The sequence below is a fragment of the Carassius auratus genome, unplaced genomic scaffold (genome assembly GCF_003368295.1).
Source record: "Carassius auratus strain Wakin unplaced genomic scaffold, ASM336829v1 scaf_tig00217103, whole genome shotgun sequence".
Taxonomy (NCBI): domain Eukaryota; kingdom Metazoa; phylum Chordata; class Actinopteri; order Cypriniformes; family Cyprinidae; genus Carassius; species Carassius auratus.
This window is the reverse complement of record NW_020528895.1, coordinates 353612-425700: the sequence shown is the minus strand read 5'-3', so window position 1 is coordinate 425700 and position 72089 is coordinate 353612. Positions and strand designations below refer to the sequence as shown.

Genomic DNA, 72089 nt, shown 5'->3' with positions numbered 1-72089 from the left:
GTAGTTAGTATGATACATTCTTACCTGACAAATAAAACATTAGATTTAATTTATTCTGATCTCTTCTGAACTCATCGTGACTAGTAGATCATGTGGAGGCTGATGTTTCCTCAAATCTGTGTCCAGGACAGAACAGACTAAAGGCTCATGGATGAATGGAGCAGCAGGAACATCATCAGAGACCTTTTGATTTCTGTCTAGCACTAACTTAGCAAGTTGTGCTGAAGTGACTAACAAACTACATTTTTGTTCTGAGCAAGCAGTAGATGAGTGATTTAAAGATATAAGTTAACCTTCTTATGAAGGTATAAGTTAACCTTGTAGTGAATCTGTTCAGTTCAGACCGGAGAGTTTGTAAAAGTGAGATCCATGACTTCCGGTCGGTGTGAGACTCAAATGTGACAACGGGTCTCTGATGAATCAATAACTGAAAGTATCCACCTTGCACAACAAACCAGTGTGTTCATAATTAAGATAATACATTAAAATAATATGGTAAGACACACCAATTTGTAATATCAAGCAGCAGAACAAGCTGTTTTGTACAGTTAAAAATAGCTGGAAGGAACTGAGACCAGAAGTAAGAGCCATAAGACTTACAAATGAAAAGGATGTCCAGAATAATAAAATACCTAAATTAATTGTATCCAATATTTGCGATTAGTTACTAATTAGAAACACATTCTGAATTTAATAATAATCACTTGAAAATTTGAGTCAGATTAAACATAGAGCTACAATAATATTTAAACTCAATCCAAATTAAGTGAACTGAACCGCAAGTAAAATATATGTCATAGTTATACTAAAAAGTTACTCTTATTTTAACATTATCACCTATATGATATTACAAACTAGTTCAGCATCACAATCATGAATCATGTGGGTAGAGTGCATTTAAATTAATGTTTTAGCTGCTGGCAAGTTAAAATCTCTATCGCGCTGATCCTGGTGTGTAGAAAAAGTAGAGCTCATACAAACACACACAAACACACTCTTACTCTAAATCTTAAACACAGTCTCAGAGATCATTCATGTTCTTCACTCTCTGCAGGCTGAGGGGCTGCAGTATTGGAGAGAAAGGCTGTGCTGCTCTGATTTCAGCTCTGAGATCAAACTCCTCACACCTGACAGAACTGGATCTGAGAGGTAATACACCAGGAGACTCAGGAGTGAAGCTGCTCTCTGCTCTACTGGAGGATCCACACTGTAAACTGAAGAAACTACTGTAAGTTATTGAGTCAATGCTTTCATTTATCATCTTGTATTAAAGCAGATCTTAGTGTATTTTATCTTTCTCTTTATTGTACAGTATTTGACAGTAGAAACTCCACAAGCTCCAAACAACTGAATCAAAACAACACGTCTTGAACAAGACTGTCACCTGGACATTAACCCCCTGGGGTCGAAGCATCAGTGCGGTCTGTGTAATATTTTCTTGATGACCGCGAACAGAACTAAAAATACTTTGATCATTTTTGATCGTACAGATAAGAATAAGGTATTGTTTTAAACTGCACAGGGTTTACTTTTTTTGTTTATTCACAATAATAATAATAAAAATTATAATAATCAAATAAAAAGACATGCTGGCTATTAACAATCAAATGAAATCACTATCAACTAAATTCATAGATGGATTGTGAATAAATGTTATGTTTAAATATAACATTGTAATATAGAAATATTTAATGATTGCAAAAATGAAATAAGATACTTTTTGTAATGTGGTGTTTGGGTTTTGTTTCATGTTCTTGTTTTCATGTCTCTTATTTTGTAGTTTGTTTCTTGCTGTGTGTCATACTTCCCTTGCCCTCATGTATCTCTCCCTTGTGGATGTGTCGTGTTCTGATTGGTTTATTGTCTTGTCATGTGATTATCAGTTCTGTTTGCTCATTGGTTTGTTCATTGTCTGCTATAAGTACTCATGTTTTGGCCACTGTCCCTTGTCATGTATTAATGTTGTATCCTGCTGTTGGTGAGTCTAGTCTGTTCATGTCTAGTCTAGTCAAGTCTGTTCAAGTCAAGTCTTTGTTTATTGTTTGTTTATTGTTTGGATTTTGGATCACTCTGTAAATAAACTGCACTTGGGTTCTCACAACGCTTGCCTTCATTGGACTCGTTACACTTTTTTAAATATGAAACTACACCTGCCAGTAGGTGGCAGCAAGTGACTGTTTAATGAGTGAGTTGAATCAACTGAGTCGTTTAAAAATCTGATTCAACTAACTTTGCAAACGATTCAGCGGTTTTGCTGTTTGTTCTCATTTCTTTCTGATGGAGCAAAAACTGACTTTTGTGTCTGAAAATCAGGGTATCTTCCAATAATTAGTATTTTTTTTTAATACTGAAATCTGAAAAATGGCACATATTTCATAATAATTGTCCTCCGCTTCTATTGATTCTTAACATGTTTATTTCTACTACATTTGATCTCTTTCTCTTCATTAAACAGCCAGATTATGAATGGCTTAACTGTACTGAGGCAGAGCCTTTGTTGCTTTGGCACACCGTCTGATCAATAGCTAACTATCAAAATCTGTGTAGCAAAGCTGTGCAACACTGCAGAGCGGGGAGAATGTAACGGCTGTCTATAATAATTGGTAAATGCATTGTTGTCTTTAATAATGTTTTTTTTTTTTAAAGACAGGAACGATGAATGTGTGTTGTGCACAGACCAACGGCCAAGGCAAGGACTTTCCTTAAATATATTAAATCTCAGTTTGTTTTTCCACCAAACCCTAACAGATCTGATTGTGAGAGTGTAATGTTTGTATTTGAACACTGCGTGTGACAGCATGAGCATGCTGATCATGATTTTGATTGTAAAATGACTGTAATACTGTGTCCAAAGTGAAAGAGCTCTGTCTGGAGGTCTGGGGTTTCATGAGACAGCAGCTACCAATCTCTACTCATCACCTTTCACTCCCTCTCAAGGATTTGACAGAGTTAGAGAAATGGTGATGGTCATTTTAGAGTTATTTATATTTATTTTACTTGATTTTTATTTGTTTATTTTGAGAAAAGAACGTTTTTCATTCAACACACATCTACCAGGTGAACGCTGTTTTTAATGTTTTCTAGCAGGAAAACTACATCACCATGACATTTATTTGTAACCTATCCATGTTTTGTGTGAATATGTCCCTGACACTCTTTTCTCTTTCTGAATGAGTTTCTCTCTTTTGTTGAACACAAAAGAAAATGTGTTAAAGAATGTTAGTAACCCACACTGTATAAACTCCAATAAACAAAATATTGCAAGGGCAAAAATATTTAAGTTGAGCCAATTTTATAACTTGGATTTAGTGGAGAGGACATATTATATTACACAAATAGATTTAAAAAACGTTGAATGAACTGTTATTTTCAAATCCAGTCAACAGTGAGTTATGCTAATGTTGACTAAATTAATAAAAACTAATCCAACCAACACTGAGATCATTCTGCACTTGCACGAGCCTGAGTGACTTCACGGGAGAAACATCATATCAAGTTCATGAGTCAGGTAAGAGACACTAAATAAATGTTAGACTCATTTTATCGATAAAAACATACAGCATATACGATGTTTTGAGTGGATATATAGAAGTGTTTTATAGTCGTGTGTCAGAAGAAAAATAAAAATTAAGGCTTTGTTATGTCAAGTTCACGCGTCAACTGAATTTGTACCCACATGGAAAGAACCTATATGTGGATATATGCGCATATATGAAACCTATATGCAGTGTATATGCACATATATGCTGCATATATGCACATATATGATAATATATGTGCTGCATATATGCGTATATATGCCACATATAGGCAAAATTGAGGTGCATATATTTGCATATACAGGATATAAGCCCTATACATACAAGATATGTCTTCTATAAAGCTAATGGCAGGATCTGGTCATTTTGTAGCTCATATCCACTGATCTATAATATAGATCATTATAGATATTTATATCATTATATCAAATATTGTCTATAATATAGATCAGTGCTCAGATCTCATTTTTGAGATAACTCATATTTTCTATTATCAAGGCAAAAAGAATTAACGAAAAAAATTATGCAAGAACTTATGTATGTGCGAACACGTGAAATTGGTATCACATGTAATTGGCATGTTATGGAATTTAACTATGGCAATATATTAACATGATATACAGAGCCGGACAGTAACGGAGTACATTTACTTGAGTACAGTACTGAAGTACAATTTTGAGGGATCTGTACTTTACTCGAGTATCATTTTTGGGGAGTAATCATGACTTTACTCAACTACATTTGAGAGGCAAATATTGTACTCTTTACTCCGCTACATTTCTATCCATGACCGTAAGTATCCGTTACTTCTTCGGCCCCGTCCACACGGAGACGGACCCCCGATCTTTTTTTCCCTCGTCTCAAGAAATATCCCCAATAGTATGTTCCTGCACAACTGGAGGCTGCAGATTCAGGACCACAGATCTAGGACCGCAGTTCTAGGACCCGTTTTTCGTGACAGCGCCACCTACCGTACTGGACAATATAGCGATGGCTGCAGTTTCAGGACCACAGTTCTAGTACACCGTTGGTTTAGTTTGTAGTCACGTTACATGGGATATAGCATCAATATATTAATCTCAGTAGTATTTGTTTTTAAATGTTATTTTTTATTCAAAATGCAGCAGAGGTTAATTACGAAGTGTGCTTTGAGTCACAATTTTACATTTAAACATGAATTTATGTAGTACCCTAACCGCCTGGTTAGGGGAGATATACAGTCAATAAAAGACACAGGACACGGAGCTGCTGCAATATCTTCTGAGTCTCTGTATTGTCTCACATTAATGCAAATAATTCTGCATTCTCATGTCATATAAAACGTATAACAACATATCTCTTTTAGAGAAAAACACAATATATGGAAAAAATATATAGAATTACTCACAGCTTCTCAACAGGTACGGTTTCCATCAATTAAACAAATAATTTCAATAGAAACTTGAATTACACATTAATACTACTATGTACTGTATATTGCATACAATATTCACATGTGACACTCTACATTTTAAACGTGTCGTTTACCATGTCTTCAACTCTTTTAAACTTCTTAAATTAGCTCAAGAAAGCATGTCAGCAAAACTAATTAACGTTATCTCTTTACACACCATTAGTATGAATAATAATAATAATAATAATAATAAGTTTTATTTATATAGCGCCTTTCCAGAGCTCAAGGACACGTTACAATAAACAAACAACAATAAAGGCAATTGACAAAGAGAGCAGACAGAACAACAATAGGCAAATGAGAGTGCAAGTACAGTAAGTGAGAATTGGGTAGATGGGGCAGCAACCAGCAGAGAGAGAGGAAGGAAAAGCAAAAAAAAAAAAAAAACTAAGAACTATAGCATTCAGAAAATAGGTGTGTTTTGAGCATGGATTTGAATTCTGAGATAGTGTTAACAAAACGGAGTGATGGGGGGAGAGAGTTCCACATTTTGGGCGCAACAACACTGAATGATCTGCCCCCCATTGAAGCAAGGCGATGCCGAGGGACAACGAGAAGGCTGGAATCAGCGGATCGTAAAGAGCGAGTAGGGGTGTAGGGGAGAAGCAGGTTACAGAGGTAGGGGGGAGCAAGGCCATGCAGAGACTTAAAAGCGAGAAGGAGAATTTTGAATTGAATACGGTAAGCCACAGGAAGCCAGTGAAGATCATGCAGAATTGGGGAAATATGTGCAGAACGCTTGGTGTGGGTGAGTAGTCTAGCAGCAGAGTTTTGAATGTATTGTAATTTGGAAATGGAGCTAGCTGGTAGGCCAATGAAAAGTGCATTGCAGTAATCAAGACGTGAGGTGACAAATGCATGGATGACAGTTTCAGCATCTGAGATACTGATAAAGGGACAGAGCTGAGCGATACGACGTAGATGAAAGAATGCCAATTTAGTGATGGAATTAATGTGAGAGTGGAAAGATAGAGAGGAATCAAAAATTACACCAAGATTTTTAACAGTACTAGATGGTTTGATAAGAGAGCCGGCGATCTCACAGGTGAAGTTAGTAGGAATTTTATTAGTGAGTGATGAAGGTCCAGTGAAGATAATCTCAGTTTTGTCCATGTTAAGTTTTAGAAAATTTGAATGAAGCCAATCTTTTATTTCATGCACACAAGCAGAGATTTTGTCAGTTGTGAAAGATAAAGTTGATGAACAGGTAGTATATAATTGAATGTCGTCAGCGTAAAAATGATAATTAAAACCATGACGGCGGAGGATCTGACCAAGAGGTATTATATAAATTATAAATAATAATGGCCCAAGAACGGATCCCTGAGGGACACCTTGCTTCAGGGGGACAGTGGGTGAGCGAAAATTCTGAAGTGAAATGTAAAACAGTCTGTCAGAGAGATAAGAGGAGAACCAGGAAAGAGCAGCACCAGAAATACCCACATCCGAAAGGCGCGAAATGAGTAGTTGATGGGAGACGGTATCGAAGGCAGAGCTGAGGTCGAGCAGCAAAAGCATAGACAGAGAACCAGAATCACCAGAGAGAAGCAGATCATTCAGTACCTTAACTAGAGCAGTTTCAGTACTATGCAAAGGGCGAAAACCAGATTGAAAAGGATCAAAAAGATTATTTTCAACTAGAAAAGACTGAAGCTGGGAGGCAACAGTACTTTCCAGTAATTTAGCTATGAAGGGGAGATTTGAAATGGGACGATAATTAGATAAAACTGAGGGATCAAGGTTGGGTTTCTTGAGAACAGGGGTAACAGCTGCAGTTTTGAGTGACAGAGGAAATGAAGCAGAGGTAAGAGAAGCATTGATGAAGTGAGAGATAGGTGCAGAAATAACTGAATGGCAAAGTTTCAGTAGAGTAGTAGGAGCAGGGTCAAGATGACAAGATGAAGGGTTGGATTTCAAGATTAACTCAGAGACAGAAGAAGGAGTAGACAGAGAGAAAAAAGGCAGGGATTGACCAGGTTGATTCGGCAGATAACTAATGTTAGTGGCATCATTAAAGAGGCATTGGTTTACGGCATCAGTCTTTTCTAGCATGTGAGCCAAGAATGAAGTGCAAAGTTCATCAGAAGCTAGAGCAACATGAGATGGAGGTTTGGTAAGTTTATTTATTGTGTTGAATAATGCTTTTGGCCTGTTGCTTGATTTATTGATTATAGCAGATACAAAACTGGAACGAGCCAAACTCAGGGCCGATTTATAAATCTTGATATGTTCGATGAATGCCAAATGGTGAACAGTCAGGCCAGTTTTCCTATAGTAACGCTCAAGCCGTCTACCAGTGGCCTTTAAGATACGGAGCTCAGGAGTGTACCAAGGAGACGAATGTGTGGAAGGGACACTTCTGGTCTTGACAGGAGCATGCTTATCTAAAATATCCGAGATTATGGAGTTATAGTTGGATAGTATCAGTGAAGGTGAGGAGATATCAAAGACATCAGAGAGATTAGAAGAGGAAACGGAGGTACAAAATAATGCAGTATCAACAGCTTTGAGATTGCGGTAAGATATGACAGTTGTAGAACAATTCTTATGCATAGGCAGGCTGAAGCTAAAATCAAGAAATTTGTGATCAGAAATACCAGTGTCAGTAGAAGTGATGGAAGAGATATTGGCCATTGATGTACAAATCAAATCAAGGGTATGACCACGGGTATGAGTAGGAAAATTAACATGCTGAATTAGATTAAAACATTCAAAAATAGAAAGTAACTGGTTGGAGTTAGAGCAAACAGCATCAACATGAATATTAAAATCACCAAGCAGTAGAATGGGAAATGACAATGAGCAGACAAGGGTCAACAGTTCACTGAGTTCAGAAAAGAAGTTAGACAGGACCTTAGGAGGTCGATAGAGCAAAATAATTATGAGAGAGTCAGCCTTCAAAACCATGTACTCAAATGTATTGGTGTCGTGAAAGTCAAGTTGCTTGATACGGAGGTTATCACGATGGATGATAGCGAGACCACCCCCTTTACCATGGGGTCGCGGTCTGGACAGATAATTATATCCATCTGGCGTAAGTAGATTTAACTGTAAAAAATCTTCAGGAACTTGCCAAGTTTCAGTGAGAAGAAAAATGTCAAGGTTATTGTCAGTGATCATTTCATTGAGATAAGGGGCTTTGTCCGAAATTGATCGACAGTTCAAAAGGGCAAAGTGATGATGCGAAGGATTCAAATTAGGTGTATGTTGCTGATCGCTATTAGTGAGATAGATCAGAGAACGCTGGGTAGACAGTTGTTTTGTCATGGAAGATAGTCTATTGTTGGTCCAGATGCAAGGAGGGGAGTCAGGCTTAGAACAATAGGAACTCAAGAGTGTGCGCCGCGAACGATGTGTGTATCTTGGGCGACGGAGAATCCCTAGTCTCCGACAGTATTCATACGTCACCGAATCAAGACGCGGGCGGCAGTTAAAGGCCCTCAGTTGTGATGTAGAATATTCAATATCCATCGCAGATGTAAGACAAAAAAATAATAAGGCAGAGGAAAAAAGAAAAAATGTTTTTGCACAAGGCATGTTGATACTGAGAAAGTGAAAGCCCAACCACAAGCAAAACCACGTTAGCCAAACCTGAACGTCACTTCACCGAAACAGCTAACTAAATAGGAGGCGACGCACCCAGATAGTAAGCAGTAAACAAACGGCGCAACCGATAGAGAGAGCGGTAACTCACCCATCTGAGGAGCCGAGTGTGGTAGAGATGTAACAGGGAAGAAAGCTCGCAGCAGCCCGGCGGCAGACTTATCAACAGTTCAGTTCAGAGTTTAAACAGTGGAAAAAGGATTAATCCAACCAGGGGTGAAACAGCTGCACAGACGCGCACAGTGTTCGCAACGCCTTGCAGACAGCAGAGGTGGTCAGTGCAGTGACAACAGTCCAGGTCAGGGAAACGGAGTAAACAACACAGAGTTCCGATGAAAAGAGAAAAAGGAAAAAATATCCGAACCAGACAAACAGTACAAACAATCCAGGATACGAAGCGGCAGCACAAACGCGCACAGCGTACTCGACCCGGAACCGGAAATTCTGAAATTCTGAACACATATTACAGTTTCTCTTATGAATCAACAGATTACTTTTCTTTAAGCACTGTCACCTGTAACTTAATTGTTAAATTAGTTCTCAAAAACACCAGTTTGGTATTCATTCACTCCGTTTTCACATTTCTATGACCGCATGGTCTCTGCCATCAGTTTAGCATTCACCAGTTGTACACGTGATAACTTAGACACGCGGTAAACTTGAACCGAACTTTTAAACATAAATACACAATGCATACACTTCAAACAATGACACTTGCCATTTTTTACATCCTTGACTTACATAAAATGTATTTCCACTACAATTTACTAATATCATACCTGGTTAGGGGAGATATACAGTCAATAAAAGACACAGGACACGGAGCTGCTGCAATATCTTCTGAGTCTCTGAGCAGCGCGCCCCCTCCCCCAGCAGGTGAAAGTCCCAAGGCAAAAGTAATCAAATAATCGATCATCCATACTAGGTAAGGAATACCAATCACCATCATCCAAAATAATACACTATGCCTTAACGGCATTTAGTTTATTTTTTAATGACAACAACATTTTCTCATGACACTAATTATTATTAATTATATATTTATATATATATATATATATATATATATATATATATATATATATATATATATATATATATTTTTTTTTTATACTTTATATATTTTTTTAACCACCACATTTACACAAAATATAAATTAAATATAAGTTTTGTAAAATTGATGTATATCAATTTTAAAACAATTGTAAAAAATGAAGAACCTTAAAAGTCTTAGTCTTTTGAATTATACAGTATATAGATTAACCTCCTTAAGGTGAATTAGCTCATTATCAGGTAAGTTAAAGTGGAATCAGCGTATGGAGTCACTAAATTACAGCCGACATTTTAAAAGTTGTTGAGAGGCAAGACACAAGAATGATTCAAGAATGTTTATATATATATATATATATATATATATATATATATATATATATATACAGTGAGGAAAATAAGTATTTGAACACCCTGCTATTTTGCAAGTTCTCCCATTTGGAAATCATGGAGGGGTCTGAAATTGTCATCGTAGGTGCATGTCCATTGTGAGAGACATAATCTAAAAAAAAAATCACAATGTATGATTTTTTAACTATTTATTTGTATGATAGAGCTGCAAATAAGTATTTGAACACCTGAGAAAATCAATGTTAATATTTGGTACAGTAGCCTTTGTTTGCAATTACAGAGGTCAAACGTTTCCTGTAGTTTTTCACCAGGTTTGCACACACTGCAGGAGGGATTTTGGCCCACTCCTCCACACTGATCTTCTCTAGATCAGTCAGGTTTCTGGCCTGTCGCTGAGAAACACGGAGTTTGAGCTCCCCCTAAAGATTCTCTATTGGGTTTAGGTCTGGAGACTGGCTAGGCCACGCCAGAGCCTTGATATGCTTCTTACAGAGCCACTCCTTGGTTATCCTGGCTGTGTGCTTCGGGTCATTGTCATGTTGGAAGACCCAGCCTCGACCCATCTTCAATGCTCTAACTGAGGGAAGGAGGTTGTTCCCCAAAATCTCGCAATACATGGCCCCGGTCATCCTTTGCTTAATACAGTGCAGTCGCCCTGTCCCATGAGCAGAAAAACACCCCCAAAGCATGATGCTACCACCCCAATGCTTCACAGTAGGGATGGTGTTCTTGGGATGGTACTCGTCATTCTTCTTCCTCAAAACACGTTTAGTGGAATTAAGACCAAAAAGTTCTATTTTGGTCTCATCTGACCAAATTACTTTCTCCCATGACTTCTCTGGATCATCCAAATGGTCATTGGCAAACTTAAGACGGGCCTGGACATGTGCTGGTTTAAGCAGGGGAACATTCCGTGCCATGCATGATTTCAAACCATGACGTCTTAGTGTATTACCAACAGTAACCTTGGAAACGGTGGTCCCAGCTCTTTTCAGGTCATTGACCAGCTCCTCCCGTGTAGTTCTGGGCTGATTTCTCACCTTTCTTAGATCATTGAGACCCCGCGAGGTGAGCTCTTGCATGGAGCCCCAGTCCGAGGGAGATTGACAGTCATGTTTAGCTTCTTCCATTTTCTAATGATTGCTCCAACAGTGGACCTTTTTTCACCAAGCTGCTTGGCAATTTCCCCGTAGCCCTTTCCAGCCTTGTGGAGGTTTACAATTTTGTCTCTAGTGTCTTTGGACAGCTCTTTGGTCTTGGCCATGTTAGTAGTTGGATTCTTACTGATTGTATGGGGTGGACATGTGTCTTTATGCAGCTAACGACCTCAAACGGGTGCATCTAATTTAGGATAATAAATGGAGTGGAGGTGGACATTTTAAAGGCAGACTAACAGGTCTTTGAGGGTCAGAATTCTAGCTGATAGACAGGTGTTCAAATACTTATTTGCAGCTGTATCATACAAATAAATAGTTAAAAAATCATATATTGTGATTTCTGGATTTATTTTTTAGATTATGTCTCTCACAGTGGACATGCACCTACGATGACAATTTCAGACCCCTCCATGATTTCCAAGTGGGAGAACTTGCAAAATAGCAGGATGTTCAAATACTTATTTTCCTCACTGTATATATATATATATATATATATATATATATATATGTGTGTGTGTGTGTGTGTGTGTGTGTCATTTTTGCGACAACATCACAACAGCACCAAAGTGAACCCCTTTTCCATCAGTTGCTTCATGGATAGAATGGCTGAGAGAGTGAGAGACAGAGAGAGATAAATAAGAAACATTTGTTTAACATATTCAACTGGAATATATATATATATATGAAAAGTGAAAGTCCTTGCAGCATGTGGTGCATCTCTTCAATCCGGGCAGGGATCTCCCTTTTTGGATTGTTATATGTATCTTGAAAAAGAGAGAGCCTACTTGTTAGAATATTTTGAGATCATGAAAATATCCCTAGTGCCTTTTTTAATCATCTGTCCTACAATGAGCCTAACCAAATCCATAAAATCACTTCATATTGGCCATGCAGAACATGACAGAAACTAACACATGATATCAATGGACTGTATGTGGAGTAGACCTGCAGATTAGGCCAAATTGTATTCAAACAATTGAATCCAAACGCCTCATTCATCATTGCAAAACAATGCCAAAACAACAGGCTAACACATACTGCAACTAGGCAGTCAGTGCAGTTTAATTATGAAAGATATTTTATACATAAATATGGTAAAACAACGACTATTAAGCAAATATTCACACTAATACATTAAGCTGCAGGTAAATCTTACAAACCTTACATCAACCATGCTCTTGTCATCTAAGTTTAATAAGTTTAATTAATGTGCAGGCTAGATTCACTTATAATACTTCGTCATTAAAACTCAACAAGGATTTATGAAATCATGGCCACGAATTAACTTCGTAGTAATTAATAAAACTAGCTCACAAATTCTTAATTTGGTGGGAATTAATTATTAATTCATAGTTAACAGTTCTCACTATGTAATCTTCACACTGTTTAAACGTTATAAAATAAAACTTAATTAAATATCGGTACTCACCGTCTGATTGCTGTCCACGTCGTCCATCTTTAATTAGTTTTGATCCAGTACGGTAGGTGGGGCTGTCACAAAAAAACTAGGGTCCTAAAACTGCGGTCCTGAAACTGCAGCCTCCGGTTGTGCAGGAATAGAGTGCCGAAGTTATGACGTCACTTTGTAGGCCAAAACGCGAAAGTGAGTTAGCATTTTAGCACTACGGGTTCCCTCGCCCTAAAGTCTATGGGTTTTTTTAATGGGTTTTTGCTAAATCGCCTGAAATAAGGTCTGTGGTTAACAATAATAATAATAATAATAATTCCTTACATTTATATAGCGCTTTTTCAAGACACTCAAAGCGCTTACATAGTCAGGGGGTATCTCCTCATCCACCACCAGTGTGCAGCATCCACCTGGATGATGCGACGGCAGCCATAGTGCGCCAGAACGCCCACCACACACCAGCTTACTGGTGGAGAGGAGACGGAGTGATGAAGCCAATCAGCAGACATGGGGATTGTTAGGAGGCCATGATGGTCAGAGGCCAATGGGCGAATTGAGCCAGGATGCCGAGGTCACACCTCTACTCTTTTCAAAAGACATCCTGGGATTTTTAATGACCACAGAGAGTGCACAAAGCCTCTAAATATTTTCACATTTTGATTTATGACATAAAACCCACAAGTTATAACCTGCTTGTGATTTTTTTTAAACTTTATTGTGTCTTAAAAATGGTGGTTGCTAACAAGTTGCTAAAAGGGACTGCATCCCTTTGGCGGGGACTTTAGACGCCATGAAATCTCTCACTTGTTTTGTCCCGAGATGAAAGCACAAGTTGTCGAATGAAAGATGCTCGTTTTCCATCCGAATCCGATGTTACCCAGCGGAGACTTTGGGTTCGTGCCATAAGGTAAGCTCACACAACGATGATTTCCATGTGAACATCGTATTTACTGCCTTAATGTGGCCACGACGAAACTTTAATGGTGCATATTGCTTAACACGCTATTGTTACTTTGACGGTCAGATGGAGTTAAAAAGGCTAGCAAGAATAAACGTTTTTCATAACCAAATCAACAGCTAAAATACCTTTGTCTTTCTCTTAAAATATCTAAATCCTTGTTTACTTTGCCACTGTTTAATATATTAGATCCGCTGCAGTTGTATTAAAGGCTAACGTTAAGTCGAGAAATGTGTTTGTTTAAGATATTCAAAATAATACCTGGTTTATTGGCTTATTGTAACTTGTTTGGATATAATTAAGAAGGGTCCTGCACCCTGATATTTGTTAACTTGACTTTTACCCACTTATGATTGTATTTGTAAACAGCATTAGTTAAGGCATTAGGTAACTGATATTAATCTTTGTTATTTTAGTAGTAAACGTAAACTATATTTAATGTGCTATATAAACGTTGACAGATCAATGAAGAAGATTAATGTAAATGCTGAAAAACTCCATTCTAATATAATACAAATATTTTATTGTGTGATTTTTCCCCCACCCCACTTTGTAATTTTAATCTGTAAAGGTGTAACTTCCATAAAACATTGCTTATTTTGAATTTATCCTTAGACGAGCTGACCGGAAACCCAGTGTCCATTCTCGCATCTGCAGCTGTCGTTTTCCTGCAGGGGGAAAAAATGTCCCTGTTTTGTTTTTATCCACAAACGATGTTCCCACTGGACAAATTTGGAAAGATCATTCATACTCCCTGAGACAGAATAGCACTGACGTGCCTAAAAATGTTCAACCACCCATTGTAGCAACAATGCCATCTTTCCCTGTAGAGACCTGTTGTGTGAAATATCAGTTTTTGCAATTAGTATATAGTTTGTTTTCAGTTTACTTATTTTATGAAAATAAAGATGTTTACTACAACTCTTGCTTTAAGGTTTCTGTGGCTAAGTTATTAGAGCATTTTATTAACTGTGCAAAAGGTTGCGAGTTCAATTCCCAGAGAATATGCTGATATCCATAGCCTGAATGCACTGTAAGTCGCCTGTCTGACAAATACCAAAAATTAAATGTTAAACTATTGTATACTACTTGTATACTATTGTAACTACACTCCAGTCAGCTCACAGTAATGTGAATGTGAGATAAAATTTACTGCACTAGTTCTCACATTGGGGCTTGTGGATTACCAGGTAAAAATATATAGAAAATGTATATATGGTATATGGTTTATTCAGAGAACATATATGGTTTATTTATATTATATTATAATAAGCATTTGTTGATGCTATTGGACAATTCTCTTTAAATTCAACATATGTAATTACATACAACTATTATATAAAATGTTTGGAATTTAACTGTGTTATGCTTGTTCAGAGATTGTGTGTATAGTTATCTTAAATACATAGAACACTATTATAACTCATCTAATGTTATCCCTCCCTAATTTAGATAATCTTTAAAGTTTATTTGGGGCACAATGATAAGGCATAATAATCTTAATCACAAAGAAAATAATATTAAGGTTTATATGAAATAACAAAATAATAAACGAAAAATAAAACATTAACAAAAGATTTAAAAAAATCTCAGAGAGTTACACATAAAAAAAAAAAAACAATAGGCAATATTCTCATGGAAAAGTGGGTAAGTGTTCATACACAGCGCAGATCATAATGAGCGAGCGTGTTTTTTAAAATAAAGTTTGAGGAAGCTTGATGATGACGTTGATCCGCGACCATGGTGTGCTGTAGTCCGTTTATAGCCTACCGTTAGCATTTTATATCTGATGGCTTTATTTACGCTTCAAAATTTATAAATTTTGGAGTAATTTGAAAAGATTATCTTGATAGACAAAACGTGTAAGGGTCATAACTCTTTGTTGAACACCGATCTTATTTTTTGCGATTTTCCAAATGTCTATGGGAAAAATGCATGGCTTTTCGATCGAGGGAACCCATGCGCCGCTAACTTCCGGGTTGGCCTACAAAGTGACGTAGTATACATGCCAGACCAGCATGTGGCGCTGTAATTCTGCCACAGAGATACACTTTTTTTTAAACGGAGAAGAAGACATTTGCGGATTTGCTGATAAACCTTGCGCGTGGTACACAAACGAACATGGAACAATACATTAATTAATCCGTGTTAATGTTAGTTAATAAAAAATAAAATCGTTCAGTGTTTGTTCATGTTTTTGTTGCTGTTACGTGAGGTGTTTGACTAGGGGCGAGACGTGGGCTAATGACGTCATATTTTCAGAATATTTACGGATTCGCCGTCCAGACGAAACAAAGGCGGCGTTTTCAAATATATCCACTCTGGGACCCGGTTTCAAAACATCAGTTCACTCTTCATCCGTGTGGACGAAAATGCCTATCCGCTAAAAAATTTGTGCGCCGAGGAAAAAATAAAAATCTCGGACACCCTATCAAACGTCATTGGAAAGTGCAGGGAGGAGGAAGAGGAGGAGGAGGAGGACGATGATGAGGCGCGTCATGACAGGCCTTCAAAGAACAAGGTACACTACCAGTCTGCATCCAGTGTGTTTTACTACATTGCAATACCACGGAGCCCCGCACGTCACCTGTAAAGAGGAAAAAAAATCAGTCCGTGACGGTTTTGCAATCCGTCCCCTCAGTTTACCGATATAAAGTTGGTTCGACGTTTGACGTTTGACATTTTGTCAGAGATTCAGCCTCGGAGATCTTCAATAATTATTTAACGATTTAGCACAATGACAACAAACTTCCTATGTTGTAATTGTTTTCAAATGTAGAAGAGAACACACATTGTGTTTTAATGGGTTTAATCTGCCTTAAGGAATTATAGCTGACAGACCTTATAATGTAAAAGTGCAGGCAAGGGACTATCTGCAAAGTGCAAAATGAAGAGAAAAATTCCATCTAAATGCTTCACTTGTGAAATGTATAAATAATTAATCTCAAATCAAATGGGTGTGTCTTATTATGTGTTCATAAAAGAACAATTAGCTGTTGGTTTCATTCACATAACTGTAGCACAACAAAAGTTATTGAAATGTACAGACTGAGAAAATGCTTGGAAAGCATGACAAAGATTGTGCAGTTTAGCGCCACCTAGAGGAACATATTGCACTTGTCTCGACCAAGTCTGACATTCAGAAGTTTAAATAAATTAATTTAGAATGCATACAGTTTGATATGTAAATTGAAATGGGTGTGTCTTGTTATTTGTTCAAAGAACAATATTTACAGCCATCTTTTACTATCACATGTAAATCGGGATGCATACTATTGAATTAAATTTGAACCCATTAACACACTCATTTTTAAAACATACAGTATTCCATCTAAACTTCAAAGGGTGTGTATTGTTACTGGCTCCTAGAAGATCATTTTGATGGTGGTTTTAGCCACAGAACTATAATATAACTCATACTATTGAAAATTAAACCAATACATCATTTAGTTTCAAATAAATGCAGTCTTCTATTTTACCTTTAAAGGCTGTGTCTTGTTACAGATTTCTTATGGAACATTTTGCAGTAGTTTTCATTGTCAAAAATGATGCAGAATTCAAGCTATTGACTTTCAAAAATCAAAAGAAAAGCCTTCCAACGAGTCTCTAGTGTTACTGCCCCCTAGAGGAAGATACTGCAGGTGTTTTGACTCAGGTTAACATTCAAACGTATACAGTACATTCATTTCAAATCAATAAAGCCTTTTATCTCAACTTCAACAACTGTGTCTTGTTACCTGGGCCTAAAAGAACATTTCCTTGCAGGTTTTACTCTAGTTTGTAATTCAGGATACATGCTATTGAACTAAATTCACATCTGTTAATAAATTCATGTAAAATGCATGCAGTGTTCTTTCTCAAATCTAAAGTGTGTTTCTTGTTACTGGCTCCTAGAAGAACATTCTGATGGTGGTTTTAGCCGCTGAACTATAATATAACTCATACTATTGAAAATTAAACCAATACATCATTTAGTTTCAAATAAATACAGTCTTCTATCTCAGCTACAAAGACTGTGTCTTGTTACAGATTTCTTATAGAACATTGTACAGTAGTTTTCAATGTCAAAAGTGATGCAGAAGTCACGCTATTGACTTTCAAAAGTCGCTTGTGCAGTCTTCCATTGAGTCTCTAGTATTACTGCCCCCTAGAGGAATGTGCTGCAGTTGTTTTGAACCAGTATGACATTCAAAGTTATAAATTATTTAAAAATCAATAAAGTCTTCTATTTCAACTTCTAAAGGTGTGTTTTGTTTCTGATTTCTAAATGAACATTTCAATTCAGGTTTTACACTCATATGTTATTCAGGACACATGCTATTGAATTAAATAGTAGGTTTCTTGAAGCATCTTGTTGTCACAGTTCTTCTGGATTTATTCTCTCTCAGTTTTTATGTCATTCCAGACAGACTGATGATGATCAGATCAGATCTATGTGTGGAGCACTGCCTGCTGTCAGACAGAAATCTCACTGGATTATTACAATTAATGGCCAAATTAATGTTTGGAAATCAAAAGTGATATTTAGCCTACCACTGCATTTTATATATTTACATTACATTTACATTGATTAATTTAGCAGACGCTTTTATCCAAAGTGACTTACAAATGAAGACAGTGGAAGCAATCAAAAACAACAAAAAGAGCAATGATATATATATATATATATATATATATATATATATATATATATATATATATAACAAGTCTCAGTTAGGTTAACACAGTACACGTAGCATGGGCTTTTAACTAATATAATAAATAAAAAGAAAACAGATAGAATTAAAAAAAAAGAATAGAGCAAGCTAGTTAGAGGTCTTTACACATACCCACACACACACACACACACACATATATATAAAATTGTATAATAAATGAAAAGAAATTAGAACACAAAAAGATTAGAAAGGTAGTTAGATTTTTTTTAAAGAATAGAATTAGAATATTGAGTGTTAAAGTTAGAGGGTCAAATAAAGATGGAAGAGATGTGTTTTAAGCCGATTCTTGAAGATGGCTAAGGACTCAGCTGCTCGGATTGAGTTGAGGAAGTCATTCCACGAGGAGGGAACATTTAATTTAAAAGTCCGTAAAAGAGACTTTGTGCTTCTTTGGGATGGCACAATCAAGCGACGTTCACTTGCAGAACGCAAGCTTCTAGAGGTCACATAAGTCTGAAGTAAAAAATGTAGGTAAATGGGTGCAGAGCCAGTGGTAGTTTTGTAGGCAAACATCAATGCCTTGAATTTTATGCGAGCAGCTATTGGAAGCCAGTGCAAATTGATAAACAGAGGTGTGACATGTATTCTTTTTGGCTCATTAAAAATTAATCTTGCTGCTGCGTTCTGAATTAATTGTAAAGGTTTGATAGAATTATCTGGAAGACCTGCCAAGAGAGCATTGCAATAGTCCAGCCTGGACATAACAAGAGCTTGAACAAGGAGTTGTGCAGCATGTTCAGAAAGAAAGGGCTTGATCTTCTTGATGTTGAATAAAGCAAATCTGCAGGATCGGACAGTTTTAGCAATGTGCTCTGAGAAAGTCAGCTGATCATCAATCATAACTCCAAGGCTTGAATTGAAGGTTATGGTCCATATTTCATATATGAAATGCTAATACAAAAAAGAAAAACAAACAGCCCATATATATATATATATATATTAGTTTATTGACATATAGTACTTTTTTTTAAAGCATATAAGTATGGAACAACACAAATTACAATTAATCTATAGATCTATAAATACACACATATATACACACACATATAGATCAGCATAAAATTTTGATTGCAGTTTATTCTTATAGTTGTGGGCAAAATGTTAATTATATTACTAAGTTAAGAGGTATTACACATATTTTTTTTTTTTTTTTTTTTTTTTTTTAGTGCTCCCCTGAATAAGATATGTTGCATCAAAGATTTTTATATATAGCCCACAAGACTAAATAATAACTGAATTATGTCAGAAGCTTTTTTTTTTTTTTTCAAAGATATTGTGAGACCTGGAGAGTTTTTATGAAGAATAAGGGACAGTTTAACTGCTCAGGAAAAATAAGGGACAACTATAAAAATAAAAAATAAAAAAAGATATTGAATGGAATGGATTTTTTATTTATTTAATTCAATAGCATGTGTCCTGAATAACATATGAGTGTAAAACCTGAATTGAAATGTTCATTTAGAAATCAGAAACAAAACACACCTTTAGAAGTTGAAATAGAAGACTTTATTGATTTTTAAATAATTTATAACTTTGAATGTCATACTGGTTCAAAACAACTGCAGCACATTCCTCTAGGGGGCAGTAATACTAGAGACTCAATGGAAGACTGCACAAGCGACTTTTGAAAGTCAATAGCGTGACTTCTGCATCACTTTTGACATTGAAAACTACTGTACAATGTTCTATAAGAAATCTGTAACAAGACACAGTCTTTGTAGCTGAGATAGAAGACTGTATTTATTTGAAAATAAATGATGTATTGGTTTAATTTTCAATAGTATGAGTTATATTATAGTTCAGCGGCTAAAACCACCATCAGAATGTTCTTCTAGGAGCCAGTAACAAGACACACACTTTAGATTTGAGAAAGAACACTGCATGCATTTTACATGAATTTATTAACAGATGTGAATTTAGTTCAATAGCATGTATCCTGAATTACAAACTAGAGTAAAACCTGCAAGGAAATGTTCTTTTAGGCCCAGGTAACAAGACACAGTTGTTGAAGTTGAGATAAAAGGCTTTATTGATTTGAAATGAATGTACTGTATACGTTTGAATGTTAACCTCAGTCAAAACACCTGCAGTATCTTCCTCTAGGGGGCAGTAACACAAGAGACTCGTTGGAAGGCTTTGTATCGATTTTTGAAAGTCAATAGCTTGAATTCTGCATCACTTTTGACAATGAAAACTATCATCCATCCATCAGAAATCTGTAACAAGACACAGCATTTGAAGCTAAAATAGAAGACTGTATTTATTTGAAACTAAATTATGTGTTGGTTTCGGTTTCAATAGTATGTGCTCTATAATAGTTCTGCGGCTAAAACCACCATCATGGTGTTTGCCTAATCTGAAACAAGACATTGGGCACACAAAGGCTTGAAACATACACACACAATTATTACCTGGGAAAACAAAATAAAATTTACCCAGTGGAAAGAATAAAACTTAGGGTAATAACAATATTATAAATTAAAAAAAAAAAAAATTATCAATCACAATCCCAAAAACTGTGTCCTATGACTAGGTCCTAAAACAACTGCTTTCAGTTGGTTTTACTATCATAAGTGATGCTGAACAACTCTGATGAGATTCAAATGTGTTAAAAAATTTTGTACAATGCATAGACTAATTTTTCATATCTAGAGGGTGTGTGTTGTTGCAGGCTCCTACAAGAAAGTTTAAGGTAGCCTTTATTTACACAACTAACCTGTAGCACATGACAAGTTATTGATATATTAAAAGAAACACGCTCATTGAAAACAAAGTTTTTTTAACTCACCATGAAATGCTGTGCGTCCTTGTACTTCCTAGAATGACACATTAAAGTTGCATATACAGTTTACACAAAACTTTAGGGCAAAACCTGTTATGGGGACGCAACAATTCTGACAATTCTCCCAAAGCCTCCTAAAGAGTGTGCGGTGTTACTTCCCCCAAAAGGAACATGTGGCGGTTTTTGCTCAGAGTTTGATATTCAAAATTCTTACATTCTCTAAAAATACACAGAGCACTCTATCTGAACTCTAAAGGGTGTGTTTTGTAACTGGCTTGGGGAACAACAATTTCAAGTTTGTTTTACTTCCAAGAGTGACGATGAAGACATGATATTGACATTTTTGAAACAAAAAAACCTTGCAAAGCCTTCTGAGGTGTGCTGTATGCTGCCCCTAGAGGAAGTTATTGCAATTGTTGAGACTGCGTTTGAAATTAAAACGTTTTATCAATTCAAAAATGCATATTTTTTCTTTCTGCCATTCTAAAGGGTGTGTTGCTACTGGCTACAAGAACAAATTGGCTATTTCAAAGTGGTTCAAGTCACAGAATTATAGTAGAAAACAAGATATTGCTGTAGAAATGAATGCATCAATTCAAGCAAATAAAATGTAAGGAAATCTCAATTAAATACAAATTATCAAGTGTTTGTTTTGTTACTGCCTGCAAGAACAACATTTTCATGCATGTTTTACTGTCTCGTTTAATTTAGGCTACCTGCTATTGAATCAAATGTAATCAATTGTCTTTTAAAGTTATATGACAATAAATTAACCATTCTATCTCAACTCCAAAGGCTGAGTGAAGTTACTGTATTCTAGAAGAATATTCAGATATTGTTTTCAGTAACAGAATGTATAGTGTATTCTTTATTAAGTCATACTTATTAGAATCATCCCCACTCCTGTAGGAGGCAGTATATCATAATGGTGCAAACAATGCACATATCAATTGAAATGTTAGAAGAATTGCCAATTGTTTCACACATGTTCAAACATGGGTAGATACAGAAAAGGGCAAAAACTAAGAAACAAAGACCTATGGAAAGATGCTGGTGGGAGGGAAGCTGTTGTGAGAGCATTCATTTCTCACAATATAAGTAAAAAGAAAAAAATCACTAAAGAAACATGGTCAAATCTTGCCATTGATGTTTTTAAACAGAGCAATGAAAAACTCATCAAATGGCTAACGCTAATATGGAAAGGCAACAGGCAAGGTATACATACTGAAGTTCTTTGTAAAGGTAAGACATACTTAAATGTCTTTGGTACTGTTTTCATAATCATGAAAATACATTTTCCTAATTAATTCAGCTTATCTAAGTGTACTTGTCATGGCAGCTGTGTATTATAATGTAGTAATTTGGATTCAGGAACAAGGATGGTTTCAAATATGTTTTAGCATTTTTTGCCACTGAATGAAAAGATTGCTTAACTACATGTTAAAATTAAATGTAGTCAAGTTCTTGTGTGATTACATACAAATTTGTCATTACAAGTTACAAGATTCTTGCACTGGAAATGATGATTATGTGTAATATGTGTAGCATGATGTCAGGTTCTGAAAAAATGACTAGGGGTATTAAACTTGGTTATGTTGAATTCTTGTACAGTGTTGGTAATGAGCACTTTGTGGGAAGAGATATAGGGAAATGTTTAACTTGTTTATTTTCCCCATTTGTATGTTAATGTAAGTGTCTAATAAATTCCATTAATCAATTTCACAGCTTGACTGCATCTGAGCTATATGTTCTACAGAAGTAAACATGGCCCATTCTCAATTGTCTTTTCAGGCCAATAAATATCTCTGTAATGCACTAAGAGGCTTGTTTGATAGGCACATATTCCTATTTGGGTTATTCTAACTTGTAACGCGTGTTGTTTTTTGAGTAATTAGCTCTTATGTGTTTGGTATTGTAGAAGCACCAGTGTTTTATTTTTGGGTCACTTATTTTTAAACACAGTGCCTGACTTTGTTGTTTTTAGACATTATGTCCAAATGAATTGATCAAGAGTTACTTTTAGTGTCAGTTTATAATATGAAGGGTTCAAGGCTGTATGCAAGCAGACCATTTCAGAGCAGAAACTTGTCTTACTGTAAAGATACAAAAAGGGAACAAAATTCTCAAACCTGATATTTATTGCATGCACATAATACTTACCTACGTGGCTCCAAAAAAAAAGGAAAAAAACAAAAAGGTTCTTTAAAGGTTCTTTACATGTAGTAATGGTTCTATCTAAAACCATAGCATCCCGAAGATCTATTTAATGCTGAAATGGTTCTTTGTATTAGAGTTTATGGTTCTTTATGCTTTTAGTTTTTCTAATCCGTAATTGTCAAAGCACCTCATTACTGATTTTCTCAGCTATTCAACTACACAAACTGTCAGCACATTCTCAACAGGTCAATTATTTATTTACATTTATATACATTATAATGTTCAAATTGTTACTGGTTGCCTACTAATCATGTCTTTTTCTCTCTTTAAGAGAACATGTAAGTGTGACAAGCTCTGTTCAGTAAGTAACAAAAGTAATTAATTTATGGTCCATATTGTTATTTTTTATTGTATTTTTCCTGTATTTATATAGTACTTGGGTTTATGCATACACATACTCGGTCACAACTGTTCTATGACATTAATTTTCTTTTTTTCTTTTTGCTTTTAACATTGTAAAGCAGTCACATACTACTTTTGGCCTTCATAAACTATGTTTTTACATAAATGGAAGGAGACACATTATAACTCTAAACTCAGTTCTGTATTTCAGATGCCGTCACATCGTTAAACATCGTCTGCAGAGAGAAACTGCCACTAATTCAAAAGAACATACACATAATGATGTACGTAAACGCATCATAAAAGGAATTATGAAATACAGAATTTTACTATAACTTGGTCTTCATTACATATGTTTGCTGCTTTGTTTTACTTAAGTATTTATTTATGTTCAATGTCATTATGTTACAATTTCACATGTCAAGACAAAATAAACTACTTAATTACCACGGCATGTTGTGGTTTTTATGTACAGCCTTATTAAGGAAGTCTGGGCATCTCTGCTTTAGACTGCTGCCCCCGCGACCCGGCCCCAGATAAGCCAAAGAAGATGGATGAATATTGTAATACAAGGCAGATAGAGGGATATAAAATAATATATATACTATATTACACTATAATATTACTCAGATTTCACTGCTGGTTATATATGCTCTATATAATTGTGTATGTGACAAATAAAAGAATCTTGAATACACATAATATTAATAATACAAATATGTCTAATCTTAATATTTAAATCACACTAATCTTAATAAACTAAAACCATTAGAAAGGTTATTTATAACACCATTAAGGTGCTATATAGCATATATCTGTAATGGAAAGCATGATTCTTTATGGATCCCTTTAGAAAGAGTTCTATGTAGCACCAAAAAAAGGGTTCTGCTATTGATACAAGCACAAAAAAACTTTTTTGGTAGTGTTTAGAGCCATGTTTCTTAACCCTCAAATATCCTTCGTATAGCAGCCTTTAATTGGACCTTCTCGGATAAATTTGGGCACGAAGGTCACAGACGTGATCATAATTTCTAGTTTAAATAAATGTCATCACTACATTTGATAATATACAAATATATCAATTGGTTAATTTGTTGTAATTTCTTTGGTGCATTCCAAAAAATATTCATTGAACTGACAAAATGTATGTAGGCATGTAAGGTGTGTTGCTGCAATCAATTTATTTTAGCTACATTTAGATTAACAAATGTAGTTTACTTATTTTCAACTTTTTATTTTTAAATATAGCTCAAATAAATAGTTTGCAACCACTCACTCATCTTTTTTGGTGCCGTCCAAAACTAAACTTTTGCGACTTTGGTGACATCTAGTGACATATGATGGCACTGAAATCTAAAATTATCATAAATATCTGTAGGAAGCAATGACTGGATATAGGCTAAAATCTATAAACAATTGTTGTAATGAACTGAACCTCCTAAGGTTTAACATTTATTTTATCCAAAATGTTATCCAAAAATTATGCCTTTGTTCTGTTGGACAAAAAACAAGATATTTTGAAGAATGTTGGTAATCACACAGTTGACGTTAGCCATTGACTTCCATATTATTTTTGTTGTAGTATTAAATTTTGAGCAGATGTTCATTTTGGGTGAAATATCCCTTTAAAAGTCACATGATGTGAACTGTACTTCATTATAATATAATAATGCAACTACTTAGATTTAAAACCATACAATTGGTATAATTATACTGAAAAAATATTAATCTTAATTACTATTATTATTACTATATTTTAGAAAACACAGATGGACAACAAGCTGCAGAGATCCCTCACCAGAATGAGACACAACCACAAACAAATGAGCCAACAGAACACATTGTTTTGGAAAAGCAAACACTTACTGAAAATATAGATGAACATCACTCCATACAAAATACAAATGAATTGGATTTAACATCAAAAAGCATGGACAGTGATTTCGTGTCAGTGTCCTCATACTCTGAAAATGAGGACAAAAGGGAACGTGAAAAGGAACAGGAACAGAACCAAAATAATGAAGAGTGGAGGGCCACAACACCAGGTCCAAAAAAATTCAGTTTAGAAATAAAATGGGAAAACTGGAAAAAAATAAAGCCACTGCCTGGTTCAAACCAACTCCAGAGACCATGGACAGATATGCTTTATAAAGAATTTAGTCAAGTCAATCCTTGTTGTGTTTTGTGCTTTAAGTATCAACACGTAAAAAATGCCAAAACAGTCGGAAACGAGCCCTGCCTTTTTTCAAAGCACGTGCCACTTGCACCTTTAAAGACTGTTCAGCAGTCTATACTTTCACAATAAACCCCCCCCCAACAAAATCAAAAAAGAAAATAACTGTCTTTGTTGCTCGCAATGGAAACATAACACACAAAAACGATCACCAACAATTCAGACAAGCCAAATATACACGAAGGGGGAAAATTGCAAAGGCCCTCACACAAGGTGTGAGCACTTACTATTATGAAGCCGTAAGAAAATCCACACCAGAAGAGATTTTGGCAGGTAACATCTCACAGTCCTTGACTAAAGATGTGTTAAGGGTAATTTCTAGCGAACTGAAAAAAAGCACCAGGCTACATGATGACATAATCCTGGAGCTTATGCTTACACAAAAAATAATAAAGGAATGTGCTACATCTGATTGTCCTGAGACTGCTGGCTACTTACAACATTTGCAGGTGGACCCATTTGCTGTACATTTGTACACACTATGTGGTTTACAAATTTTGGCCCAGCATCTTAAAAAAAAAAAACCAGTAACACTTCACCTGGATGCCACAGGTAGCGTTATCTCCCGCATTACCAGTCAGCCCAAAAGAGTGCTCTACTATGCACTTGTACTGCCAGGAATGGGCAAAAACATGCCGCCACTACCAGTTAGTGAGCTTGTATCAAATCAGCACTCAATTCCAACCTTGACATACTGGCTGATGGAAACATTAAGGGCTCTTGGTCAAATAACATCATGCCATGTCCATCAAGTGGAGACGGACTTCAGTTGGGGACTAATTTCAAGTGTCCTTCTGCCATTCAACAAAGAAAGCATTTTGCTGTATTTACAACGAGCCCACCGCATTGTTTTGAACAAGGCAAACAGTGGTGATCTTCAATTTACAGTCTTACATCTTTGCTCTTCACATATTGTTAAGGCAGTGTGTCAGGCATTTTCAAGAAAGACTGACAACAAGGCTTTAAAGGAGTATGCCACCTACTGCTTTGCCTTGTTGTTAAACAGCACACATCTAGAAGAGGCAACAGCTGTATTTGAAGATATGGCTGTTCTTTTCACATCAGAAGAGGAGACCGACGTGGTGAATGCAGCCAAAACTGCCCTGGATCTAAAAATAATGAAGAGCACAATTAACCTTTATGAGGCACAAACGATACCAGAGGCAACAGAAACAGATGAAAATGTAACTTCAGTGTGTGGCAGATCACCGTTTACATCACTGTTCACTGCAGTTTTGAACAGAGCCAAGAGCCTCCACTTCAGTAGCAAGACAGGGGGAAAAAATACCTTTTTCTGTCCAGAGCTCATCGACTTCCTCATGAACAACTACATGAGTATCTTCCCGCTGTGGAGTGGAGTTCTTCTTGGGGATCTTAGCCGGTTTTCTGAAATCAGCACAGCTACAGTCAGCCAACAATCCAAAACAAGGGAAAGTAACTGTCATGTGGAACAGTGGTTTTGGATTGTTAAACACAGCATCCTTAAAAAGAAGAAGTACCTGCGTCCTGCTGACTTCATACAGAACATGTATGGATCTCTCCAAGGCAGATACAAAGAACACATAATTAACAACAATCTGTTACTGCCTTACCGTGATCCAGAACCTAAAGAAAAGTTCTTCAGCCAGAAAGAAGAATGGGCACAGAAAACATCAAGAAAGGACAAGGACAGACATAAAACAAAATACTTTGACCCACCTGAAGTACTGCCACAGCCATCACAAAGTCCAGAAGTTACACAGATCAGCACCAATACCATCCAGATGATTCCAGACACAGCAATGGACCTGTCAAAAACAAGACACAAACCCGAACCAGAGTACAATACTGAGCCAGATAACACAGAACATACTGCTGAAGACACAACAGAAGAGGTAGTAGATCATATTAATATACATTTATACAAATAATTTCAATGCAATTTCACATTTCTTACAATAAAATGATTACTTGCAGATTCAGTACCTTTGGAGCAAAAACGATTGTGAAGTGGTGGTTGCTGTTGTACCATCAGCAGCAAAAAAGGCTAGGTACACCCTCCATCACTCAGAGTTCAAAACTCTGCAACCTCACAAGTGGCTCATGGGAGAGGCAAGAATATTCATGAGCTATTAGCATTTCAAACTTGCATGATATAAATTGCCAAAGCACACCAGTAATATTGTTACCTTTTTGTGTAATAGGCATGTTTTGTGTATTTCTTATTTAAATGTGCTTTTTCATTAAGGTAATAGAATGTTACTTGCAAACCTTATTAAATAAAATGGGAAAAGATGGTAGCATTTACCTCATGAATCATTTTTCTGCTGGTGTGATTATGTCTATAAACCGAGATGATGTGTGTCAGCGGAGTCTGCGAAAGGTATTTCTATTGTTGTACATTGAAGATATGAAACCATGTTTAAAAATATTTAATAATGTTACAATATCTACATTTCAGGTGGACTATGGAAAATATCAAGCACTTATCAGTTTCATAAATGTACATGGAAACCACTGGAAGTTTTTGGTGAAAGCTTTCAAAATAGTCCTTCTTCATAGTTATGTGATCAAAGCTGAACTGTAGGTTTAAATAGTGTTTTTTTTTCTTCTAGTATCTACATGCATCTTCCAGTAAAGTTTTCCTTATAGATCCACAAGGAATTGATGAGAAGGAGGACTCTAAGCAAGCTGCAGTCAGATTTCGGTAAAAACAAAACTGCTAAAATAAAAGCATTATGGCCAGATCTGGTTACTCTTAATTACTTTAACTGTATTACCCCTAACTGTCATATATTTATTTGTCATACAAGTCAATACTTCAAAATGAGGTTCGTTCGCCATAGCAAAAAAGAGTGGATGGACATTAAGTGGAGAGCGGCCACAATTACGCACACAAGGCAGCAGGATTCACATAGCTGTGGAGTACTTGTCATGCAGGTATTTTCTGCTCAAATGGTAAGCATTAAAGTTGAGACACTAAATATAATTATTTCCTTCATTTCACTACAACTATTGTTCAAAAAGGGCAAAGGAGGTTGTCTCTAGTTTCCCAAAAGTTCCATCCCAGTTGGACATCAATACTTCTGTGACCAATATGGAGGCACTACGTAGGAAGATGGCTGAGGAAATCCTGACAGCCTCAGGTGCCTGAAATGAAGAGGAACAATATGACATCACACTCTTATTGTCTTCTATATCTCTGTTACTATATTGATATCTATGCACTTGTTAGTGTTCAGAAAGGATGCCTGTTGTGGTTTATGCGCTTTGACACAACCCCTTGGAGGTGGTCCAACAACTGACTGGGTAAGTACTTAAAAAAAAAAATCATAAAACAAATATCTTTCTATCTATCTATCTATCTATCTATATGTGTGTGTGTTTTTAGATTGAATGTCACGTATGCAAACGCTGGATCCATGTGGTATGCCTTAACATGACTCCTGCTGTGTTTGAGAATGTGAAACATAGGAACTGGGCTTGTCATCTGTGTAATTAATTATGTTAGAACAAACATTTTTTCATTATCATTTCTTATTATTTAAATGCTTTGCATAGAAAAAAAAAAACAATACCCATTTGGTTACATTCTTTTCCACTTGTAAATACTAAAAAAAGATTAAAAGTGGTTTGTGTCTAAATCTTTTCTCTGTATTGACATCTATACATACTCTGTATTTGAAATTATTCTGCAAGCTACATTAGGATTTAAGTAAATTATTTTAAGTTATTCTAATAAAGCGTTTCTTTATTTTGTTGTTCATGTATTTTTGTAGATAACTGGTATATGAATAGTTTGCCAGTTCTTATGTAAATGAAAAACTCTACGTATACAGGTTGCTCCACATTATGAAGCAAGTCAGATTTCTCATGAAATATGTTGAGGAACAAAGATCTTTGAAACAGTGCTATGTGACTGAATGCAGATTATCAAACTGATCTTTGAGTGTTTTACAAGACACAAGAACACAGGGTTAAGGAAGGTATCTGTACAAAAAATATATACATGAGATTATTAAAAAGGACACTGTTTGACAACTGTAACTTGCTTATTAATGTGATACAATCCGTTTAAGGTTTTGCATTTACCTAAGAAGACCTGGCAAACAATTTAGCAAACATGTCTGAGATTGATAGCAGATATCTAACATGTATAACAAACACAACAGGTTATTTGATAAAAGACAAATCTGATTAGATATTTTAATTAAATCCTATTGATATCACTTGCATAATAATTTGTAACTCAGTGTATGCCCACACTGCGTAAATTGCTGTGATATCCCAGGATCACAAAGTTAGCACCATTTCAGACATCAGTCCACTCCAGCAGCCTCCATTTTAGGATTTTTTTAATAATTGAAAATAATTGTAATCAAATATTTATAAGGTTTGAAATGTATTTGGCGAAAGACACTGGACAGATATGTGATCCGTTATCTCCTGAAGACAAAATGGAAAACCCACAGGCCTGCTAACATTTTCACAATGCGCTATTGGGAGGTAGTAAATAATTAACTAAGGACTCGTGTAACGTTAGCCACCAGAGATAATGAAAGCAGATGCACTTTTATATTTGGACACATTTTGCAAGTTGAGCAATTTGCATGGAGACCGTGTTTAAATATGAGCTCAGTTTATAGGTTCACCACGCAGTCAGGTTATAATTATTCTATTATTTAACGTCCTCCAGACAGCATTTTAGGTTTCGTCAGGGACTAAGGACGTCTCTTATTTAGATATTCAACCGTAGCAAGTCCAATGCACTAACTAATATATTAAGTAAACCCAACACACGTCAATATTAATATCAGTTCACACGCAGACTTTTTAACGTTAGTTGTAGTGGGTGACAGACCAACAGGCTATGTATTAAACAAGCTAAGCTAGGTTAGTTAACCTTATAAGCGCTAATAGACAATACATGGGATATCATCCTTTTTTGTCAATTATTCATTTATGAATGATTCAGCATCATATGTATTAAAGAGAAATAATCACTTCATTCGAGGTTTTAAGTGGAAAAATAGCCTCGACAGCCTACTTACACAACTACTGAAGCACTCTGTTCTCTCCCACCAAACCAACGGACTCGTGTGTAATGACCATAGGTAAAGCGGGAAAGCAGGCAGTGAACCAAACATCTGTGAGGCAAGGGAGGGAGGAGTCAAAACGGTTCTAACCTTAAAACGTGTTTTTTTTTTTAATATGCTGTTTTACTACTATTTACAATACGCAAGTTGATTTGTAATGGTAATTGACAGTTTTAAGGGGGACATACTATACAGAACATATAAATTAGATTTACGGTTTAATTACCATCTATGATTTAACTACAAATTGTCTTCACATTTTATTATAAATTACCTTAATCTACAGGAACCATATTGGATAACCTGCTGTTATCAGTTAAATTATCATGTCTGCTATGACCGTTATTGCCTGGCTACTTCAGTAGGCCTATTGATGTTTTCCTTCAAAAGCGCTACTGCGGAGGGAAAGGAAGATTCCTATGGATAACCCTAAATATCTGTATCAACCACTGATATAATATAGATAGATCAGTGGTATCAACACATTTGAATGGCTATGCACATTGTTGGTTTTGACATTTCATCAGAATATTAACATTCTCTAGTTTCCAGGTCTGAAAATAGTGATGTGTGACATTGTATTAATCTATGTTAAATAAAACATTTAATTTTTGTTTCTGTTTTGTTAATGAGGTGTTTGTGGACAAACTGATTTAACATTTGTGTAGAAGACAACATAACACTGCTTTTTATTTTTAAGTTAAAAGGTGAAATTACACCAGAGGCGCTCCACTGCACCTGGAGGGCCACTGTCCTTCAGATTTTTGTTCCAATCCCAATTAAACACACCTGAATCAGATAATTATGCATGTAAACTGCCTGGCATGGGTGTTGAGGTGTGTTGGAGCTAAACTATGCAGGAGAGTGGCCTTTCAGGACAGAGTCTGGACACCCCTTAATTAGATCCATCATTAGAGTAACAAAAGCTGCATTTTGTTTAGTGTGTTGTTATTCAGTAATCCTATGACTTGCAGCTACATATTGTCAATTCATAGGATTCTATCCTTGATCAGTTACTAAACTGAACAACAACAAAAAAAGTATTACAGTCTTCTAAAGCAAAACTACATTAATAAGAGTGAAATGAAAGTTTGTTTTATGGATACTAATTTGTATTAATGTGGAGGCCTATAATTGCTAATGTGTATACATACAGAACTTCAGCTATAAATGAATCCTCAAAAAAGAAGTTAATAAATTCATACCTTTGAGCGGTGTTAGAATAGAAGGAATGTGGCATTTAATTACACTTCTTAATCATATATCATTTCATTAAACAGTAGCCTGTATAAGGTTTAGAAAAATGCTTAGCCTACCATTATCTTCTGGTGCTGCATATGGTTTTGCAGAGAGCATTGTAGTCAATTAACATCAGATGTTTTAAGCAATGCAATTAAAATGACACCAAGCTCAGATTCCTCCTCCAATGAAGTTAGAGCTTGTTGTGCAACATCACCAGTGATTGGTGTATTACAGATTAAAAACGGACATCCATGAGTTACACCTAAAGTCTGTTTGATCACAATTATAAATATGAGATTATTGCTAACCATATTGTATTGTATTTTTACAGTGACCAAAATTATTAAAAGAGGGGCGTTTTGATTAAAATAATGCTAAGCTACATAATTGTAAATAATTTAAAATAATTACATCGTTCCGTAGCCTATTCCACTAATTCCTGAATTAACTTGTTTGTGACCAGAACAAATCCTTATTTTTAATTTTTACTTTCTTACTTTAAAGAAAACAAAATGTATTGTATCACTACCCCTAATGCAAAACATGGGTCTAAAATTAAACATATTCATTTCCTACTTAATTTCATAATTCTCTTGGCTTTGTTTTTTTCTTGTCTTTGTGTGTGTGTGTGTGTGTGTGTGTGTGTGTGTGTGTGTGTGTGAAAAATCAGAAATTTCAGCATTTAGTAGTAGCCTACCTGATCAATAAATTCCATGATTATTCAAAATATATGTTTTCAGTGAACATAATTTAATAATTTACAAAGGTTTTAAAACACATGATTAAAGTTTAAACACATGGGTCAAAAACGACCTATTCATGCAAGTGTGTCAATTTAGATAATATTTACTATTTAACACTTGAAATAGTATATGCATATTTGCCACTTTTTCAAACATAGGCCTATACATATCACTGAGAACCGTTAGTACGGAAATGGAACTGGTAGCCTCGGCCCCGGAGAGCCACAGTCCTGCAATGTTTTGCTTCTTGCTCCAAGTTGTGAATAATCGTTCATAATAATATGATAACAACTAGGCAACACTTCTTCCACTAACGTTATACTGTCTGATAATGATGTTGATAATAATCATCATCATCATCATAATAATAATAATAATCATAATAAGGCCTATCTCCATTCGAAAAAGCGCACCTGAATTTAATACACCCTCATCATTGCTGCCTCTATATAGCGCCTTCCCCAAGGTAATTCTAACCGCTCTCTTTCCCGTGCAACCTAGCAGCTATAAAGTTAACAACCAGAAGTTTTCGCATTGTTGTGGATGATATACTTCTCACCTGTAGCGGATGATGAGGAATCGTTTTTTTTTTTTCATTTAGAGGTAATTGGTGATCATTTCATCAAAACCTTCCAAAGGTTTCCATATACATTCGGGAAACTGAAGTTTCCTAAGTTCAGCTGAAATGTTTCCCAAACATGATGCCAACTGAATAATGATTGAGAAGGTAAATGCTGCTTTGGCAGAATTAAAATAATTATTGTTGCTTCATTTGAACTAAGCCTAATGGAGGTTGTAAGAGGTCTTTTTGCCGGCTATGCAACAGCGACCACTTCACACTCCTTTTTGGACCAAAGGTAGGGCTATCTGAACTTCTAGTAATCATTTTATTGTAAGAAATGTGAAATTGCATTGAAATTATTTGTATAAATGTATATTAATATGATCTACTACCTCTTCTGTTGTGTCTTCAGCAGTATGTTCTGTGTTATCTGGCTCAGTATTGTACTCTGGTTCGGGTTTGTGTTTTGTTTTTGACAGGTCCATTGCTGTGTCTGGAATCATCTGGATGGTATTGGTGCTGATCTGTGTAACTTCTGGACTTTGTGATGGCTGTGGCAGTACTTCAGGTGGGTCAAAGTATTTTGTTTTATGTCTGTCCTTGTCCTTTCTTGATGTTTTCTGTGCCCATTCTTCTTTCTGGCTGAAGAACTTTTCTTTAGGTTCTGGATCACGGTAAGGCAGTAACAGATTGTTGTTAATTATGTGTTCTTTGTATCTGCCTTGGAGAGATCCATACATGTTCTGTATGAAGTCAGCAGGACGCAGGTACTTCTTCTTTTTAGGATGCTGTGTTTAACAATCCAAAACCACTGTTCCACATGACAGTTACTTTCCCTTGTTTTGGATTGTTGGCTGACTGTAGCTGTGCTGATTTCAGAAAACCGGCTAAGATCCCCAAGAAGAACTCCACTCCACAGCGGGAAGATACTCATGTAGTTGTTCATGAGGAAGTCGATGAGCTCTGAACAGAAAAAGGTATTTTTTCCCCCTGTCTTGCTACTGAAGTGGAGGCTCTTGGCTCTGTTCAAAACTGCAGTGAACAGTGATGTAAATGGTGATCTGCCACACACTGAAGTTACATTTTCATCTGTTTCTGTTGCCTCTGGTATCGTTTGTGCCTCATAAAGGTTAATTGTGCTCTTCATTATTTTTAGATCCAGGGCAGTTTTGGCTGCATTCACCACGTCGGTCTCCTCTTCTGATGTGAAAAGAACAGCCATATCTTCAAATACAGCTGTTGCCTCTTCTAGATGTGTGCTGTTTAACAACAAGGCAAAGCAGTAGGTGGCATACTCCTTTAAAGCCTTGTTGTCAGTCTTTCTTGAAAATGCCTGACACACTGCCTTAACAATATGTGAAGAGCAAAGATGTAAGACTGTAAATTGAAGATCACCACTGTTTGCCTTGTTCAAAACAATGCGGTGGGCTCGTTGTAAATACAGCAAAATGCTTTCTTTGTTGAATGCCAGAAGGACACTTGAAATTAGTCCCCAACTGAAGTCCGTCTCCACTTGATGGACATGGCATGATGTTATTTGACCAAGAGCCCTTAATGTTTCCATCAGCCTGGTATTGGTGCTGATGTGTTTCTGGACTTGTGATGGCTGTGGCAGGTCTTTAGGTGGGTCAAAGTATTAGGTCTTATGTTTGTCCTGTTTTCTTGCCCAAGCCCATTCTTCTTTCTGGCTTTTCTTTAGGTTCTGGATCACGGTAAGGCAGTAACAGATTGTGGTTAAATGTTTAATATGCCTCGGTGGGATCCATACATATTCTGTATGAAGTCAACAGGACGCAGGTCCCCCCTTTTTTTTCTTCTTTTTTTTTTACAAAAAGGTTACTCCGTTTAAAAATCCAAAACCACTGCTTTTTTTTTTTTTTTTTTTTTGTTACAGGTGTGGAGGCTGGTGATCTTTTCCAAAACTGCAGTAATTGTTGATGTAATGGTGATCAGCTTGATGTACCTGGCATGATTGTCATTTGGACAAGGGTCAAAGTGTGAACCACCTCAGGAAGGGATGGGGGTTTTATTGTTATTAGCATTGATGTCAACACGAGCCAACAGCCACATTTTAATTGGTGGACATGAATTTGATTTTAAATAAGAATCATTTGGAATTTTTTTTTTTTTTTTATTGAATGAACTTTTATCAAAATACTATTTTTAAATCTAATTTTAATGAGTTTGAGTATCGTTTTTATTAAGCTGAACTGACCGCATTTTAATGTTGTAACATGCATTTTTAACTTAAGCACATTATGTAGCCTAGTGCTCTTTGCCAAGTCATCTGAAATGAGGACATAAAAAAAAAAAACTTAAACATCCCAATTCCTGGAAGCACAAGAGCATAGTAGAGCACTCTCTTGAGTTACTGTGAATTTGGGAAACCATACTATTGGCTGCAATCTATGCAAACTGTGACTGTTGGTTTTTATGTGTTTGGGGTTGTGATTAATTGATTACATGCCCAGCAAATGGGACTCAGTGGATGGATTTGTGAGGGACCATAATTTCATTTTTATTGAATTTTAAATCCCTTTACATTTCACTTTCCACCTAATCCACCAAAATCACCTTCAATCTCATTTAATTTTAAATCCTCCTATCACAGGCCAGGAGTGCGTTTCCCAAAAGCAGGTAGCTAGGTTACATTCTGCTCAGTTGGTAACAATGGAACTTGCCAGCATTGTTACTTTTGGGAAACTCACCCCAGAATGCCCTGTGAAATCTTCTTTCGGTTCCTCCTTCCTAATCCAGACTTGATTTATTGAGATTTTTATTTATTTTTTACATCATTTTAAATGAGTACTGTAACATTTTATTTTAATTTATTTGTCTTATCTGCTTTAATGTTTTTCCTATTGAGTGGTAATTACTGAATGACTGATTTTAGAGTTTTTATTTTAGTCCCTTGCTTTTATTGTGATTCTTATCTGTTGCGATCTAAAGCACTTTGAATTAAAATTGTATGAAATGTGCTATACAAATAAACTTGCCTTTTTATGAGTTCTTAATAACTTTGAATATTTTAATCTGTTTAAGCTGTATTAACATTTAATTACTCAACAAATTAACGGTTTAAATACTAATTTGTTTTAATACTATTTTAAAAGGCTAACTGTCATTCCCAAACAGATTTTTTTTTCTTTTTTCTTGGGGGTTTTCATTTATTGTGGACTCGTCACTTTCATTTTAACTGAAAGTTGTGCAAGTTTTAAATTCCATCTGTGAGATGGGTATTGTTTTCAAAATGCAACTATTTTCTACTGTTATTTTGTTAGGCTACAGGCCAGTTTATTTACTTAACATCAGTTGAGAAATATTAATGTTGTAATGACCTTAATATTAAAGGTTTCAAGGCAAATGTATGTAATGTTTGATCATGCCTGATTTATTTTATCCCATGTGAAATAAAGTTCTTTTTGTACCAGAATCCTTCCAAACATGTTCTCCTGTCTTCACTTTTTTGGTATAATTGATAATGCACAACTGAGATTAAATGTTAAGTTACTTCACGCTTAGGAATTTGTGTATATATCCATCTATACCTTTGTGATTGTGTTCCATATTCTGAAAATGTAATTTTGATAACCAATGTAAATCAAATGCAAAATACACAAACCAGTAGCAAGAGTCATCTTTGAAAGTGGACATAGAACTTAAGAGTTTATTGAAGAAAGATTTCTCAATTTTTCCAAAGGTTGTAGAAAATTAGTAAGAGGATCCAGCATAAAACTGCAGTATAACTTAAAATCATGGATGATATTTTGTACATATTCTGATAGGTCAACATTACAGATACTTTTAGCATCATCTGAACATGGTGTTCTATTATTGATGCAGATGTGATTGTCTTTCGTCACAATAAATTCACATCCTTGGACAACTTTGAAGGGTTGTAGGCCAGTCATACATTTTGTGAGGTTACTTCTCATCCGGCCAGATGTTGATTCTCTGTTGAGTTTCCTTTGGTATGATCACATGACCAACATACTCCTAAACCACCCCTGTAAACACAGATAAAACACAGGTGATGTAGTCTCCCTCCAAGTTTAAGTCATAGCCAGTCACTGGAACAGAGCATATGTTATCAGAGAACATTAGAGTTGACCAACTTCTGCTTATGATTTAATGTTACATTTTAAACTAAAACTAAGTATGCAGTTCAAATGAGTACTATTCAAGTGTTAATAGATACATTGTGCATTATTGACCTTCATGTCCTTATGGCAGAATTGCATTTACAAGTTGTATACAGCTAAACCTGAATAGGAACAAAACATAAAAATGTAAAAATATTGATTAATTTGATTATTTGGTGATACAATCAATTAAAAAACATATTAAGCCTGGCTTCCAGAGAATAAATATGCAACTGCTTTTGCATTCCTGACATAGGACAGACCCTCTGTCATTTCTTAGATATCAATACTGCCGCTGCCTAAAACATACATATAACAATGCATGCAATGGATTTGTATTCATCATATTGTAAAAGAAGAGGAGACTTTAAATCTACCCCCTTAGAACACTTTCTGTTCAGTTAAGTTTAATGTATTGCTGTAATAATTACATACCATGTCTTCTGTAGTTTTGTGGCTACACCAGCATCAAAATCTTACTCTAGTAACAAGATACACCCTTTGAAATCAATTGTACATAAAAATATATATGTTTAATTGTTTTAATAGCATGTCTTTTGCCATGCAATTATAAAAGAGAAAGAAAGAAAGAAAGAAAGAAAGAAAGAAAGAAAGAAAGAAAGAAAGAAAGAAAGAAATGGATTAGGCCAAATGCATTCAGGTCTTTTTTTTTCTTCCGGAAAGGTGTGCCTTCAGTGGCTTCTATGCCTTATAATATAGCTAGTACAGTAACTACTATTGCTATTTTTTTATTTCAGATATTTACGATTAAGTTGAACAAGGAGCGTTATGAGTTAGATATTTTGTGTGTACTTTTCAAATATCCCGGGGCATAATTTTTCCTTTTATTTAACTATGCAAAATAATCCGATTGGGAGTCATTTACCATTTTTAAGATTTCCATGTACTTTGTAGATGATCCCTAAATAGCCTAGGCAATAGCTCATCACTGATCAGAGTATGTGAGTGGAGCGGAGTGGGAGCGGAGCGTGGAGTGGAGCGGTGTGATTTTGACAGGAGCGAGGAGCGGATTTTTTAAAAGTCGGAGCGTTGTGTTTTTCGCTCGCTCCAAGAGCGCTCCACCACCGCTCCATCACGAGTACAATTCATGCCAACGGCCCGTAATATAACTGCATATTTAGCAAGTATTCACGTTAAACATATTTAACTATAGCTTGATACAGATGGATCTCTCAAATCAGAACGTTACAATGACGACAATAGCCGAGCGTGAAGTTAAAGGTTAGTTCTCAAGGAGTTTGTCTGTTCTTTTACTGAATATTTTCGGGTCAAAGCATGATTCAAACAGTTACAGCACATTCACACGCAATCGCTTTCGCAATGCATTCAAACAAATGTAATCTTACAGTGTTACTTCATCTGTATCTGATTTTGAATGAGCAGAAATCTGTAAGAAATGCCTTGATCTGTAGATAAAATAAAAATGTACTGTTATTTTCATCACAAACAAAATTTGCACAGCAGAATACAGTAATTATATTAATGCTGTTATTTTATTTTTTATTTTAATATAGGCTACATTATGAACATAACATTTCAAACATACTGAAATACTTTAGCCACGGAGCGAAGGCGGAGCGGTGTTTCTGGTATCACTGAGCGCGGAGTGGAGCGGGAGCAGGAAATTGTGAACCCGGAGCGGAGCTGGAGCGGAGTGATTATTAAATGCTCTGAGCGCGGAGGGGAAATTGTTGCCGCTCCACTCTGCTCACATACTCTGTCACTGATATAGCGTTAATGCGTTGCGACAAATCGAGGCAGATTTAAAAAACTGAACTGCAATCTGTGTTCAGTTGTACGTTCTGCTACTTTCCAAATAAGACCGTTTTTATACAGTTATACGCTACCATTAATAATCTATTAATTTTTTTGCCGGCTGAATATCTGTCTAACATCGAATGTCCAACGTCAAACCAACTTTATATCGGTCTGAGTTTGAGTTTTCACACAGTACTGAGTGTTTAATATCTGTTTTGACTCATTTAAACGAAAGGAGGTAGACAGTTAACATTTGTAATAAGTGAACTGATTATTAATTGTTCTGTTTATGGGAAACAGGTTCAGTTGAGAGTCATTTGGGTACAAACGTAATGCTGCATTCCAGGAAACCCGTGTTTTTCCAACCTTCTTACCGTGAAAGTACACCAGAACGACAGTCAAACCAGTAACTTCTAGTGACGGGTCATTCTTAAACGATTCATTAATTTAGAACGAATCTTTAATGTGATTTGGGAAGAACGAGTCGTCTCGGGGAGTGATTCGTTCATTCGCGCATGCGCAAAATACACAGACCCTAAGCGTTACCAGAGAATGTATTATATGGGCGTAGACAGGCTCTGGCGTTACCAATGCAGTCTGAGCCTGAAAGATAATTGATTAGTCAATAATTATTATTAATGGCAAGGTACCAAAGATAAAATTACAGAGAATGTCAATATTGCATACAAAGAGGTGACATTACATGCAAAGCACCATTTACAGACGTATGTGAACATAATAACTACACAAATAAATAATACTAAACGAAAGCTTTAACAATATAAATAAAAATAAATAAGTAAAGATTTTTTGGTTTTGGAAATTGGAAACCCACTGATATAACCCACTGATATAAACCCACTGATATATATATATATATATATATAAGGATTCTAATGAGTGAATTTAATAACTTCTAGTGATGAAAATAATAACTGCACCTGTTTGTAAAGAAGCTTGTAAATTAATTGATCTATCAAATGCTGTTGTCACGTGACAAAAGACAAAATACTGGTCAGTTAAAGAGTAATTTCTGTTTCCCAGTGAGAACCAATTGAGTGATTCATTGTATTTGAGGTAACTGACATTTAACTAATAATTCAATTATTTGTGGTGTCTGTGAAGGAAATCAATTCATGGGTTATAACTTTGAATATTAAATACTGATATTAAATTCTAAGAGTAGATTTTAAACACTTTATGGTTAGTTTTTGACTCTTAAACTCCTCCTTGTCAGGTGACTCATGAAAGTGAAACTATTACAGCGGGTCTGTTTTATCGTATGAGGAAGTAAACTACATTAAGAGAGAAAAACACAGTGAGTATCACGATTTAACAATCATCTTTGATAGCCAAATCAATCCTGACTGGTTTAAAGTGAAGTACAAAAAAAGCAGTGTCAGATATTTGTTTAAATGACATTAGGAGATAAAACACAGAGTCTGTAAATCGTCAGATTAAACTTTTACTTTCATTTTAACACAGTGTTTGTCTGAATTTGTTATGCTCTTTGTTTATAATTTGATTATGTGTAAATGTGAAGAATACACTTTTTCAAGTCAGTACTGATGTCTGACTACTGAGATTGATTAATCTCTGATTCATAACTGACTCTGTGATCAACATCTGGATCTGCTTTTAGATGAAACCATGGCCTCCAGAATGAATCTCTCTGAAGAACATGACACACAGATAAAGACAGTCAAGAGGTGAGAAAACCTGAAATGTTTCACATTTGTAATGTTTAGAAACAATAAATGCACACTACAATATCATTTTCACTTAAAGTCAGATTAAGAGGCGTGAATCAGATTTATCTGAACACATGGATGTGTCTGTGAGGAAAAACCCAGCGATGGATGTTTCAGATCTCTGCAGAGAGGAAGACTCTTCTGTTGAGTCCAGGTGAGATATTATGAGTGTCATATTTACTGTAGATGTGGTGTGTTATGGATATTGTCACCAGCTGTCTCTGTTGCTGCTGGATGTTTTTTGTGACAATGTGTGTATTTGTGTATTTTATTCTATAATATATGAATGAAAAGAGCACATGGGGCAGATTCCTTTTATTCATAGAAAATAATATAATATTTTAAACCTCAAGTAACAACAGACTCCTCAAGTGAAATATGAACATTAAAGGGATATTGAAACAGTGAATGTGTTTCTGTCAGAGCAGAGTGAGATTTTCAGAAACAGTTTGTATTTCTGTTATATTTCAGTCTGTGTCAGAATGAATCTCCTGAACCCAGCTGTGTGTCCATCAAGAGTGACCGGTCAATGGGTCGTTATATTGACTTCAGTTTGGGAGACTCATCTGCTGATCTGAGGTGCTGTTTAGTTTACAGTATGAGAAATATATATGATATTTATGGTCCCACTTTATATTAGGTGGCATTAACTGCTATGTACTTACATAAAAATAAGTACAATGTACTTATTGTGTTCATATTGTATTGTAAAACACTTTTGCTGCTATTGAGGTGGGATAGGGGTAAGGTTAGGGAGAGGGTTGGAGGTATGAGTAAGTTTAAGGGTGGGTTAAGGTGTAAAGTATGGGTCAACAGTGTAATTCTAAATGTAATTACAGAAATTAAATACATATGTAATTACATGTAGGTTTTTTTTATAAATATAAGTACAATGTAAAAACATGTATGTACACAATAAGTACATTGTACTAAATTATTAATTAAAATGTAAGTACATAGTAGTTAAGGCCACTTAATATAAAGTGGGTCCATATTTATTATGTCTGAATTTATGAATTTATGATCATTAATTTACTGGTGCATATAAAATACATGAATACATATGTACAAAAATATTATTTTTTAAACTACAGTCAAAAACATAAAGGACCAGAATCACAAACAGCAAAGAAGAACTTAGACTCAGTTTTTAAGGTTGGTTTTGTGTCTGTCTGTGTGTGTGTGTGTCCATCCAACACAATGACCCTCTGGGTAAAAGTACTAAATGTTAAATTCTATCTGTAATATTCATATTTTATTTCCTACACACTCGTAAGATAAGTTATAGGCCACTATGATCCTTTGGTTCACCTTCTCTGTGACTGAATACAGGTTTATTGTTTGAATATTTACTATGATTTCAGGAGCTTGAGCACAAAATAATCTCTGAGTTAAAAGGTTTTAAGAGACTACTGAGTCCAGATTACCCAGAATGCTCTGAAAGAGACCGTTATGATGATGAGGGTCATAACAGAGTCAGAGAGGGTCTTCTGAAGATCACACTGCTCATCCTGAGGAAGATGAACCAGACAGACCTCGCTGACACACTACAGACCAGTAAGAGCTCTGGATCAGCAGATTATAGTCTGTGTTTTTATTATCAACCTTCTGTCTTCAGTCACCAATGTTCCTGAATGTCACGACACAATCTAATATCTAACATATCAAACCTAAAAATACATTTCTAAAAGATTGCTCTGCCAATAACAACAATTATTTCCTTTGCTCAGAACTGATGTCTGTGTATCAACAAAAACTCAGATCCAGACTACAGGATAAATATCAGAGACTCAGTGAAGGACTGTCCAATCATGGAAACTCAACACCTCTGAATGAGATCTACACAGAGCTCTACATTACAGAGGGAGGCAGTGGAGAGGTCAATAATGAACATGAGGTGAGACAGATTGAGACAGTGTCCAGGAGACCAGAGACACAGGAGACACCAATCAACTGCAATGACATATTTAAACCCTCACCTGGACAAGACAAACCCATCAGAACCGTGCTGACTAAAGGAGTCGCTGGAATTGGAAAAACAGTCTCTGTGCAGAAGTTCATTCTGGACTGGACCGAAGGAAAAGCCAATCAGGATGTTCATTTCATATTTCCACTTCCTTTCAGGGAGCTGAACTTGATACACAAACATCTTAGTCTTGTGGATCTTCTATACCACCTTCACACAGAAACCAAAGAATTAAAGTCAGCAGATTATGAGGACTACAATGTCATGTTCATATTTGATGGTCTGGATGAGTGTCGACTGCGTCTAGATTTCCAAAACAATCAGAGCTTGTCTGATGTGACAGAATCAGCTTCAGTGGATGTGCTGCTGACCAACCTAATCAAGGGAAACCTACTTCCTTCTGCTCTCCTCTGGATCACCTCTCGACCAGCAGCAGCCAATCAGATCCCTCCTGAGTGTGTCGACCAGGTCACAGAGGTACGAGGATTCAACGACCCTCAGAAGGAGGAATATTTCAGGAAGAGAATAAATGATTCGAGTCTGGCTGATAGAATTATCACACACATCCGATCATCGAGAAGTCTGTTCATCATGTGTCACATCCCAGTCTTCTGCTGGATTTCAGCCGCTGTTCTGGAGAGGATGATGGGAAAAGCAGAGAGTGCAGAGATCCCCAAGACTCTCACACAGATGTTCACACACTTCCTGATCTTTCAGACCAAACTGAAGACACAGAAGTATGATGGGAAATATGAAATCGATCCTGATCAGGCTAGAAAGACTATTCTGTCTCTAGGAAAACTGGCTTTTGAACAGCTGGAAAAAGGGAACCTGATCTTCTACGAGGAGGACCTGAAAGAGAGCGGCATTGATGTCAGAGAAGTGTCCGTGTACTCAGGAGTTTGTACCCAGATCTTCAGAGAGGAGTTTGGACTGCAGCTGGGGAAGGTGTTCAGCTTTGTTCATCTGAGTATTCAGGAGTTTCTTGCTGCTTTATTCAAGCTGCTGTCCTTTTCTGAACAAAACACAGGACCGAAGAATGTGTTCAGGTCATCAATGAGCAGTTTACTGAAGAGAGAAGTGGACAAGGCCTTACAGAGTGAGAACGGACACTGGGATCTTTTCCTCCGGTTCCTTCTCGGTCTCTCACTAGAGTCTAATCAGACTCTCTTACAAAGCCTCCTGAGAAAGACAGTAAGCAGCTCTGATATCAATCAGGAAACAGCTGCATACATCAAACAGAAGATCAAGAAGAATCCCTCTCCAGAGAAATCCATCAATCTGTTCCACTGTCTGAATGAACTGAATGATCGTTCACTAGAGCAGGAAGTACAAACATACCTGAGCAGAAGAAGTGACCATTGTCTCTCTGGAGTCTATCTGTCTGCTGCTCAGTGGTCGGCTCTGGTGTTTGTGCTGTTGAACTCAGAAGAAGAGCTGGATGAATTTAATCTGAGTAAATATGATCGATCAGAAGAATGTCTTCTGAGGCTGCTGCCAGTGATCAAAGCATCTAGAAAGATTGAGTGAGTGTTTTACAGTGTCTTTGTTTCACTGACTTTATTTTAAACAGTAGGTCTGTGTTTCTCTGCACTGTTTCTGTATATTTTGAGCTCTTTCTAATTTGACACACTCAGCTAACATCACAGATCGCTCTACTAATGATCTGATGAGTTGAATCAAGTGTGTTTGATAAGAGAGATTCATCCAAACTGTGCAAAGTTGAGGTTCCTTCAGGAACAGGGTTGTGACTCTGATTTTATAAACACTGGATTGAGATCATCATCAATCACTTAAAAGTTGCATTCAGGTTTGTTGCAATAAATGAAAATAATTCAATTTCAATCTAATAATAAGTATAATCCAGTTCAATTAAATCATTAGACAAAATGTTTCATTCATTCCCCTATTTACACCACTGCTTTTACTTCACTACATTTCATAAAACATATCGTTACTCATAATATATCACATGTTCTGAGACGCAGAAGCGGTGTCTGATTCAAGAATGAACTGATTCTTTTCAATGAACCTTTTAAATCGGTTCGCAAATCGCACCAAACGATTCATTCAGGAGGCGCCAGTGCGATCACTGCAATGTTTTTCCAATTCATAATTTAGTCAGATACCTATGCTGATTAATCAAACAAGCAAGACATAATTCATCACTGTAAAGCCTTGGCAAAACAACAATAATGATAATAATAATAAAGAAAGAAATAATCAAAAGAAAATAATATAGTAAACTTTATATATTTTTATATGTTTTATATTTGTACGTTTTAGTGCCCTGGTCCGCTGCTGCTCTTTTTTGTTTCAATGGCAAACACTTTAGCGATTCACTGTTGATTGTCAACAAATGTTTTGTCATGCAATTGATAGTTTTTTCTTGAAATTGAAAGTGATCAAGATGTTACAATGTTAACAATGTTACAAGAAAGAAGACTCCCCAGTTTAGCTCTAAGTATTAGGATTCCCGGCGTTCGCAACATTGACCAGCTGCAATCAAAGACTTTGCGCACCAAAATGCTCTGAGAGCGCAAATGATTCAGTAGAGTTTTTGCTTGTTTGTGGTTGTCAGTTAATAAAAAGAATAAATAAGATAATAGCAAAAGTTGTTTAATTTATAGTTGTTTTTTAACAGTTACAAGTCTTATGTAAGACATTGTTTGAACTAAAACATGTTGGCCATTAGCCTACATAAAATGCATCAATGCAATGATAATTCACCACATTCATGACTGATAAATCAGTTAGCAATGGAAATGGGCTCATTAGTATAGTTGCAGCAGGTGCACAATATCTTTTCATACATGACATCACTTCCGGTCGGAGGGGCCCCATCTCGTTCTTTACAGGGGGCCTTTAAGATGTGCGGGACGCCACTACTATAACCTACTAGGAGAGAAATAAAATGCAGAAATTATTTAAATGTAAAACATACAAAAAGACGCTATGATTGGTTGGTCTTAGTCGTTTTCTGCTGCTTGTTTTGAATACTGCGTGTGGACAGAGAAATTATTTAAATGCAAAACATACAAAAAGACGCTATTATTGGTTGAAGTCTTCATCTTTTACTGCTGCTTGTTTTGAATACTGCGCGTGGACAGAGGCATCACTAGATAATTGTGTAGTTTAGAGAGACAAATCATACAAGTGTACTTTGAGGTCAAAATGCGTAGCCGCTACGCAAAATGCGTACAGGTTGGCAGGTCTGCATCTGTGTTTTTCAGCAATGACATTGGACACATGAGTCAAGCTCTAATAACTCATTTTTAATCTTCTGTATATTCTCTGCAGTCTCTTCGGCTGTCGTATTTCACAGAAAGGCTGTGCTGCTCTGATTTCAGCTCTGAGATCAAACCCCTCACACCTGACAGAACTGAATCTGAGCTGTAATAATCCAGGAGACTCAGGAGTGAAGCTGCTCTCTGCTCTACTGGAGGATCCTCACTGTAAACTGAAGAAACTACGGTGAGTCTCTTCACATCTCAGTAACTATAAGGCTTGGATTAAAAAGTAAAATCCCAGATGTGTTTTCTGAAGAAGTGGTTTTGTTTGCTGCCCTCTCAGTCTCAGTTCAGACACTTTAAACTCTCAAGCATCTTTCTGGACATTAAAAAAAAAGAATCTGAAGAAAGAATCTAAAGAAATCTGAGCGTTAAGAGACATGGCTAATTTTCCTAAATTTGTTACCTGAACACACAAAAAATTTACTAAATTCAACAAAGTGCAAAGTACAAAGTAAATCATAAAGATTTGCATACGCAGGGTAGGAGTTGTGGAAGTGTACATAAAACTGTAAGCGTAAATTAAATTTGCATGCGCAATATAAGCTTTGTGAAGGTGTAAATCGTGTTTCAAGCATAAGAAAAAATGATTTGCAGCATTTTACTGTCACTCATAAGTGTAATTCTTGAGTCTAGACTTATGGTACACAACTTTTAAAGTATCATGTTTTAATTAATTTGTTACATTTGTATTTTTAATGTAGCCTATTACATTACATTTACATGTAATACGTTAAAAGTACCATTCTGGCAGCGAGAACAATCCGGAACTAAATGAAGATGAATGTTTTGGCATATGATATGTTTATTTAACCAATCAGATAAGAGTAAATGGAGAGTCAGCAGAGCCTCATGTGATTGGTTACAAGAAGGTGGTGGACCCGCCCTCTCCTTCACGCTTGCAAATTTCAGTCAGTGAGAGAATCGTGCCAAAATTGTAAGTGCAGAGAAAAGAAAGACGGAGCTGTACATATCGGTTTACTTCGGGAACTTTTTGCCCCACATGCACAGCATGTCATTTAGACATTTGCAACAGTACATTTTTTCACACACACAGACTGGTTCTACGCAGTTCATCTGTTTTGCAGTTTTTTAAAGTGTTATCGTTTGCAAATCACTGTTCACATGCTTGCAGTACTTTTGACCGTATTTTTGCAAAAACAACAAGCCAAAAGTGTAAGCGCAGAAAAATGGAAGTCAGAAGCATGCAGATCATATTTATTTTGCTTTAGCATGAAGCTGCAGTTTCACAATACTTGAATTACACTTATGAGTGACAGTAAAATGTTGCAAATAATTTTTTCTTACACTTGAAACGCAATTTACACCTTCACAAAGCTTATCTTGCGCATGCAAATTTAATTTACGCTTACAGTTGTATGTACACTTCCACAAGTCCTACCCTCCGTATGCAAATCTTTATGACATAATTTTAACTCCATAGTAATAAATGTCTGCAATTCCAAAGCACTCCCAAAAACTGGCCCTGTATTAGAGTGTGTGGACCACCTGCTGCAGAATAGAAATAAAATACACGTGTAACATCTCTAAGTTAAGAGAGACACTGCAAGGCTTAATGCACTGATCCAGTCTTTTGACTGTATCTGGATTTTTTTTATTTTATTTTTTTTTGGTCCCATGTGTTTATTACACTTAAGAAGTCGTATATAAAATTATTAATATAATTCAGGTGAAGTGGCTGTTTGACTTGAACACAATCATGTGCCATAAAGCTGTCATTAATGACTCCAGCACAAAAGTTGACTGAATTAATACAATAATGGTAGTTTTCATAAGTTATTTTATCTACAGGTAGTTAGAGCTGAAATACTGAGGTGAAAAATAGTGTGGCAAGAAAACATTTATTTTATTAAATTTATGTGGTAAGCAGTTCAAAGCAAGTTTCAGTGCTGCGGAATGTTTCTGTGTGCGCAATCTCACCTCTTACCTTTCTGCCTCAAAATAAGCTAATTAGTCTAGATGGAAATACGGGTCCACGCGCACCCCCTGGCTTTTTTTTATGCCACCTGATTTTTTAAAATCCTTAAAGTGTCTATTTTCATAATCTGCCAGGTGCCAAGCTGAAATAATGTCCCAAAGGGTTCTTTTTTAACCCTTTGCTGCACCCGACCAGAACCCGAAAAATCTAAAAGTGATATAGAAAGTGGCATAACATTAGAAGTAAACAACATACAGAGACAAATGAACACATTTTCCCATACAATTATGACCCCAGGAATTTAATGGAATGGTTATTTTTGACATTTGACAACATATTGACCTTATTTCTGGACAAAAATAGCAAAAAATGGCCAAAGATGTGTAGAGGATCAACTATTTTTTCGTTTTCTCAAGTGCATAGGGTGATTTTTTTTCCAAAACATTATTTCTTTATCATTCAAGTGTCTATTATAAGATTAAGTTGGGTACCAAGCTGAAATAATGTCCCAAAGGGTTCTTTTTTAACCCTTTGCTGCACCCGACTGGAACCCGAAAAATCTAAACGTGAAATAGAAAGTGACATATCATTAGAAGTAAACAACATACGGAGACAAATGAACACATTTTCCCATACAATTCTGACCCCAGGAATTTAATGGAATGGTTATTTTTGACATTTGACAACATATTGACCTTATTTCTGGACAAAAATAGCAAAAAATGGCCAAAGATGTGTAGAGGATCAACTATTTTTTCGTTTTCTCAAGCGCATAGGGTGATTTTCCACAACATATTATTTCTTTATCATTCAAGTGTCTATTTTAAGATTAAATTGGGTACCAAGCTGAAATAATCTCCAAAATGCTTGATTTTTAACCCTTTGCACCAAACCCGAAAAAATCTAAATATGATATAAAGTGGCATTACTTTTGATGTAAACAACTCACAGAGACAAATGGCCACATTTTTCAATACAATTCTGACCCCAGAAATTGTTATTTGTCATGTTTTATAACATATTGACCATCTGTGGACAAAAATAGCAAAAAAAGTTCATTTGACAGCGTTTTTATTATGCTTAAAAGCCTGAAATAGGGTTTATTTGAACCTGAAGATATTTAAAATAGTTTTACTTTTGAAGTTAACAAAACAAAGTAAATTAGCTTAAATAAATAAATAAAAAACTACAAAAAAAATCCAAAATGGTCCAAAAAGTTGACTGAGCATAAACTGCAAGTTTTTGAATTTTGGGCTTTGCAGTTGGTGGTCGTCGGTTCATACCTGCAGATTGCCATCTCCCACTGCTCTCGCTTTTGGAAAAATTTCAGTAAGTATTTGAAACTATAATTAAGATATACCTTTGTAGTCATAACTTAAAGTGATTTTTCAACAGTTTTTACTATAATCACAGGCTATCGGAAATCGAATCTGTATTCGTGACTAGCAGTGTTGGTAGCTTAGTTGGGTGGGGGATATGAGATATGAGACTCTGTGAAGACGTCAGTTCAACATACCACATGAGGGATATTTGTGAACAGATTCCATTGAAATTAGAGGACTTGTCTTTGGATACAATTGGCTATCACCAATATTGCTATAAAAGCTTTACAGGGAAAATAAATTGTTTACAAGTGTCAAAGGCTTCTACATCTGGTGAATCATTATCATTGAAAAGGGACTCTCTGCGCCATGTCAAATCACGGTCAGTTCAATCTGAAGGAGCTCCAAGAAGGTGTTCCTTCTTGTTTCCCAATCAGTGCATTTTCTTTGACAAAGCAAAATCCAAGTTCAAGGGCAAGACTGAAGAGCTTACAAAGTTTCAAAGTTGGAAACACAAGGAACCAGGCTGGAAAGTTATTACACCTAGGGCACAGGAATTAAAGAAGAGGCTCTTTATCGCAAGGTGCAGGGCAAGGACCTTTTTGCAATGGAAGCTAAGTATTATCCATCATGCAGAAACAACTTCAACACAGAGTACCAAACCCATGAGCGTGGAAGGGAGAGAGTAGAAAAGGCAGCAGACAACACTGACAGCCTGTAGGCCCAGAAGATAGCAGCACATAAGTCATATTGTGTGGTAAAGGATTACTTTCTTAGGAATGTGATTGAATGCAAAGAGGTTGTCCAGCTAAGATCCATGTGCAACTTGTACATGAAGACATTGGAAAATCAAGGTTTTCCTAATCCTGAATACCGCAGTGAGAAATTGGCAAGACGGTTACAGGGAGACAAAGACATCTCTCATGAACTCACATTCTCCAAGGTGCAACAACATGAGTGTATTAAGTTGAACCTCATATACAGCTCAGCATTAATGTAGATGAAGCAGTTGGATGTGCATACAAACTTGGAACAGCTGACCAACTTCAAGAATTATCTAATCAACCAATCACAAGGCAGTTGCTTCAGTGTATTTATGGGTGTGGTCCTGGTCAAGACAATCTCCTGAACTCCAAACTGAATGTCAGATTTTCACAGGCAACCATTTCTAGGGTTTACAAAGAATGGTGTGAAAAGGGAAAAACATCCAGTATGTGGCAGTCCTGTGGGTGAAAATGCCTTGTTGATGCTAGAGGTCAGAGGAAAATGGGCCAACTGATTCAAGCTGATAGAAGAGCAACTTTGACTGAAATAACCACTCGTTACAACCGAGGTATGCAGCAAAGCATTTGTGGAGCCACAACATGCACAACCTTGAGCTGGATGGGCTACAACAGCAGAAGACCCCACCACTCATCTCCACTACAAATAGGAAAAAGAGGCTACAATTTGCATGAGCTCACCAAAATTGGACAGTTGAAGACTGGAAAAATGTTGCCTGGTCTGATGAGTCTCGATTTCTGTTGAGACATTCAGATGGTAGAGTCAGAATTTGGCGTAAACAGAATGAGAACATGGATCCATCATGCTTTGTTACCACTGTGCAGGCTGGTGCTGGTGGTGTAATGGTGTGGGGGATGTTTTCTTGGCACACTTTAGGTCCCTTAGTGCCAATTGGGCATCGTTTAAATGCTACGACCTACCTGAGCATTGTTTCTGACCATGTCCATCCCTTAATGACCACCATGTACCCATCCTCTGATGGCTACTTCCAGCAGGATAATGCACCATGTCACAAAGCTTGAATCATTTCAAACTGGTTTCTTGAACATGACAATGAGTTCACTGTACTAAAATGGCCCCCACAGTCACCAGATCTCAACCCAATCTTTGGGATGTGGTGGAATGGGAGCTTCGTGCCCTGGATGTGCATCCCACAAATCTCCATCAACTGCAAGATGCTATCCTATCAATACGGGCCAACATCTCTAAAGAATGCTTTCAGCACCTCTAATTTCAATGGAACCTGTTCACAAATATCCCTCATGTGGTATGGTGGACTGACGTCTTTACAGAGTCTCATATTTCATATACTGTGTAGATATGATAGCTTCTCGCTTGCCCTCCCCACCTGCATTTGTTGAGTGTTGTAAAATTACCATACTCAGAAAGAGTTGAGACTTGTAAAATATGTGTTAGGGAACAAATCCTCTTTGGAGGCACTTCAGCTGTGTTACAATGTTTAATTTTCCCCTTGGTAAGTATGTGTGAAGTATTGAGCCTGAAAAAAAAAAAAAAAACTTTAGCTACTAGATACCAACTAAGCTGCCAACACTGCTATTCAAGAATACAGATTTGATTTCCGAAAGCCTGTGATTATAGTAAGAACTGTTGAAAAATCACTAAGTTATGACAAAGGTATATCTTAATTATAGTTTCAAATACTTACTGAAATTTTTCCAAAAGAGAGAGCAGTGGGAGATGGCAATCTGCAGGTATGAACCGACGACCACCAACTGCAAAGCCCAAAATTCAAAAACTTGCAGTTTATGCTCAGTCAACTTTTTGGACCATTTTGGATTTTTTCTGTAGTTTTTTTAATTTATTTATTTAAGCTAATTTGCTTTGTTTTGTTAACTTCAAAAGTAAAACTATTTTAAATATCTTCAGGTTCAGGATAGGTGAAGTAAAAGGTTCAAATAAACCCTATTTCAGGCTGTTAAGTATAATTAAAACGCTGTCAAATGAACTTTTTTGCTATTTTTGTCCAGAAATAAGGTCAATATGTTGTCAAAAATAACCATTCCATTAAATACCTGGGGTCAAAATTGTATGGGAAAATGTGTTCATTTGTCTCCGTATGTTGTTTACTTCTAATGTTATGCCACTTTCTATTTCACTTTTAGATTTTTTGGGTTCCGGTCGGGTGCAGCAAAGGGTTAAAAAAGAACCCTTTGGGACATTATTTCAGCTTGGCACCTGGCAGATTATGAAAATAGACACTTTAAGGATTTTAAAAAATCAGGTGGCATAAAAAAAGCCGGGGGGTGCGCGTGGACCTTTTTTTTTTATCTAAACTAAATGTTTTGTGCCAGTGTTTACAAGCAATACCTGCTTCTTAACTTTAAGAAAAGTTATTTTAATGGGCAAACGTGTTGCCCTCACACTGTGGTGGCTTGTATTTCCAATGGGAATCAGATTTATGAATTTAGACGCAAGTCAGATGTCCAGATATCTTATATGTATATCATTTAAAACCACATTTGTAAGTGGCTCATGACGGATGCGAAAAAATCTGATCTTGGTTGGATTTTTGTGTTTAAATATGTGCAACAATATCTGTAAAGAAAAGGAATAAATAAAATATTATCAAGGAAAAAATAAAAATTGTTTGTGCCAGTGTAAACCCAGCCAGAGAAACAATTATTAAAGATCTGTTGAGTAACTTCTGGATCTATGTTGATTTCATCAAGATTTCTGCCTGTAAAATCTGCCAAGTGTCCTTTCTCAAGGTCCAGGAGAATATTGCTCATTTTGTCCAGTAGAAGTGTAAATGACCAAACTGAAGTTGTGTAGCTCCGACAGCTCCAGAGCAGTTCTCCACGGCTGTCATATCTTCATCACCCGCACATCAAGACTATAATAAGGATATTACAAATATTACTTAGAAACCATTATTTATAGAGCAGATCTCTACAACACTAAACCGTACATTGTGGCTGCATCAGAAACTGCATTCTTCTACTGTATTTTACAGGAACTGAAGTGTATTTTACAGGAAGTGAAGTGGGAAAGAGGGAGCGGGAGGATCAGGAAAGGTTCACGAGCCTGATAGCACTATATGTACAAGTACAGAATCTTTAGGTAGTAGTAATTGTCGAAGTCTTAAAGAATCTGCATCTCACATCTGTAAACATGACAAAAGTAGTCAAACATTTCTCTAAAGCCAGTCACTTGCTCCGCAGTTGTGTGTTATTTCTTCTTCAGGAATAATGTCCCTCTCTGCCAAAGGCAGGTTTTCGTGGTCCACAGTCTTCTTCATGAAGCAGCTTTTGGTGAAAGTGATCATTTTAAAAGGGTTTAAACTACAACTGATGATGACCAATGAATCACCAGGACAAGTCTTCCTTTATGATTACTGTAGTGTAGATATATTGTTAAAAGTCAAATAAAAGTAGATATAAAATACAATACAAGTCATTTATAAATACTGCTTTCACAAATAAAAATGTGTAACTGCTAAAAAGTTTAAGAGCTTAGGATAACTTAAAAACAAAATGTATGATTACTTTTGAGGTACGTGTCTCTTCCCCGAGAGCAGTCTGCATCACCGGTGCTCGATTCAGTGTCTCCCAGGGAATCACAAACCTCACTCCGGACTCTTAATCACATGCCACGCTGTCAGGATTCCACCATCAACACCGTCCTCATCATCACTCCCTCCTCCCACTCGCTCGTTATCCCTTGAATATTAATCATCATCACCTGCATCTCTTCATCCTCATCACCGTCATCTGCTATCCTTCATTACTGCTCACCTTTATATTCCCACTCTCACCCTTCAGTCTTCGTCTGATCTCGTCATCTCATGGCATACAGACTCTATTTCTACACTCACCTGATAATCCGCAACCCGTCAGTCATCTCCCAAAGATCGGCCAGTCTTCCTCTGTCTTCAGACCTCCTTCTGTGATCCCTCACCCACTTCCTGTGATCAGAGACTCTTCAGTTAAGTCGACATTGGTTCTTATCATCCTGTTTGCTCTCAAATTCTCCATCTGGTTCGGAGCATTCTGTTATTAAAGCTATTAGACTTACCACCTTGTCTGCCTCCTGTCTCATCCGTGACACATGCGGTGACTGAGAATTAGCACGTTAGCATAATATTTTCCCCTCATGTAACGTTAAACACATTAAATTCTGGGCCGACAGTTTAAGTTTATCAGGGTTTTTGCCATATTTTTTGGTAAAAAACAAAACTAATTAAACACAAACCTATCCTAATAACATTAAATAACTACATTTCAGATATTTAATGAAGGATTAAACTGGAACGTCTTTTGATTAGTGAATTATCAAAATAATGTGAACGAAAATCTCTAATTACCTGTACCGATTGATGACTCCGTCAATAAACCCTAGGTGAGTAGCAGTGCGCAAACCTTGAAGCAGTGCGTGCTGGTTAGAAATTTTGTCTGACTTGAGACGGCACCGATGCCACATGACTGGCACGTGTGTCATCAAAGTATCGCAAGAGTGTTTCGAGAGCAGCCGGCTGACTCCGCCGCCACAGTTTCTCCAGAACGACTGCAGGAGCTGATGACGACACAGCTGCTTCACGATTGGCCAGATTCAGCACATTACAACAAGATCACGTGTGTTTCGGGTTAGACAAACCTTTTCAGTTCCAATAATGCCAACAAATCTGTGTTTTTAGAAAGGTCAAAGCATTTCTTCTATTGTAGTCGCAATGTTATATTGAGTCCCGTTTATCATACAACACTGATAAAAGCATATATACCCCCACTTTATTAGTATTTAAATAGTTTATATGATTAAGTTGAAGTTTATTGTTGAAAAGTTGGCGCTGTATTAAGCAGTATATAAAGTGTTTGTTTCTCATGGAAATGTTTCCGAAACGTCTATGTTTATAACAAATATTGCATTTAATTCACGTCATCTGTGATAAAGAATGCAGTGTCACTAATGGGAGCAGAAAGTGTCAGGCTTGACGTGTCTCTTTTAATCTCCGCCCCTGACTCCTCTCGGCTGCTCTCGTTGATCACCGTCTGCAGCTGTGCTTCAAGTTGAATGCACCCATTGATTGACGGTGATTAACGTTGGTGTGGCTCGCGCAGGAGCAGTAGGTAAAGGCCCAATCCCAATTCTACCTCTTAGCCCTTCCCATTTCCCCTAACACTGCGTTTCGTGCGTTCACGTGAAGGGGTAGGGGTGTCTCGATTCTCTTCTGGCTGGAGGGGTAGGAGTAGGGGAAGGGCCAGATAGCCCTTCAAACGAAGATTTTTCAGGACCACACTTCAAACGAAGGGGTATGAATTATTTCGGCAACATGGCTGCCTGACCGAATAAAAAGACTACTATGTAATAAAAACAAACAAACACACAATAAATGATTACTCTGTCTCCTACTTTGTCTTTTCCTTACAGATTTGTCTGTAAGCATATCTTGGCATCTTTGAATCTCACCCAACACAAATGTTTTTTTTTTCTTATTTTTTTTAGTTCTACACTTCAAACTTATGATACAATATAAAACTTAAGAGGTTAAGTTCATAATTCAATTCAATAGTTTAGAGATGTCAGCCATTGAGTAGTAGAGTCATATAGTGGCTAATGATATTTTTGATATTTTTATATTTTTATACCCTCATATAACCAGATGTCACCAAACCCACCAAAATGGTAATTGTTGGCTCTCTGAGCTTACTGGAATGATTTGTTTTTACTGAAGTATAAGAAATATTAAATGTTACATAAAATAAGCATATTTTATATAAAATATTGTACTTTTAGAGCTAAATAAATAATAATAAAAATAATAATAATAAATGCACAAAAAATCACAAAAATAAAATAAAATAAATAAAAATAATGACATTTTTGACGCTGTAAAAAAATAAAAAAGCACTGTAGTGTTTTTCTTTAAAATCACAGCTGCAGTGATTGCTAGAATCTAGAAGTGCTTCTATCATTACTGCACACCAATGTTAGAGTACAATCAGGATAAAGACATGAGTGGCAGGAAGACTGGAATATTTTAATCTGTTCGAAGAGTATTTATATAAGAGGGAACAACATTCATAAATTCTACTTTCTATAATTCAGTGTGAGGAAAAAAAGAAAAGTGATGTCTATTTTCCAAATGCACCTGCCCGCTCAACCTCCCCACAATCATAAATACCAGAGTAATATGTCATAGTTTTATGGTAATGTTACTCTTAATATTTTAACATTATTGCATGTATAGTACTACAAAAGGTTTGAAGAATGAAAATGATAAACTAGTTCAGTATCGTAAATCATGTGAGTAGAGTGCATTCTATTAGTTTCTTATCTTGTGCTGGCAAGTTAAAATCTCTATAGCAGTGATCCTGGTGTGTAGATAAAGTAGAGCTCATACAAACACACACACAAACACACTCTCACACTAAAACTTAAACACAGTCTCAGAGATCATTCATGTTCTTCACTCTCTGCAGGCTGATTAACTGCAGTATTGGAGAAGAAGGCTGTGCTGCACTAATTTCAGCTCTGAGATCAAACTCCTCACACCTGACAGAACTGGATCTTAGCTTTAATGAACCTGGAGACTCAGGAGTGAAGCTGCTCTCTGCTCTACTGGAGGATCCACACTATAAACTGGAGAAACTCTGGTGAGTGTTATTATATTATTGAACACAACAAACAGTGTGAATACTGCCAAACAAAAACACTTAATGTTAAAGGGATAGTTCACCCAAAAATGAAAATTATGTCATCACTTTACTTTTCTTCAAGGCATTTCAAAACATTATGACTTTATTTGTGGAAAATAAAAGAAGATATTTTGGCCATAGCTTCACATATAAAGTACTGTATATGTATATAGCTGTATGTAGAATTACAGTGTAATGAACATTATCCTGTACATTAATAGTAAAATACTGGCAGCACATTTGCCTGTAGTTTACTGTAATTGTACAGTTATTTAACCACTTTACAGTGTTACTGTAATACACAAAATTAAACATACAGATAAATAATTACAAAAATGACAGAATGACCTTTCTCCAATCCATGAATAACAGATTTACATGTACTCAATAGCATCAAGTCTTGAACATTTTAAAATGTTTAAAGAGGAACATCGTTCATAAATGCTCCTGAACTCATCATGACTAGATCACTGACTTAACAAATTGTGCTGAAGTGACTAACAAACTATACTTTTTGTTCTGAACAAGCGTTAGATGATCGATTTAAAGATATAAGTTAAACTTGCTCCTCTGACTTAGTTCAGACCGGAGAGCTTGTAAAAGTGAGATCCATGACCTCCGGTAGCCGTGAAACTCAAATGTGACAACAGGTCCCTGATAAATTAATAATTAAAAGTTTTCACCTTATGCTTCAATGTAGAAGTAAGCTATGGTTGAGACTTCTAGTTCATTAGGTATTATAGTGAAATGATGAGAAGAATTACAAAGTGCAGTAAACTATAAAACTGTTTGCACTACAAACCAAAGTGTTCATAATTAAGATAATACATTAAAATAATATGGTAAGACACAACAATTTGTAATATCAAGAAAAAAGTGGAAGGAAACGAGACCAGAAGCAAGACCCATACACTTTACAAATGGATAGGACGTCCAGAATAATCAAATTTTAACCAATATTTGTGATTAGTTACTAATTAGAAACACATTCTAAATTAAATGATCACTTGAAAATTAGAGTCAGATTAAACACAGAGCTACAATAAAGTTTAAACTCGATCCAAATTAAGTGAACTCTAAAGAAGTGCAAGTAAAATATATGTAATAGTTATACTATAATGTTACTCTTATTTTTAGCATTATCACCTATATACTATTATAAACTAGTTCAGCAACACAAACATAAATCATGTGGGTAGAGTGCATTTAAATTAATGTTTTAGCTGCTGGCAATTAGAAAAATATATAGAAAAAATATATTTTTTCTATAGAAAAAGTAGTGCTCAGACACAAACACAGACACAAGCACAGTCTCACCCTTAAACTTAAACAAAGTCTCAGACATCATTCATGTTCTTCACTCTCTGCAGGCTGTGTGAGTGCAGTATTGGAGAGGAAGGCTGTGCTGCTCTGATTTCAGCTCTGAGATCAAACTCCTCACAGCTGACAGAACTGGATCTGAGATATAATAAACCAGGAGACTTAGGAGTGAAGCTGCACTCTGCTCTACTGGAGGATCCACACTGTAAACTGAAGAAACTACAGTGCGTTATTGAGTCAATACTTTCATTTATCATCTTGTATTAAAGCAGATCTTAATGTATTTTATCTTTCTCTTTATTGTACAGTATTTGACAGTGGAAACTCCACAAGCTCCAAACAACACGTCATGAACAAGACTGTCACCTGGAGCTCGCGCTGTGATTGGTCCTTCGCATTGTCAGTCTTAGAGTACCAAAACAGGACAATGCCATCGTGTCTCATGCTTCCTGTACACTTCTGTACCACAAAATATCCGAATTTCGGATGAAATGTTAAACCGAGGTCCTGACTCTGTGTGGTCATTAAAAATCCCATGGCACTTCTCCTAAAGAGTAGGGGTGTAACCCCGGTGTCCTGGCCAAATTGCCCCCTTGACATGGAGGGGCAGAGCGTTCCATAGTTTAGGTCCAACCACAGAAAATGCCCTGTCCCCCCGAGTGTTAAGTCTTGACTTAGGGACTGCAAGCTGTAGCTGGCCCACTGACCTCTGTCCATGCTGGCGTATAAATTTGGATGAGGTCCGAGATATATTTTGGGGCCAGTCCATTCACAGCTTTAAAAACAAACATTAAAATCTTAAAATCAATCCTAAAGCGAACAGGAAGCCAGTGCAATGAGGCAAGAATTGGAGTTATAGGAGCGGGCTTTTTGGTTCCTGTTAAAAGACGTGCTGCAGAATTTTGGACTAACTGTAAGCATGAAAGTGCGTTTTGATTTATACCAATATAAATTGCATTACAGTAGTCTAAGTGAGAAGAAATAATGGCATGTGTAACTTGTTCAAAACTGTTAACCCTTTGGAGTCTAAGGGTATTTTTGGGGCCTGGAGAAGTTTTGTCATGCCCTGATATTTGTGCTTTTTTCAGTTTCTTATAAATATCTAAATGGGTAAAGTCTAATATCACTGTAATCAGCACAAACTGGGCTATAATAATATGTGAAATGCATGCATGTACATGATTGTATTTTTGAGAAAAAAAAATGTTATGCATGGTTAGTGAAAAACTAAAAATGTTAAATCACTTGAATAAGACCATAAAACACATACATAACATTGGTTCCCGGGACTGTTGAGAACTGGAGCTTGTAGCCTAGAATTTTTCTTTCTAAATTATGTGAAAATCATCTTGTTTACTCACTCACAGAAAACAATATATTGATTTAAATTTTCTAAGACACTTTTTGTTGGTAAAAGTCATATGTGAGTAGGCGTCAACTATCATGAATATCATTGTGATTTACACCTGAGAAGACAAAGGCCTGCATAATGAGCTGCATAATGAGCCTCTCATTCAGCTGTGTCACTGTGAGTGAGGAGTTACAAGAAAGAATGTGAGAACAAAATAAAAGTATATAATTTTATGTTTGTAGTTTATTAAGAATATATTTAATTATCCCACAACATAATTTAATATCCACTTGGTGGAGCAGTTAAACAGTTTATTAGAAACAATCAAAGCTGACTTTCAAACAAATTGTTTGGCATCATTACTCCAGTCACACAATCCTTCAGAAATCCTTTTAACAATCTTATTTTCTACAAAAAAAAAAAAAAAAAAAAAAAAAACATTTATTGTTATTATTATTATCATTATTATTAATGTTGAAAAGAGCTGAGAATATTTTTCTGGGTTTTTAGGGGGAATAAAATGAAAGAAAAGCATTGTTTTTACATTTGTTACAGTTATCTATTTGTTACATTTATATTATTTAGATCAAGCTTTAGAATGGTATAGTAGTGTATATTGTTATTGAAACTTCATAATGTTTCACTTGATTATACATTTAGTCAGGAATTATAGTTTGGAAAAGTCTTTGGAAAAAGTCTAACTAGTAAAATGTTTACACGTTATGTGAAAACTAGTACAAGTATATAAATAAATAAAAAGATTATTATTATAAAATTATTGGAAGGACAAAGATGGATGAAATTCTTCATACAATGACTCTAAACAGAGCAGTGAACTCTCATAATATGGATGGGATTGTTTTTGATGCATTCCGCACAGCAGTATGGCAGGCATTGCGTGCAGAGTATCCTATCAGACTGAATCCTAAATCATTAAAGGGAGAAGAGGTGGGGGACACAGAAAATCCAACCACATATGTTCAGAAACGGCTGAAAAGGTGGAAACAAGAAACTGAGGGGGATCCCCAAAGAGACCCATTAATGGCAACATTGTTTAGACAAGCTGTGATTGATGCTATGCCGCCAGCGGTAAAAAGCAAGCTGGAGGATGTGGTCGGTTTAACTTCTAAAACACACAAAGAGTTTTGTGACCATGTGTCTCATACAGTGGAACAACACAGAAAAATGAACAAAAACTCAAAAGTCAAGAGAAAGAGTTACAACATAAACAAACTCAATTGCAGCTTGAAGAACTCACAAAGAAAAATAAGAAAAAGATTCAAGCTTCAGTAACAAATGCAGAAGCAGAACAAATAACTATAATGTCTCCAGTAAACACTTGAACTAATAAATGTTTATACTCAACAGCCAGGACAAATGGGATGGAGAAAAAAAAGCCCATACAGCGAGGCCAGAGAGGCAGAGGCAAGCCTCCAGGTTTGTGCTGGGCCTGTGGACAGCCCGGGCACAATAAAAATAACTGTCCAACTTATCCATGGCAACAGCGGCCTCATGGTGGAAGGGAGGTGAGCTGGCAACAACCTAATCAGGGCCCAGTAAACCCTTGGGGAGGTCCCAATCCAGGCTATTAGGGGTGCCCAGAGAATCCTAAAGGGGAGAATCAGGTTCCAATTTTATCAACAAAAGCTGATCAAGAGCCTGTTATGCAGATTAAGATAGAGGGAAAACAAATTCCGATGATGGTAGATACGGGTGCAAATCTAACTTGTATAAATTTGAAATATGCTTCACATCTCCCCTTGTCTGGAAAATTTGCAAAGACAATAGGATTCTCGGGAAAAATGCAATTGATTCCCATAACAGCTCTAGTGTGTCTACAAACAAAAGATCAAAGTATAACAATGCCCATTCTGGTATCAAATCAAACTCTTATCAATTTGTTAGGAAGAGATGCATTATGTAAATTAGGACTACAAATTTGGTGCTCTCCAGAAGGAATAAATATTGATGCAATAGGAACAGAAACACAAATGGTGGTTGCAGAGCCAAAAGCAAATGTTTATTGGATAGGACAGATAGAACAAGATGTGAGACAGACAGTCAATAAATGGGGAAAGTTTATTGAAGCACAGATACCTGAAGCACAGCTATCAAAGTCTGAATTTCATTGCACAATGATGTATGATCAAGAAAGGGATGAAAACTTAGAACAGAAATGGCAAAAAGAAACAAAAGGACAGCAGATTGAGATAGTCTCCCAGTACATCATCATAGGTAAACATCAGCTTTAAATATACCAGAAGGTGAATTTGTCAAAAAATGGTTCAATGTAAATAGCTCTGTCCCGCATATTGCAGTATATATGTAGGAAAAAATTGGGAAGCAAAAGATTTAGGACCAATGATGAAAAGGGCAGAACAAAGCAATTGGGAATCAACAGAAAATCCATTAATTTTTCATTCAGCTGACAAAAAAGTAGTTATCGGTCAAAAGAAAGTGACACAGATGACTACAGCATCTGATTTAATAAACACAACTGAGACTGAATTATTTAAGGAAACGGAGTGTCAGGTACCAACTGAACTATGGTCTCAACATGACACAGATATTGGATTAATAAAATCAGCAAATCCAGTAAGAGTTCAACTTAAGCCAAATGCACGTCTACCTAGAAAAGCACAATATCCTTTACGGGCAGATGCTGAAGCAGGAATAAAGGACACAATTGAAGGTTTAGTGAAGGCAGGAGTATTGATAGAAACTACTAGTTACTGTAACACTACAATTATGCCTGTAATCAAATCAGACAAAAACAGATGGCGGTTCATGATTTACGAACAATAAATGAAATAACGGAAGATATGCCAGCTGAGGTACCAAACCCGCACACTTTACTGACAAATGTCCCTCCTGATGCCAAATACTTTACTGTAATTGATCTTTGCTCTGCCTACTTCAGTGTACCGCTTGCAGAAAAGAGTAGGTATCTATTTGCATTTACACATGCAAATAAACAATATACATATTCTAGAATTCCACAGGGATATAAACATTCACCACATATATTCAACAAGATTCTTAAGGCTGATTTAGAAGACCTCGTAATAGACGGTACACTATTACAATACATGGATGATTTAATTATCTGTTCTACCTCACTAGAACAATGTCACAAAGATTCAATTAAGGTGTTGACAAAATTAGCACAAGGAGGACACAATGTGTCTAAAAACAAATTGCAGTATTACCAGCCTCAAGTGGAATACTTGGGAAGATTAATTGCATTTGGCACATGAGCTATAGCTCCAGCTCAGTTAGAAAGGTATAAGTAAAACACTGTTACCTCAGACAGTAGGACAAATGATGACTTTTCTAGGAATGACTGGCTTTAGTGCCGACTGGATAGAAGACTATGCAGTAAAGACAGGGCCTTTGAGAGAAATGATGAAACAAGCAGGATTACAACATTTAAGCAATCCATTAAAATGGAACACAGATGCCTTACTAGCATTTGAAACAATACAAAAAGAATTACAACAGGCCCCTGCCCTGGGAATGGCAGAATATGATAAAATGTTTCATCTATATGTGGCAAATAGAGTTGATGGTTATGCATCAGCTGTATTGATGCAAGAGACCTGTAGTGGAAGGAAAAAACAGCCTACAGCATACTACAGCACAAAGTTAGACAATGTAGCCCAGGGATACCCACCATGTTACCAACAGGGTTTAGCTGCAGTGTATTATGCTTATGAAAAAGCATCCACAATAACTATGGGGTACCCAGTAACAATATATACCGATCACAAAGTTGTGGAATTAATAGAACAAGGGAAATTTGTTCTGACACAAGCTCGAATTCTAGCCTATTCCTCATTACTCACATATCCAGATGTTACCATTAAAAGATGCCATACCGTTAATCCAGCTGAATTAATTCCTTTGGCTTTTGAAGGAGAACCTCATGAGTGTTTGAATGAGTCCTTGGCATTTACTAGATTACGACCAGATCTGGAATCAACACCTATTTCTGAAGCAGAAGTTACTTACTTTGTAGATGGTTCTAGATTTAGAGATCACAAAGGAAATCATACAGGATATTCAGTAGTGAAGAAAAACAAAAAACAAAAAAGAATTTGAATCTGTGATATCACAAGATTGTGTACAGCCTTGCTCTGCTCAAATAGCAGAATTAAAAGCTTTCATAACTGCATGTCAGTTAGCAAAAGGACAAACTGCTAACATTTTTACAGATTCAGCAGATTTAGAATCTAAAAAAGCTTCAGGGTGTCAAGTAGCAGTATTAGCACCTGTTGTACTTATCGAACCTCATCCTCAATTGGATGACATTATTCGAATTCAACAACAAGCAGGCCCCTATGAACAATCAATGTGGCAACAAAGGGGAGCTAAAAAAGACTCACAGGAGATCTGGCGTACACATGAAGGATACATTGTTGCACCTACTTCACTGTTGAATATTCTTATTACAGATGCACATGGTTTTGACCATTGTGCAAGAGGAGAAGTAGTAAGAAAAATTAAACAGCAAGGATATTGGTCTCCTTATTTATATGCAATGGTGGATGAATTTTTGTCCACATGTGAAGTATTTGCTAAATACAATGTAAGAAAAGGCATAGTGACACCAATAGGCCATATTCCAACACCTGAAGGCCCCTTTAACATCTTATATGCGATTATGTGGATATGATAAAGCGTGTACAAGGCAAAAGATACATGCTTGTTATCATAGACAGATTTAGCAGATGGGTGGAGCCGGTACCATCCGCAGATCTAGGAGCAGGAACGGTAATTAAATTTCTAACAAGAGAGGTAATTCATAGATTTGGAATTCCATCAGAAATAAGTTCAGATAATGGGTCGGCATTCATACAAAAAACTGTGAAACAAGTATTGCAACAATTAAGAATAAAACAGAAACTACGATGCGTTTATAGACCTCAATCACAAGGGTCAGTGGAGAGGGTTAATGGAGTTATCAAGGCCAAAATAAACGAAATATGTGAAAGTACTAAACTTAATTGGATTGATGCATTACCGCTCGCACTAATGAGCTATCGCATGCAAACCAGGGCCGGCCCGAGGCATAAGCGAACTAAGCGGCTGCTTGGGGCCCCCTCGCCACCAGGGGGCCCCCCAATAATAATTATTATTATTTTTATTTTTTTATTTTTTTTACAATTAAATAACTTAAACAAGTGATATAAATGAATGAATGAATGAATAATTCAAGACAAAAAATAAAACATATTTACCAACGACTGCTGCTGTGTCTGCTAGCGTTTGAGTCATGCGCAATTGCGCATAGACACCTCGCGTGCATTGACAATTCGCTCAGGCGCGCAAATGCGCGTCACTGTAATAAATGATAAGCCATGTCACAAAAAGGATGTATCCCTCTGGTGCCGAAAAGAGAACGAAGAAAATGACATAAAGGTGGCTTGTCGTTGGACGTTCAAGAGTCTCAAATTTAGGGACCGTCTCTAAAGTTACATGCGATATTGGTATACACTTTTCTAACGTCAGTAGCATTTGAGGAGAAGGACTTACAGTCATAAAAACAACTGTAATTGTTCATCTAGGTGTCAGCTATAATGCACAATTGAATATAATGTTGAATATTTATTAAAATAAACTGTAAAGTATATGTAAATTATGCTACTTTTTCACATGGGTTCAAAGGCAAATTTAGTAGCATTTAGTAGCATTTGAAGGAGAAAGACTTGCAGTCACCTTATACATTTTTAATATATATTAAAATAAATTATAAATAATTTAGGTAAAAACGAGGCCCGTTTATCACTTTCAGGCACAGTTTTTTTTTTTTCAGGTTCCCTTACGAAAATGACCCATGGTTTTATCAATAACACCACAAATCATCGTTCTTGTAGCCATGGCAACTGCAAATTAACCATGGTTTTGTTACTTCAAATAATAATTTACAAAGAAGTATTAATATACTGTAATATTTTGTTGTTGTTGTTGTTGTTGTTGCTATAAAAACAGACCTAAGCCATCAATAGCCTTTAAATTGACTTCATATAAATTATTGCATTATATAAAAAAATATGAGGCAATAATGATTGGTTAATAATAACACTGTTAAAATACATATTGTAGGCACATACAACATAAACAATTTATGTACATTTTATTACAAATGCCTGCACAGGTAGCCAAATGCAATGTAATTGCTGCTGTTACATTTTTGCTATAGATTACACAGCCTATATAATTTCTTCAACAAAAAACGTGCAAATCACAACCCTTACAAAAAATAAACCATGGTTTTATCATAGTAAAACTGCTTAATTTCCCATTGCATGATTTCTGAATTCTTAAATCTATGAAATAAATTAGTCATAATATAGTTATAGCCATAGGTAAATGTTGAATGGTACAATTGTAATTAGTAAATAATACAATTTATTATTTTACTTTTTTTATTTGATTAAAGTTCTATTTTCACCCCTATAGTAGGTGTTTATTTTCCATCATCATATTTGAGGATGGGGGGCACAACAATACAATCCTGCTGTCCTGATGTCATCAGTGACTTTTGCCTCCTGAAAAGCTAGCAAGAAACAATTTTGAGGTCATTGTTGTACAATTGTCATTGTTGAATCCTAGCTGTTCTTATGTTTGCTTTCATTATTTAAGTTTTTAACTATTTGTAGCATTATATTTTTTATTATATTAATGTTTGTCTATTTTGGTTTCATTTAAAAGATTGCACATTTAATGCACATTTGCTAATTATTTATTTCATGTTTTGTGACAGTTTGTATTCAGAAGTTTAAGAGTGAAGTATGTTAAGTATTGATTTTTATTTATTTATTTTGTATTAATACATAACCTCACTGTATTCATTTATAATGTAACATTATAGTGTGACATTTGTGTAAATAATCTTGAAGCACAGGTGACTCCGCATGGTGGGAGGGGGGGCCCCCAAATCAAATTCTGCTTAGGGCCCCCAAGAGGCTCGGGCTGGCACTGATGCAAACTAACAGGAACATGCACTTAACACCGCATGAAATGCTTACGGGTCGACCCATGCCTGTGCCATATTGTAGAGGTCCCTATAAAGGACCGCCTCTAGAACAATTACAAATGGAACTTCGCTCATATATGAAGAAACTAACTGCCATACATAAAGCTATCTATTTACAGGAAAAAAGAAAAGAGCCCAGTGAGGAATCGGAGACTGCCTGTCCAGTTGTTCCAGGGGACCAAGTTTATCTGAGGGTATTCCGGAGAAAATGGAATGAGCCCAGGAGAGAAGGACCCTACACAGTGGTGAGAGCTACTTCAACAGCAGTCCAAGTGGAGGGAAGCACAACCTGGTATCATCTAAACCACTGTACTAGAGTTCCCACAGGAAAGGCAGAAAGAAAGGAAAGCAGACAACCAGACATTGCAGGAGAGAGCAATGAGGAAAAATCAGAGACACATGATGAAGTGCAAACTGACGAGAGCTCTTTCCTCCTGTCAGAAACTGGAGAGGACAGAGAATAAGTCTGACAACATGTCTGAAGACCATTCTATGCCTAATGCATCTCATAATGCAGACTCAAACTCAACCAATAGAAAGCAACCTGACTTCCCTACAATTGACTTAACAACCTTTGAACAAAAGTGACAATGTGATCAACTCAACAGAACCAATGATAATCAAAAATCGTAGAGACATTGATTATGATGTTCAAGGTGATGAAGACGTTAGTCAGATTGATGCATTATGGGATACAGCCCAAAATAATGAATGGTATAAATGGGCAGCCTTTACAGCTAAAGAAACAGGGTAAGAAAATTGCTTGCTGTGCTCCAAATCTCCGTTAAACAAAATAATAGCCATACCAAATCCATATGACTACCGAAAATGTGCCCAATTTGGGAGAAACTTTTGTCATTTAACCCTTTCGAGTCGATTAACGCATATATGCGTTTTGAGTCATTTTCTCCTGATAACCCCGAAAAGAACTTAAATTACACTCTCAGTTTTAATCGTACAGATAAGAGCAATACATCAATCGAATCTGTAAAGGGTCTAGTTTTTTTTGGATACAGACATAATAACAAAAAACCTTTGTGCACTTATAAAATAAAGATAACAAACAAGATGCGCTGTCTGCAGTCTTTGTCTCCGCTGATCGTCATGTACAAACATGTCATTAAAATGAAGTGTAACTCCGTGAATACTCAACGAAGAGACATGAGAGAGATATCTATAGAAAGCCTGAAATGTCTACTTTGAAACTAAACAAGTTCTGCCGAAAACAAATATTCTGAGATAAAGTAATCCATATGAAAACAACGCGATGTCTATTTTTCATGTCTCCCTTCATTATATTTAATGTGACCACGCCCCCGCGCTTAACGCGCTATTCAGATTCAAACTGAAGCGCGCGGCTTGAATACGCCCACACAGAAGAAAAAGCAGCAAGACTGTTCTTCAAGTTTTTATTTTATTTTACTGTTTGCTTCGCGATGAGAGGAATAAGACATAATTCACCCCAAAAAGATGTGATGTGGTTGAGGATTTGAGAAATGGATTTCCTCAGAAAAAAGAATGAAGCACTTTATTCAGCAGAGATCATAAACATGAGTAAGTCTCTTTTTATTTATTTGTACTAGTTTTCACATAACGTGTAAACATTTTACTAGTTAGACTTTTTCCAAATACTTTTTCCAAACTATAATTCCTGACTAAATGTATAATCAAGTGAAACATTATGAAGTTTCAATAACAATATACAATACCACTCAAAAGCTTGATGTAAATAATATAAATGTGACAAATAGAGATAACTCTAACAAATGTAAAAACAATGCAGTTCTTTCAATTTATTCCCCCTAAAAAAAACTGAAAAATATTCTCAGCTCTTTTCAACATTAATAATAATAATAATGATGATGATAATAATAAATGTTTTTTTTTGGTAGAAAATAAGATTGTTAAAATGATTTCTGAAGGATTGTGTGACTGGAGTAAGGATGCCTAAAAATTTGTTTGAAAGTCAGCTTTGATTGTTGATAATAAACTGTTTAACTGCTCCCCCAAGTGGATATTAAATTATGTTGTGGGATAATTAAATATATTCTTAATAAACTACAAACATAAAATTATATACTTTTATTTTGTTCTCACATTCTTTCTTGTAAGTCCTCCCTCACAGTGTCACAGTTGAATGAGAGGCTCATTATGCAGCTCATTATGCAGGCCTTTGTCTTCTCAGGTGTAAATCACAATGATATTCATGATAGTTGACGCCTACTCGCATATGACTTTTACCAACAAAAAGTGTCTTAGAAAATTTAAATCAATATATTGTTTTCTGTGAGTGAGTAAACAAGATGATTTTCACATCATTCAGAAAGAAAAATTCTAGGCTACAAGCTCCAGTTCTCAACTTTTCCGGCAACCAATTTTATGTATGTGTTTTATTGCCTTATTCAAGTGATTTAACATTTTTAGTTTTTCACTAACCATGCATAACATTTTTTTTCTCAAAAATACAATCATGTACATGCATGTATTTCATATATTATTATAGCCCAGTTTGTGCTGATTACAGTGATATTAGACTTTACCCATTTAGATATTTATAAGAAACTGAAAAAAGCACAAATATCAGGGCATGACAAAACTTCTCCAGGCCCCAAAAATACCCTTAGACTCCAGAGGGTTAACAGATTTTACCAGGCCATATTGTATTGCTGAATGTCTAGGATTTTTAGGAAATCCTAAATTAACAGATTATTTCTTTAGACCACTCTGGGGATCCTGGTGTCAGTATTCAGATATCGGTCAAAATATAAAAATTGAAAAACAAAAAGTAGAGATTCCAAAATGGTATAGCATAGATTATAAACAAGAATATGAGTGTTTCAATAAACCAAAAGGAACCCAAGATGTGGGTAAATTCAAAGGAAGATGTGCTATTATTTGGTATATATAAATAAGAAAAATTATTGGAAATCAGGAGTTCCTTCTAGAGCTCCAGAACTTTTAGCATTCGGAACAACTAAAGGAAGTAAGATAGCAGCAGAAAAATGTGAAAATCAAACTATAGCCTTACCTCCAATAGAAATTTATGAAGATCAATCATTAATAATAGCAGATTTCTTTTGGATCTGTGGAGGTGAAATATTATTGCCTTCTTTACCAGTTGGATGGAAAGGTATATGTGTAAGAGTACGGTTACTTCAAGAAGTTATCATGGCACAATGGGGAACAGAACAGAGCACGAACAAGGAAGACAATAGAACTAAAAGAGGATATGATAATGTATATTTAGACTCAATTGGACAGCCAAGAGGAATTCCTAATAAATTCAAGGCAAGAAATGAAATAAAAGGAGGTTTTGAGTCAATCCTGGTTTGGATCACACCAAACAAAAATGCAGAGTGGATTAATTATATCTATTATAATCAACAAAGATTCATTAATTATACTGATGAGGCATTAACCTTATTAGGCGACCAAGTGCATGCAACAAGTAGAATGACATGGCAAAACAGACAGGCTCTTAATTGGCTCTTGGCAGACAAGGGAGGAGTTTGTGTTATGTTTGGAGATCAATGTTGTACATTTATCCCAAATAACACCGCCCCTGGAGGAGCTTTCAGTGAAGTTATGACAAAAATTAAAAAATTAAGAAATGAAATTACAGTAAATGCCGGAAGAGACCAACATATTTGGGATTGGATTAAAGCCCTGCATTTCAGCCCGAGCCCGATGGGCCCCGACTTATTTATGCCCCTCGGGCCGGGCTTCGGGCCAATTTTCACGTTATAGCTCACATGCGGGCCGGGCCTCGGGCCTTTTTGGGTTATCCTTCTATTTATATTTTTAGACATTAATAAAAAATAAATAAATTGAAGTTGACGTCGACGTCGACGATAGAAAAACAAATATAGAAAGACATTTCATAACCTCATAACTTTCATAATCTGATAATTCAACCCGTTATAATTAAACTGACATACTGACATGACAGTCTCACGCACGCGCGCACGAAGATCACCGGTGACTTGACTCAGTCCTCGAAGATCACCGGTGACTTGACTCAGTCCTCGAAGATCACCGGTGACTAGCCTTGTCTCTGGAAAGTCCATGGTACTTAGTTCAGACTCTGGAAGGTCATCAGTGACTAGCCTTGACTCTGGAGGGTTCACGGGAACCTGACTCGACTCTGGAGGGTTCACGGGAACCTGACTCGACTCTGGAGGGTTCACGGGAACCTGACTCGACTCTGGAGGGTTCACGGGAACCTGACTCGACTCTGGAGGGTTCACGGGAACCTGACTCGACCCCAGAAGGTCAACAGGAACTATCCCTGATTCAAGAGGGTCAAAGGTAACTAGCCCTGATTCTGGAAGGTCGACGGTGACTAACCCTGACTCTGGAGGGTCCACGAACACCTGACTCGACTCTGGCGGGTCAACCGGAACCTGACTAGACTCTGGAAGGTCGATAGAAATCTGACTTGATTCAGGAGGAACAACTGGAACATGACTCGACTCTGGATGGTCAACAGGAACCTGACTAGACTCTGGAAGGTCGATAGAAATCTGACTTGATTCAGGAGGAACAACTGGAACATGACTCGACTCTGGATGGTCAACAGGAACTAGCCCTGACTCTGGAGGGTCAACGGTAACTAACCCTGACTCTGGAAGGTCAACGGTGACTAACCCTGACTCTGGAGGGTCCATGAACACCTGACTCGACTCTAGAGGGTCAACCGGGAACTGACTCAACTCTGGACAGTCAATGGGCACCTGACTTGACTTAGGACTGCCCGTGGAGACGTGAGACGCCTCTGCTTCGGGCACCGTCTCTGGAATGGCCTCGGGCACCGACTCGGCCTCCGGAATAGCAGCGGGCCTCGCCTCGGTCTCCGGAACAGCAACGGGCACCGCCTCGGCCTCCGGAACAGCATCGAGCATCTCCTCGGGAACGGCCTCGGGCGCCGCCTCGGCCTCTCGAACAGCAGCGGGCACCGCCTCGGCCTCTCGAACAGCAGCGGGCACCGCCTCGGCCTCCGGAACAGCATCGGGCACCTCCTCGGGAACGGCCTCGGCTTCCGGAACAGCATCGGGCACCGCCTCGACCTCTGGAACAGCATCGGGAACCGCCTCGGCTTCCGGAACAGCATCGGGGACCGCCTCGGCTTCCGGAACAGCATCGGGGACCGCCTCGGCTTCCGGAACAGCATCGGGCACCGCCTCGACCTCTGGAACAGAATCGGGCACCGCCTCGGCCTCCGGAACAGCATCGGGCACCACCTCGGCTTCCGGAACAGCATCGGGGACCGCCTCGGGAACGTCCTCCTGGACGACAACGGCCCGCTCTGGAGCGTCCTCCTG

At 36.5% G+C, this 72089-nt stretch overlaps 1 protein-coding gene and 3 long non-coding RNA genes across 9 annotated transcripts in view; 2 read left to right on the top strand and 2 right to left on the bottom strand.

The window, feature by feature from the left end:
• The window catches only part of LOC113100018 (uncharacterized), a 5617-nt gene extending 2705 nt beyond the window's left edge, over positions 1-2912 (top strand). The window contains exons 2-3 of the long non-coding RNA XR_003289548.1: positions 1055-1228; positions 1313-2912. This is a non-coding gene — a long non-coding RNA (uncharacterized LOC113100018). The remainder of the gene's footprint in view (positions 1-1054; positions 1229-1312) is intronic.
• A 22892-nt stretch (positions 2913-25804) lies between these two features.
• Positions 25805-28106, bottom strand: LOC113100019 (uncharacterized). Of its 3 annotated transcripts, none has more exons than XR_003289551.1 (4): positions 27777-28106; positions 27100-27598; positions 26795-26920; positions 25805-26605 (listed from the first exon to the last, which is right to left on the bottom strand). It is a non-coding gene; the product is annotated as an uncharacterized LOC113100019 (long non-coding RNA). The 3 variants fall into 3 exon arrangements; XR_003289550.1 differs by lacking the exon at positions 25805-26605 and having other exon boundaries at positions 26617-26920; positions 27100-27197; positions 27510-27598; XR_003289549.1 differs by lacking the exon at positions 25805-26605 and having other exon boundaries at positions 26617-26920.
• Positions 28107-28813: 707 nt separating this feature from the next.
• Positions 28814-32464, bottom strand: LOC113100020 (uncharacterized). 2 transcript variants are annotated; one of them, XR_003289552.1, is made up of 3 exons: positions 32203-32464; positions 30842-30937; positions 28814-28940 (listed from the first exon to the last, which is right to left on the bottom strand). It is a non-coding gene; the product is annotated as an uncharacterized LOC113100020 (long non-coding RNA). The 2 variants fall into 2 exon arrangements; XR_003289553.1 differs by lacking the exon at positions 32203-32464 and adding an exon at positions 32092-32186.
• An 8017-nt stretch (positions 32465-40481) lies between these two features.
• LOC113100007 (NACHT, LRR and PYD domains-containing protein 3-like) lies at positions 40482-59008 on the top strand. Of its 3 annotated transcripts, XM_026264880.1 has the most exons (11): positions 40482-40672; positions 40997-41063; positions 41143-41259; positions 41577-41684; positions 42200-42260; positions 42470-42662; positions 42836-44597; positions 46372-46545; positions 56843-57016; positions 58429-58602; positions 58687-59006. In XM_026264880.1, the coding sequence occupies exons 2-11, from the start codon at positions 41005-41007 to the stop codon at positions 58691-58693; spliced, it is 2829 nt and encodes a 942-aa protein (XP_026120665.1). In that variant the 5' UTR covers positions 40482-40672; positions 40997-41004; the 3' UTR covers positions 58694-59006. The 3 variants fall into 3 exon arrangements, 2 of the variants coding, with proteins under 2 accessions (XP_026120665.1, XP_026120666.1); XM_026264881.1 differs by lacking the exon at positions 41143-41259 and having other exon boundaries at positions 58687-59008; XR_003289543.1 differs by lacking the exons at positions 58429-58602; positions 58687-59006 and having other exon boundaries at positions 40483-40672; positions 46422-46545; positions 56843-56950.
• Positions 59009-72089: the final 13081 nt, after the last annotated feature.

What these genes read in the sequence shown, in the direction of transcription:
- LOC113100007 (XM_026264880.1), top strand. Translation starts at nt 41,005, where the DNA reads ATGGCCTCCAGAATGAATCTCTCTGAAGAACATGACACACAGATAAAG. An exon ending in CAGATAAAGACAGTCAAGAG is followed by an intron (nt 41,064 to 41,142) that starts GTGAGAAAACCT and finishes TTTCACTTAAAG; the next exon opens with TCAGATTAAGAGGCGTGAAT. An exon ending in TATAAACTGGAGAAACTCTG is followed by an intron (nt 57,017 to 58,428) that starts GTGAGTGTTATT and finishes CACTCTCTGCAG; the next exon opens with GCTGTGTGAGTGCAGTATTG.